General features: G+C 45.0%; 1 protein-coding gene across 1 annotated transcript; it reads left to right on the forward strand.

The window, feature by feature from the left end:
* Positions 1-20,216: 20,216 nt before the first annotated feature.
* On the forward strand, positions 20,217-55,097 carry TBC1D21 (TBC1 domain family member 21). The gene is made up of 11 exons (XM_055002302.1): positions 20,217-20,249; positions 21,294-21,401; positions 33,462-33,565; positions 36,729-36,823; positions 39,292-39,402; positions 40,533-40,633; positions 43,358-43,454; positions 45,180-45,277; positions 50,139-50,255; positions 52,100-52,189; positions 55,014-55,097. Exons 1-11 carry the CDS (start codon positions 20,217-20,219, stop codon positions 55,056-55,058), a joined length of 999 nt encoding a protein of 332 aa, XP_054858277.1. The 3' UTR covers positions 55,059-55,097.
* Positions 55,098-72,089: the final 16,992 nt, after the last annotated feature.

The following is a 72,089-nucleotide window of genomic DNA, read 5'->3' on the forward strand; positions in this document are numbered from 1 at the left end:
TGGGAAAGTTAGGGTTTTCAAGGTCTTTTGGAGAACTTTTCAGCAGGCTCCACACTCTACTTTTTCACATTAAAAAAAATGTTGATGTGTGAGTCCTATTGATGATTAATTCCAGCTTTGCTTAAATGTATTATTTATCAGATGATCTCAACAAGTTTCTGAGGCAATGAAGAAATTAAAATAACTGCAAAGAATAAGATACAATCCAATCTAATGACAGTAAATCACAGTATAAAAAATTTTTTAAAATGTGGCAAGGGTGAACAATCTTTGGTCCAGCAGCGTGGTAACGAAAATATCTATGTTCTAGCAGAAGCATCACTAATAAAGCACACAAAAAATAAAGCTATCATTAAAAGCAGTCTAATAAAGTAGCCAAAGAACAGGGTTAAAAAATTTTAAGCTCAGGTGGTAACCTCGGCGTTTAAAGCCTTTCACGGACTGGGACCTGCATACCTGCGGAACCGCCTCTTCCATTACGTCCCCTGCAGGGTGTCGCGCTCTGCAGACAAGCAACTCCTGGTGGTCCCCAGCCTGAGGGACATCCGTCTGGCCTCAACCAGAGCCAGGGCTTTTTCTGCCCTGGTCCCGGCCTGGTGGAACACGCTCTCCCGCTGGATATCCAGGCCCTACAGGACCTGTGACAGTTCCTCAGGGCCTGTAAAATGGAGATGTTCCGCCGGGCCTTCGGCTGAGTGCCAGCGGGTGTCCTCCTTCTTCCATCTAAGACCACCACTTCTCCTGGGGCTGCCCTCGGCCATCTGCTATGCCCGTATACGGACTCTCAATATTTGGCTAAATAGCCTGCTCCTGGACTATTTTAATGATTTTTAAAAAATTATTATTGATTTTATGTTTTTGTGATTTTAATGTATTTTTTTATGTTGTTAGCCACCCTGAGCCCATCTGTGGGGAGGGCGGGGTATAAATCGAATAAAATAAATAAAGAAATAATAAAAGCAAATATCGTAACCTGGGGCCAACACATGATGAAGCTCTCTTATATGAAGTAAGACACTTGGTCTGTCGCGGTTGGTATTGTCTGCTCTGACCGGAAGCAGCTTGGCAGGATCTCAAGCCAGTATCAGGACAGGAGATCTTCCCCATCAATTACTACCAGATCCTTTTAGCTGGAGAGGCCAGGAGTTGAACCTGGGACATTCTGAATGCTAGGCAGATGCTCTACCATTAGGCCACAACCTTCAAAGGCATCACGTTCAGCATCAGGCAGACGGAGGTCATTGCTCAACCGAAAACAAATCCATGGTACTATTTATAGTCAACGAACCATTTCTACCACATCAGTTTGCATCACTTCCTGACAAAGGAACATGACTTTTATAGCATCTCCAGCGAGGTCTGTGATTGAAATGAAAGCGAGAGAATGAGTGAGGAAGTCTCGGCGTGTGAAAGGGGATCGGCATCTTTGAAATCCTCATCTGCCGATGGGAGAAGTTCGACTGCATCACTTTGTTACTGGAAGGAACCTTGCCGCATCAGCCTGAGTGACAACCCACAGGGCCTTGATGCTGACAGCGCAAGAGAGATGCCGCCTGTTGCATCAGGCTCAATGTATGTGCCTCTGATCAGCATCGGATAGGAAGATCATCTTCAAGATGATGATAAAGGAGGTAGAATTGAGAACATGCCACTCAAAAGGAAAGCGAGACCAGCCTCTGTGCTCCAGCAAGCTTTTTGAAGAGAAAAAGAAAAGGCAAGCAAAACGCATGTCTCAATGCTTGCAGGAAGGAGAAAGGATAAAAGGGACGGCAAAAGGGGATGCAACTGACAGGGGCCTGGTTGAGAAGGGGGCTTTGATGGCCTTCAAACTACACATGCCCTATCTAGACATTTCCATTCCAGCTAAAGAACCCAAGGTCCTCTTTAGCAGCAACACAAGTGGTGAGGGGCTGTGAAGTCAGTAGTAAAGCATATGCTGTGATAGAGGAAGGTCCCTGGTTGGAATCTCAGCGTCTCCAGTTAATGGATTTCAAGAATGAAGGAGCGGGAAAAAACCTCCATTTGAGAACATGGAGAGTGGGGGAATTCGGGAGGTTAAAATAGCTCCATAGCAAGCTAAGATGAGCTGTCTAGGTGGAGCCATAAGGACCACTTGGCTTAGATGATAACCACCACAGGTGTAGGCTTGGAGCCACCTGGCTCAATTGCCTTCTGGCCACCATGACCCTAAGGACAACGGCCCAGCAGGAACATTCCCTACAAGATGAAGGAAGATTCTACCGTGAAGGACTAAGACTGGGATAGATAGATCGTCTGATTTAGTAGAAAGTTTCAGTTTCATGTGGTCTCACATGTGGTTCATATTGTCTGTATGTGGCTTGTGATTCATATGTGTGGTCCGTGGGTGGTTCATCTGGTCCGTGTTGGAAAGTGGCCACAGCTCAATGGTGGAGCTTTGTATGCAACAACGTAAAAAGAAGGGTGAGGAGGAAAACCCAAACTCAACCTGAAATATCCTGAAAGTGCTACAAGGGTCAAACTATATCAATTAAATTTAAATCAAAAAAATTATTTATTATGCTGTGTGTGGGGTGTGGGGTGTCCTTAAGACATAGCTGACTTATGATGACCCCTGGCGGAGTTTTCATGGCATGAGACTATCAGAGGTGGTTTGCCATTGCCTGCCTCTGCAGCCCTGGTCTTCCTTGGAGGTCTCCCATCCAATTACTAAAACCAAGGCCGACCCTGCTTAGCTTCTGAGATCTGATGAGATCAGGCTCACCTGGGCTATCCAGATCAGAGATTATGCAGTATACACCATAATAAAATTAAAATCAAGGGGCCTGAATGTCTGACTACATTAAGAGTCAGAGCAAGGTTTACATAAGCTGTAATATGTCCCAAACCAGTTAATGTAGCCTAACATTCAGGACCCTTGTTTTTAATTTTCTTGTTGTGTACACTGCATAATAAATAATTATTTTCATTCTGTTTTATTTGATATAACTTGACCCTTGTAAACTCTTCAGAGCTTTGCATGTACAAGCTCCTGGGTCTGTTCCCAGTTTCCAGTGAGGTTTCAGGTGAAAGATATGGAGTGTGAGCCTATTATGGGCTGGAAGGCAGCAAGGACCTGAGACCTCAGAGTTTCTCCATTCCTTGCAGCAATGAATAACCACCACTTGGCCTCCATGCAGATAATTTCGGCCTCCCTCCTCCACCTCCAATGGCTTCAGTTTCTCTGCATCGGGTGGATGTGAAAATTGCTTTGAGACAGTCAGATGAAACTTGCTGTCAAGATGGAAACGAATTAGTGTTATTTACTGTCTCATTAATCTTGGATGAAAAGCGAGGCAATCTGGTTACACTGAGATTCTCCTCCCCCTCCCCCCAACCAAAGTTTAGGAATCAAGGATTTGAAGAAGTAGGTCAAGAAGAAATCTGTTTCTGGAGTCCAATGTTCAGGTTCCCATTTTTAGAAGAATTAACAATCCTTCGAGTGATAGGTGCTATGAGTTGGGTGCAGGGCAGGAGAAACTAACCTGCAGTTCCCGGCGGCATTGTTAGTGATCAATATGATGGGACAGCTGCAGAAAAGCATCACCAGATAGTAGCTCCACAATCCATTTCTAAATTTGTTTTTTGCACATAACACTGGCTGATAGAGTGATTCAGTCCTTGCGTGAAATCAAAAGATCAAATAATAAAGGCCAGTCTCTTGAAGGTGTTCCTTGCACCGTATGTCTGGGTTGCTTTGATGTGTGTTATGTGCACACATCAGTGAATACAGCATACAGAAAACAGAGCGGAAGTTTCACTAATGTGCACTGGATGGTTCCATGGCTTGGTGGCAGTGATTGTTTTGCATGCAGAAAGTCCCAAATTCAATCCCCAGCTTCTTCAGTTAAAATGGTGTTACCCAAATGGGGTGTCTCCTTGTGAGCTGGGGAAATTAGCATTCAAGGAGACACAGCAAGAGGGGGTAACTGCAGGAGCTCCACCTATATATATATACCAGGATCCTTCCCTTAGAGAACTCTCAAGTAAACAGGCAGGTGTACAACAGAAAAGGATTCTTTATTAATAGGGAGGTAAAAGGCAAGCATACAGAGAACACACACAGCATACACATAGAGCTAACTAGAAAACATGGAGGAAAATGGGAAAGAGCAATTGGGATGGAGTGATATTTACCAGTCCTGGAGAGAGAAGAAGGTCCATGGAAATGGTAGCGAGAATGGCCAGTGTCTCAAGGAAGGAGAGAGAGAGAGCTCAGACATAGTCTGATGGTGCGTGGATGGGTCCAGAACATACACACACACACACAGAGCACATGGCCGGGCAGCCCAGGTATAGATCAAAACATTTCCTGGGGCAAAACTGATATCTTGCCCAAAAGAACAATACCTTAATGGCTGTCTCCAGAGGTGGACAAAACTTTGGGACACACTAGATATGATTATCTAGGAGGAACTATAGGTGAGAAAAGTGCTTGATGCCGTGCAATTGCTGGACGAGAAGGGATTATCAGGTCCCTGGGTAGCACAGATTGGGAAAGGGGGTGAGGAAAGATCAGAAAGGTGTGGACATGATTAACTCAAGAACTCTTGGTGGGCCTCTTCGTTTCACTTGCGTGCTTCTCCGGGGAATGGAGGGGCAGCTGATAAGTCTGACTCACCTTCTGGTAATTTTCCAACTCCAACTGGAATTGGCATCTGCTTGGCCTTGCCAAGCAGTGTTTTGTGCTTGAAGCACACAAGGAAAAGGGGTTTGTGATTTCCCATATTCATAATGTAATGAAGGGGTCTGTCTGCTAACAAAGGAGAGCTTTGTGCCTATCCGAGCAAACAATACTGACTTAATAGACCAAGGGCCTCACTCAGTACGAGGCAGCTTCATGCACTCATGAGATGCCACTTCAGCAATAATCCTTCATGCTTCTGTGTTCACCTGTGAAATGCTGGAGGGCCTGCAGTGGGCCGCCAGGCTTCTGTAGCAACAGGTCTGGCACACTGGCGCATGTTAATCCAGAACTACAGTCTGTGCAGTCGTGTCAGAAGGCTGGTTCCAGTTTGAAGCACACTGTTGAATCTTGGAAGAGATCAAGAGCTGGCAGATGCCTCTGTGGCTTAAATCAATAAAAAAAAAACGCTCGCTAGTCTAATTGTCTATCCAGGAAGGGAGTTGCCTGAACTGACAGTGCTAACGTGGACGATGTTATTCTTGGGTTAGCCTCAGGGGCTGAATTTGCAGCCTTATGAATGTCCAGCTCTGTGCAGAAGCCGGCTTCTCGGCACTGCGTTTTTGGAAAGTAGGTTGCTGATGCCAGGCGGAAAAGGTCTCGTTTCGAGCTCCCCTTCAGATCTTCAACTTGCTCAAGCCACTTCAGTGTTCTTTCAAGCTTTTTGATATGACTGATGTTGAAGCAGCATTTTGAGACATTGCACGTTGGGGCGGGGGGGAGCTTTGTCCGCAAGGAAAAGCATCTCTTTTTTTATGGTGGCTTCTTAATGCTAGGCCTGATGCAAAAACAACCGGAAAAGGTCAGCTGGGGGCAGCCACATTTCTACACATTTTCAGCTAGATTTGATGGGAACCGAAGAGGCTTTTAAAAAAAAAAAAAAAAACCAGGCAGAGGCTAGTTTCGATGTTGTCACTTTGCCACAGGCTGGTTCAGATGATGCATGGACTTATGTACAGTGAAGAGGAAGGAGGAGAGGGAAAGCACTTTTTATTTTCTTGAGCACCCACTCTGACTAAAGATAAAGTGTGCTGTTGAGTTGTAACCAGCTCATGGTAACCCCACAAATATGCACATGAATGTACATGAAGCTGCATTATACTGAATCAGACCCTCAGTCCGTCAAGGTCCGTGCTATCTACTTAATGCAGCACTGGCTCTCCAGAATCCCAGGCTGAGCTCTTTTGCCTGGTTCTTTTAACTGGAGACCTTGGGGATCGAACCTGGGATCCCTGCCACCCAGCCGTATCCTCTCCCCTTCATCCTCGCGGAGTTTACAAGGCAAGAGATGAGCAGAAGTGGTTTGCTGTTTCTTTCCCTTGCATTGCAACCCCTCTCTTCCTTGGTGGCCCTCCCATCCATGGACTGGCCCAGTTTAGCTTCTGATCTCTGATGCAAATGGGCTAGGCTGGGCTGTTAGGGCTGCCTTCCCCATCTGTAATGGTTGCAAATATCCATGTGGCGGAGTAATATTCGAATGTGGCCACAAGCTCAGGGCTTGAGTATGCTGAGTTTGGTCCAATTCAGACGTTGCCCCAAAAGATGGGCCACCCACTGGTGTTTGCCAAGCATGTCAGCTGCCCACTTTTTGCCCTCATGGATAATCTGTAAGGGGAAAGGCAAACTCCATATGCATTACATTCTCTCCAAAATCTAGAAATAAGAAATAGAAAGTTGCAGGGGTCATTTCGTAGAAAAAGAGCTGGAGGAACTCATCAGCATAACTCATTAGCATATGTCACACCTCTTGCCATCACCGGAAGTGTGTTATTAGCATAACCTATTTGCATATGCCACACCCCCTGACATCACCTATCCTGGCTGTTTTGGACCCAATCCTGGCCATTCAGGGCCGGAATTGGGCTCAAAATGGACCGAAATTGGTCATTTTTGGCCCTTTGGGGGCCAAAACAGCCCAGATCGGCTCAGTGCTGAGCAGGGGAGGGTTCCCCCACCCGGCACTGATCCAATGCAGGTTGTTTCGGCTCCAATCCAGGCCGAAACAGGCCCCAAATGGCCGAAAGTCAGGTGGGCGGGGCCACCTGACATGTGACCTTTTTGGAGAACTGCCAGAACTGCGTTCCTGCGCACTCCCCCTCGAAATGAGCCCTGGAAGGTTGGCAGATTCCTAATGCATCAGAAACAAGACCAGACAACTCAGAAGTCCAAATCCAGGGTGAAACTGATATGTATTTTGGAAGCATTCCTAGTAGATACATTCCCAAAGTCTTATCACAGAAGGGGCTGCGCCATTCATTTCATTGCCACGAAGATTCCACGTTCTCCATCCCATTGTGCTTGAAGAAGAATGTTGTTCTCCAGAGAGACCTATGTGCAATTGACTTTTGACTGGCCACCTCTCCATTCTTGGTTTGGAAGTCCCCCTCAGCTGAGTTTGGATGGGGGCCACCGTGAGATCCGACCTTTCTCCAGGTTCTTTGGGCATATTTCATTTTCTGTTCACATCATGATTATATAACCTTGTGCTTATATACTGCTCTTCTGGACAGATCAGTGCCGCACTCAGTTGTTTACAAAGTCAGTGTTGTTATTATCCCCACAAACAGACACTCTGTGAGGTAGGTGGAGCTGAGAGAGCTCTGAGAGAGCTATGACTGACCCAAGGTCACCCAGCTGGCTTCAAGCGGAGGAGTGGGGAATCAAACCTGGCTCTCCGGATTACAGTCCTGCTGCTCTTAACCACTACACCAAATCGGCTTTCAGTGTTTTAGTACTTTCTCATTCAGTTGTTCCTCAGCCATCACACAAGTTGGACTGCTTCTGTGAAAGAAGCTAAGGTGAATTCAGGTTTTCCTATCTGTGCAGTCAAAGTCAAATGGATGCAAATTTTTCAAACCGTTCAGGCTCTTTGTGGGAAGTATATAAAAGGTTTCTGTGATCAGAGGCAGAAATTTCTCGAGAGTTATGCTGTGATTACTTCAGAAGAAGTGCCTGGAAGATTCCACCCCCCGAGTCTTGAAGTCAATCCAACTCATAATACATAACACTGACTTGGGTCAAATCATAGTAGCACAGACAGAACTCTCTGTGGTGCAAAGGTTAAAAGATGACCTCCATAAGAAGTGTGGCTCCCATGTACCAATGTCGAGATGTAATTGGTGCATTCATGCCCTTCCTATGCTTGTTTAAATGAATGTGCCAGAGCGAAGTTTCAACTCTTTAAGGTTGTCAAGGTAATTTGTGACACTGCACAGTCAATGCCTGATTAAATGAAATCTTAGAAGTGAGAAAGGAGTGGGCTGTATAGGACAGCCAGTGTATGTAGTGATAGCCCCTAGCATAGATGGCTTTCAAAGGGTGTTAAGACAAATTCTTGGAGAATAATTCCTCCAATGGCAACTAGCCGGAGAATCTCTCAGGGGCATTGAATACCAATGCTAGCAGCAGGCAACATCAAAGGAAGGGTTTGTTTGTCAGCTGTCCAAGGTAACTAGTTGGACACAGGGTGCTGGACTGAGAGCCAAGCTACAAGTGATGAATGCCTGGCAAGTGAACAGACTCACATGTATTCCTCCCTGTTCACTTGCCCTCCACTTGCGCTCCACTTGATCAAGTGGAGAGCAAGTGAATGGCAAGTGAACAGTGAAGAATACATGTGAGTCTGTTCACTTGCCAGGCAAGTGTCATTCATCACTTGTAGCTTGGCTCTGAGTGGAGAAGTGGTTTGCTCTAGCAGGGTGTGTCATTTCAGCACCCTGGAGAGCGTTTTGCTCCTGAAGAAATCTGGTAGGACCAGAATATGATACATAAAGGAGTCAAATGCTTATAAACATATTTAATTTGCATACTTTTTTCTGTTTTCAGATCTAGATTGCCTTGAATTTTAGTCTGTAACATACACTGTCTTGAGTATAAAGGTAGGTGTTGTATCTTACCCTTTTGTAGCAACTGTTGTGCTGCAAAATAACACACTTTGTAAACCACTCCTGAGTGTGGCATTAAGTTGTGCTGAAGCATGGTATATAAATTGAATGTTGTTGTTGTCGTTGTTTATGGCCGGGTCTACATACCAGCTTTACAGCAGTTCTGGGAGTCAGCCACACATACCCTGCTTCCAAGAGAGCTAAACTTCAAGATAAAACTGCAAAGTGTTTCACCGTCTGAGAGCATACCAATAAGTTTTAACCTGGATCTTCCACATTGTTCTGCTTCATAAATAAATAGTTCCTAGTTATACATTCAAGTGTCAAGTCATGCAGTGTGCCCAACACCATAGAAAGAGCCACTCCACTTCCCACCATGGCCACAGATTCTCAGACTTGTTGGATCAGAGAGACCACCTCATCCGTGGCAGAGAACCCCAAGAGATAAAGCTTCACTAACCTCTTTTTTGACTCTCCCACAAAACTCCCTGGATGCAACGCTTGTACGTGAAAGCAAGCTCTTCAAAGATTTAATGTGCCAAATCCGCACAGGGGAAGGTGGGAAAGTTAAAATTCTGGAACAGCCTTGTTTTCAGTCTTTGGAGACAAAGCTCCATTAATCTTTCATATTCTCTCTCATCTTGTCACTGCCTGCTTCGGATGCTATCAGGAAATGCACTAAAAACAGCACACTAAGGGGCAAAGGAAGGGTGTAGGCTGGAGGGCAGGATTTAGGAGAACTCAGGCTCAAGATTGTTTATCAGCAAACACGCCATCCTTGTTAGCATAAAATAAAGCTAAGTGCCCTCTAGAGAGGCAGTGTTATCTCCCCATATCTCGATTTTGACATGTGAGTGTAAATGGCATATTCTCCGATGTTTTACAGATAAAAATTGGGAAGTATGTCAAACCAAGGATTGCTAATTAAGCTCTCCCCCTGCCTGCTGTTATCCTGTGCTGAAGCTTCTTTGTTGCTTGCTATACAGTTTTCGGTGACATTGCAATCTTGCAGATGTTCTTTTGGGAAAGGTATACTAAGAGGGAGAATGCCCCTAAATCGTTCTGCTGTATGATCAACTTTTAGCAGCTGTGAAGCCTGAAATAGCAAGGTTTGCACTGCATGGTGCCTTAAGCCACTTTTTAAACAGGCTTTTTGCCTCAGTTTTAGGGCCAAAGTGTGTGTGTGGCGGGGGGGGGGGGGTTGTGCCTTTCTCACACAACTTATCCAATCTGTTATGTTGTCCCCCCTACCCAAATCACTTTTCATGGGATGTTTCTCTTTGATGGAACATATCTGTTGGCTGACTACCCAGATTTATATGTTCCCTTATATGGCATTGCCTCTGCAAACCTGAACTCTCTTTGCAGACCTAGCAACACATTAACTGTGTGAAGGGGCTTCTTTTACTTCTGTAGGCTAATTTTAAGGCCCGACTCCCCCTTTCTATTCCCCTTCTTTTAATCTCCATTCTCACCTGCTTCAAAGAAAGAGAAGGCAGCAGCAGAGAGAAAATCAGGGCAGAGGAACAGTGCAGAAGTGCCCTTAACTTGCGTGCATGCACATTTGATGTTCCCTCTCATGCACATCAAAAATCTGCAAGCAGAGCCAGTTGTCCAGAACTAAATATATGTATTTTTTTCTGAAAATCTTGCACAAAAACATGACCAGTTCGAAAGAGTAAATGGAGGTTAAACCACACTATACAAAAAGTAACAACAAGTAAAGCCAGTGCATGCACAACAACCCCCTCTCCAAAAACCTAGTAGCCTATGCCATTCAAACAAAAAGTATAAAAACTGGGATCGACCATGTGGGAACAACCAATGGGTATTTGGGCAATCTGGGCAGGCAGAAAGAAGTGCAAAAAGAGGGAAGTAAACAGGGATCAATAGAAGTAAATGGGATTTATTCTCCCTAGTAACCCCTCAAAGGTCCTCTTTTGCGCTAAAGAAATGGATAGAATTCTGCAATCAAAAATCCTTTCAGTAATTTTGAATTAATGCAAAATTCAACCATCACTATATAATAGGATGCTCTTGCTCCACAGGCCCCCTGCCCTTCCATCTCTTTGCAGCCCCATCATTCATCTCTTAGTCCTTGTGCATCCCATCCAGCTACCCACTTCCCTACCATAATCTGCACTGGAATTTCAGAATTTTGCAGAGCGTAAGCCTTTCCCCATAGCTGTAATATTTGTGAACATTCTGTGACATCGTGGCCAGTCAAGCCCAGTGTGAGAACAGAACAGGCTTGCAGGGGATAAGCAAATGGTGTGTGGCACGCTAGAGATGAAAGATTCCTTGTGATTCTCCCCACGCCCAATCTCGCTAGAACATTCCCTGCATAACCTTGCCGGTAAGGCAAAGTTTATCTGCTTGCATTCATGAGCGAAGAAGCTTCACAGGTCTTGTAATCCATTCATGCTATTGCTGTACCTTTTTACTGTGGGCACTCAGACGCTTGCAAATCAGGCTCGGGTTTTAAGGACGCCGGGTCACCCTCTCGCACTTTGTAAGAACGTGTGGCTTCGTTCGAGCACACCTGAGAAGGGTGCTAACAACTTCCCTCTGTTGGCTCTACTTTCAAAACCGTTGTTGCTGCTGCAACTAGCTTTTCTGAGTGGGGTGTTCTTGGAGGGGGCCCTTAAAGTATAAATAAGACAGGGACAGACAACAGACAGTTGTGAAGAGCTCGATGACCCCTTGTCAGCTACTGCCTCAGTATAGTTCGGCTGAGAAATAAATACTTGAGGAAGGAAGGACTTCCTCTTGGTGGCCTAATGTGGTCCAGTGTTGTTATGAGAAGAAGAGTTTCTTTTTCCAAAATGGACTTATTTAGATATAGCCATTGATTCCTCTCATTCCCTTTTTTTCTCTGTTAAAAGAGGGATTTCTCTTCCTAGACGGATCAATGCATCCTTTTGTAATGTCAGCCCTAGTAGTTGTTTTATGTGACACGACACAGGGTGGTGCTCTGGCTGGAACGTTTGGGAAGACACTGCCTGCCTCTGCGCATCTACCAAGCGATTTTTCTGAAAATTGTGCAGAACCTCCCCTTCATCTTGATTTTCTCTTTGATAAAAATGGCATTGATTTGAAATGAACTCCAAGTTCCTAAAAAGAGAAAAAGAAATGGGTTGTTGGATTGCAGGGAGGAAACTAGTTAGAGAGGAATTAAGAGAATTTATCTTAATACACCTAACTAAGTTCATGGGAGGCAAAAAGGAGTGAGCTGTTGCAGGGTGGGGGGGATTCTGCAAAAGTATGGAAAGAGTCGATGACGAACCGTGGGTATTACAAAGAGGAAGACGAAATGAGGTTTCGGAAACCTTTCGTATCCCTCCCCAACCCAGGACCTCAAATCTACTAGGACAGTCACTCATTTACTCTTAATTGTTGTTTGCAGCTCAGAGCCAAGCTTCAAGTGACGTCTTACACAGGTTGGACACTTGTCAGCTTCCCTCAAGTTTTGATGGGAAATGTAGGCATCCTGGACTTGCAGCTGTAATGGAGAGCCAAGCTGTAAAACCAGGACGCCTACATTTCCCATCCAAACTTGAGGTAAGCTGACAAGTGTCCAACCTGTGTCAGGCGTCACTTGTAGCTTGGCTGTCAGCCACAAATATTCTGGCAATGGTACTGAGTCCATATTAGATTCATGCCATGGGCCCATTCTTTCTGTCTGTGCAAGCATAAGAACCCTTTGATGGGAGTAATCCACAAATATAAAATGGGACTCCCTTCCCAGAAGGGCTTCGGATCGCCCTATGACAGAGTCATGCTCAAAGGCTGCTGTGAGTGTTGGAAATGGCCATCAATTGAGAATGTGTTGCTGGAGAAAACACTGGGTGTGGAGTCTTTTGATCAGGATGAGAATTGCTGAATATTTTTTCTGCCCTTGAAAAGTTATTTATACAAAACGAGTTACGTGGGCTGGCTGCTCATTGGACGGGGGCGTCTTAATACCCCGTTTGCAGTGTCTGACCTGTAGAAAGAACACATGTGCCTGTGTATTATATGCCATCAAGTCATCTTCGACCTATGACGACCCTATGAATGAAAGACCTCCAAAATCTTTAACAGACTTGGGTGGGGTTTCCCCTCCTGGTTATTGTATGTTTTGGTGCCCATAAGGCAGAAATGATGCCCATAAGGCAGAAATGATGCCCATAAGGCATAAAGAAATAGAACTCCACCACTACTGCACAGATGCCAAGCTGTTCACCACTGTGCCTGAGGCCAAGAGAACCAAGGCACTGTTCATGAGCTATCACGGCTGTTGACTAAGATACATGCTTGCCACAAAATTTGTGCCACCTCGCTTTTGTGGCAAAGCTGTGTGCTGGTAACTGAGATTACCTGGCAGTCTCAGCAGCTGGCTACCACCCATGAAGTTTATGACTTTTCCCCCCTACCACCTCTGACGTCAACCTCTTGCAGGCTCGCAATAACTAGCCAATTCTCTCAAGCATTTAAACTAGAAAGGAAAAGGATGAGAGAACATTATATTTTGTTAACAGAGGAGCATTAAACTTTGATGGGTACATGTTTGTGCAGTGCCTTCCATGAAAGGCTGGGGGCCGAGGTTCCTCCAGCCATTTCCCATTAATACATCTTCCAGAGAGTTGCCGGTTATGTAAACTTTAAATAGATGGCTTGTCGTCTGAGAACTGAGCCTTTCATAGATCTCTTTGATGGAGCCGTTTTTTAAAAAGTGTGTGTGTGGGGGAAATAGGGGCAGAGAGGGAACACTCACAACCTTCCATCCATAAAAGATGAACGAGGCTGTCAGAGAATCTAAAAGAGTTATTATGAAGATGTTGGCTTCAGGAACAGTTTGCTTGCAACAAGAAGCCCCCCCCCTTTCCCCCACATGGCACAAGTCACATCCAATCTCATCCATGTTATTGGCAGCAGGAAAGAGACTTCCTTAGCATAAAAAATGGACATTTTTTTAATTTTTAAAGACGGAGGATTTCCTAGATATAAATCAATTATTTATGGCATCAGCAAGGGAGATATTAAGTATCAGGGAGAACTTCTTTCCTCACTGGATTCCACCTCCCTTGTGTTTTTTGGATCAATCAATTAAACCTATTGAGAGTGCCATTATTTCTGTATACAGCATCTTGACATGAATATACTATTGGCTGCATCAAGTTTGCTTTTGTGTGGTGTTATACCAATGAATCTGTCCGTGCGTCCATCAGTAAAACACTACAGAAAAAGAAACTTGAAGCAATCATATGCATGACCCACCCCCCAGTGCTTTTATCAATGTTGTAGGTGGTAGGCCAAGCATCATAATATAAAGTCAATCCATATATAATGTAAAGAATGATTTGAAACAAAATGTTGTTCCAGTACTGAATTTTAACAACTCCTCCTCCTTGCTTATGTTCTTTCAATAACGTGTTTTATCTTTTTCGGGGGGGGGGTGCAGTTTTAATCTCCCAATGCTGAAATCAAGTGCTTGAGAGTTGTTAGTCTCTTGATTATGGCAGGCGTTAAATATGAAGTCTCTAATACTGCCTGCTGTCAGCTGCTGTCAGCTCCACTGAATGTCAGCGATCAAATGTAAACATGATGCTGCCAAGCACTAAACACCATTGCATTTCAACTGCTGAGCAATGTTAAATGTGCGGTGTCCACTGCCAGCTATTGAAATCAAAGACTGTGTGGTATGATGCACTGATATGAAACAGTCTGGGGAATGCTTGTCTGATACTTCAGTATTTGGGGAATATTTGACATCGACATTCTCAAAGAAGACTGGTGAGGAGTAGTATGGAGAGCAGAGAGAAACAGGAACCTTATGGTGCCTTAAAGACTCACTAGCTTTTTAATTCTAGCATCATTTGCTAGAAACTAGAGCCCACTTTCTCACATCCATGAAAGGTGCCCTCAGATGGCAGGCATATATAAAATATGGGGTTATGAAGAAAGCTCATTTTGTTAACTAGTAAAGAGCACAGTAGCACCTTTAAGACTAACCAACTTTATTGTAGCATAAGCTTTCGAGAGCCACAGCTCGCTTCGTCAGATGCGTGGAGGGTATGAAGAAACTGGCCAGAGATATATAGGTGGTGAGGGGAGGAGGGAGAGGGTGCAGGGAGTGAGGGTCATATAAATGTAAATAAGTTACAAGAAGCCGTGAAAGAGGTGGAGTGCACGATTCAGGCTGGGTGTGTCCCTCCTCTCCATGGCAGAATCCGGACAAAATGCCCGAAGGCAGTTACTTTTGGTAATGAGATAACCATTTATAGTCTCTATACAATCCAAGTCTGACTGAGTCAAATTTACATATGTAAATTTTTAAGAGCAGTCTTACAGAAAACTTAAGAAGGTGCCTGCTGGGTCAGAGGAACGTTCCATCTGGACAACGGTCAACCAGGTGCCATGGACTTCCCATAGCAGGACCATAGAGGCCAAAGCCTCTCCTTGCTGATTGCTCCCCAGTAGCTGGGATTCAGATATACTACCTTTCAACATGGATGTTCCATAGCCATTGCAGCCGTTGAAGGACCTCTTCTCCATGAACCTGTCCAAATCTCTTTTAACATCATTTGTAGTTAGCAGGCATCTCTGTGCCCTGCGGCTGTGAGTTTACTGCCTTATCAACAAATACTCCCTCAATTCCTCCCCCTCCTGCTAAACTAGCAAGTAGTTTGCCCTTCTTCTTCTCTGCAGCCCAACAGGCATGGTGCCAGCAACGCAAATGAGGGTCTTCGTTGTCTCTCCTGCGTTGCTATTTTTTAATGTAAGTTGCTAGGAAAGTGCATTATTTTTCCATTAAAAATTCATTTTGAAGTGGATCAGTTTCACGGCAGGTAATTAACCGACTTTCCCTTCTCCATTAACTGTCCCCAGAGTTTGCAGGGGTCTTTGGCTTCTCCTCTTTTTTTTCCCCTCTCCATTTCATTCCCTTCCAATCCATTTACAATTTGCTTCTCCTCTTTTATCAAGGGAAAGCTCCCTTTTCCTCGGCAGCTGGAAATCAGCATAATCCGATCAAGAAAGCCAATGGATGCTTTCCACAGGTGATCTCTTTCTGTTTTTAAGCTCACCTTTCCTCCAGGGAGCTTAGGACAACCTGCATGGCTCTTCCCCTGCTTTGTTCTCATAACCCCCTTGTGGGGTAGTTCAGGTTGCAAGAGGGTGACTGGCTCAAAGTCACCCAATGAGCTTCATAACAGAGCAGAGATTTGAATTTGGATCTCCCGGGTCCTATTCTTAGCATGCTGTCTCAGTATTTGTCTGATGGTTCCCCCCCCCCCCGCCCACAATCTAGCAATAGAGATTTGATCCTCCACAGGCATTGCAGAGCAGTAACCGGTCAGTGTTAACCACCTTGGACTTTCTTCTTCTGTGGTTCAGCCACCCAAAATTGTCTCCCTTAGCCCCATCCTCTGCAATACAGGGCTGATAATATTAGCTTGCCCTACAGAGTGGTTGTGTGAGTATTCATTCATTCATTTACTTCCCACCTCTCTTGCCAATGGAGACTCCAAGTAGCTCAAATCCTCGCTCAGCCATGATATTCAACACTGGAGGACCTTGGGCCCCTTTTTTCTCTTTCCTGCCCCACAGGGAGAACTGGTCACTGTGGGAGACCGGCTTTCATTTGAAGTTGGGTTTCAATCTGGGTCACACAAGGCCAGAGACCCAGAGGAAATCCTTGACTTGGAGTGTCAGGGTTGTGCTTAGCAGAGCTGTGGGGAGGAGGAAAAGAGTGGAGGAGAGAAAATAGAGAGGAAGGGAAACCCAGGAAACTTGCCCTGAGCCTCTTGGAGTGGGGAGCAGAAGAAAACTCAGATAGACAGGAAAGATAAATCAGTATCAGTGAAGACTGGAAATTCTTCTTTATGGCTTGTAAAAATTCTCCTTAGCTCTAACCTGACTAACAGTAGCTAGAAAGCACTGTAAAGAAGAGTTAACCTTTAACATACTGGAGTACACCATCGTCCTACGATACTAATTTGTCCTATCAAGTTTGCCTTAAAGTCCTCATTCCTTAAGAATTGTCTATTCAGTCAGTCTTTGTCTTCAAAAGAGGCATATCCTCTTATTTCTCAGGGACAGTGGTTTGAGTTCCTAGTAATTCCATACTGAGCCCTGATATTTGGGAGGGGGGTGTAGGAAGTATGCTTTGTTGAGTTCAGCTTTTTCCTTGGGTTCTCTAGAACTCAAAACTTCTGAGCAGGAGGAGTGAACTCATAAACATGCCGTTAAACAAGTTAGAACCTTGATCAATCGGGTTAGTATTGACTACTGTCAGGTGGTGGCTCTCCGGGGCTGTTTCCACGCTACTCACCTTCTTCCACAAAACTCGTGTGAGAAGACGCTATCTTCCACGGTTTTTTCCGTGACGTTGCGCCCCGTTCCAGAATAAGGTGAGTGGTGTGGAAACAGCCCAGGATCTCAGGCCGAGGCCTTTCTCATTTTCTACTTGCTCCTTTTACCTGGGGGATGCTGGGAACCGAACCTTCTATGTGTAAAGCAGATATTCTACCACTGAGCCACAGCTCCTCCTCAGAGATGAAGTTGTCTTGCCTCTAGTGTAGCTACATGTCAATGCACACACACGAAAAGTAAAGGTCTCGCATGAACATGATAATCTTGAGGTGTTGAAATGTTTTGATATTTTAATATACTTAGGTGGAAAGATGGCAGGGCTATATGTTTTAAATAAATATGTGTTTTCTATGCTGGCAAGGCTCATTTTGAATTGTTGCTGGCAGGTTTTAGGATGGTTATGTTCTTCTCCTAACAGATCTTTAACCTAAAGAACCAACGCGTCCTTGACTTTCCAATCAATGCCGAATAGGCTGCTGCAGAGTAAATGGATTTCTTATATAGAAGATAGAGCAGAGCTTTCTGCCCGTCAGGGTGTTAGACATTTGACTTGAACCCCATCTGTGGAATGCTGGCAAGTTGGCTGACCTAGTGCCTTTGTGACCTCATCACTGCTATGACAACCAACAGCTGTACTGAAGAAAACAATCCGCCACAGCTCTGTTGGGTTTATTCAAGGAGAGGGGTGGAAGTTAAGAGACACTCAGAAGCATTCGGGAAGGATGAATCCATTCAGTTTGTACTGATACCTATTTAAAACTGATTCTTTTTGCAAAACAATGATCAGAGTTACAGACAGAGAAAGGCTTGGGAGCCCCATTTCATCACAAGAGGATGTTTCAGGACTGAGAGCCTCACTTTCTTCTTTACTGGTAAGTTCCCCCACGGCTCAGTGGTAAAGCATCTGCCTTGCATGGAGAAGTCCCCAGGGTTCCAGCCCCAGGTAGTCATTTATGGGAAATACTCCTACCTGACACCCTAGCCAACCACCGTCAATCTGAGTAGACAATACTGACCTTGGCCATTTCCACGCGTCCCGGCATAGCGCTAAACTTATGGAATGAGAGAGTCTTCCTAGTGTGATTTCTGGCATCATTGCACCCCGATTCCGTTCTCGTGGCGCAATGATGTCAGAAATCGCTCCAGGAAGACACTCTCATTGCGTAAGTATAGCGCTATGCCAGGACATGTGGAAACGGCCCTTGATTGGGTTGGTCATGTGTCAGGTGCTGAATGGAACCTAAGTCTCAACTCCAAGAACTGAAATGTGGGCCAGTAAAAATGGTCTGGATCTCTGGATGACTTAAGCAAAAGATTGAGAGCAAAAGATGTTGTGCTGGAACATACCTAAATGGGTCACTGCAGGTTTTTATGGACCTTTGGGCATAGGGCTTTCCATCATCTATCTACAGTAGCTAATTAATGCTCCTCTTCCTCCAAGGAACTTAGAGCAGTTTACATGGGTCTCCCTTCCCAATTTTGTCCTCAACACAACCCTGTGAGATGGGTTAGGTTTGAGGGATGTTTATTGGCCCAGGATCACCCAGCGAGCTTCCAAAACAGAGTCGGCATTCCAACTTGAGTCTCCCCCATGGACGATGCTAGCTCTCCATAGACTTCCCCCCTGCTCCTGTGGCCACATCCCCTCCACATTGTGGCTCTGTTACCCTCCCAGCATGCCTACTTTGCTTCCCCTAAATCATGGCAATGTTGGAGGGAACAAAATGTTGTCTTTTCGCACTCCTCTTAACACCGTTGGTACCAGCAATTCTAAAAGGAAGGATCAAGACCAGGGCTCATTTTGAGGGGGAACGCCTAGGAATGCAGTTCCAGCTAGGGTTGCCAGCTCCTGGTTGGGAAATTCCTGGAGATTTGGGGGGTGGAGCCTGGAAAGGGTGGGGTTTGGAGGGAGAGGGACTTCAGCTGGCTATAATGCCATAGAGTCCACCTTCCAAGACAGCCATTTTTTCCAGGGGAACTGATCTCTGTCACGTGGAGATCAGTTGTAATTCCGGGAGATCTCCAGCCACCACCTGGGGCCTGGCAACTCTAGTTCTGGCAGTTCCCCAAAGAAGTCACATGTCAGGTGGCCCCGCCCACCTGACTCTTGGCCATTTAGGACCCATTTCAGCCTGGATTGGGGCCAAAACGGCCTGGATCGGGCCTCTGACGGGTGGTGGATCACTCTCCCGCTCAGCAGTGGCCCGATCCTGACCATTTTGGGCCCCTTTTCATCCATTTTCAGCCCCTTTTTGCCATTTTGGGCCCTATTTCGACCCTGAATGGCCAGGACTGGGTCCAAAACAGCCAGGATAGGTGATGTCAGGGGGTGTGGCATATGCACATCAGTTGTGCTAATGACACATTTCCAGTGATGTCAAGGGGTGTGGCATATGCTAATGAGTTGTGCTAACGAGTTCCTCCAGTTCTTTTTCTACAAAATGACCCCTGATCAAGACTATGTGGAAGGGCTTCTGGTCAGATGCCAAGAAGAGCAGGAGCAGGGGGTTGGACTAGATGGTCTGTATGGCCCCTTCCAACTCTATGATTCTATGATTCTATGAAGAGACTGTAGGGTGTGAATCTTCTTTGCTGACTCGAAAGACTTTTCCCATTTGTTACTGGGCTATCAATCCAGAGTCTCCACTTGGGGAAGAATGAAAGGAACCTAAACTTGAAGAAAACTAGGCACATATGCTAGGGAAAAAAACAGAACTAAAGAACAAAATTTCACTGAGTCCCTTGCACATCGGCTTCATTTGAACAACTCCAGACTCTGCAGAGTTGGAAGCATCCCAAAGGAGCCCTTCTGTTTGTCATCTTTGAATCCACCTCTTAGAGCTCCGTGGGTATTGTTATTGTAGAAAGGGGAGAAGGTTACTGCAGGTAATCGCCCACAGTTAATGCAACGCTCTCTCAGCAGGCTTTGGCTGGCTTTCCATTTCCACACGGATGTTTTTTCGACCCGAGAAACCCTTCTGCCTTGAAATTGAATCCCATTATTTCTTTTTTTTCCCCCTCGATTCTGTGGGCTGCAGGCCTTCTGTGATTCTAATGAGATTTGCTTCAACGGCCCCTCTACCTGATCACATTGATTTTATTTCCCCTCGAGTTCTTCCCTTCAGGTTGTTTATAACTAATTATGCATTCCACCCTGCCGAGCCTTTGTAACTAAATCTGAGTGCAAATACCTCTGGTCAAGTTTACCAGTTGGGAAAATGTCCTCTTTGAGAAAGCAAAGCAGCCAAGAGTGAGAGGGAAATGTAAAGCCCACCATGGGCACCACCGAAGACCTTTCTCTGGCCAGGGTGAGTCAGAAACTGCTTGATCCACATAGGTGGCTCAGGCACCAATGGCACATTGCATGTGGATTGGTTTGAAGCCGCTTCCATGCCCGTACGCATGTATTGGCTGCATGGAACCCATATCTATCTTTATTGCAAGAATATCCACAGGAAGCTTGGAATCAATCGTGCCTCTATTTTGTTATAATGATGTGGCTAATTGACTGCAACCTGGATTCTAACTTCCACCATCCCCATAGAGTGGGCTGGGAAGAAGGAACAAGTATTTTAAAAGCTATCTAAACCTAACCAACACTGAAAGAATGAAATATTTTTCTCCTCTTCCTTTCCCCTTGCAATAAAACAGTAAGGGCAATGTCTCTGCTTTGCACTGGGCCCCAGCCAAGCTTAGCAAAGAAAGAATGCTCCAGGCCAATCCTACTGGAAGAACAGTTGTACAAAAGGTGCTGAAGCCGAAATGAGATTCTGGAAATGGAGATGAGAAGTGATTTTTAAAAAGCCATACACATTGCTTGCAAACATATATTCTGTTGAATTATGCCTTTCATTTTATTTATTTAGTGACATCTGTATAGCTCCTTTTCCTCCCATGGGGACCCAAAGCAGCTTACACATCATTCTCCCGTTCTCCATTTTTTCGTCACAACAGCTACCCTGGGAAGTAGGTTAGGCCGAGAAGTTTTTGTGACTGGCCCAAGGTCACCCAACGAGCTTCCATGGCAGAGTGAGGATTCGAACCTGGGTCTCCCACATCCTAATCTGATGTTCTAACCACTGCTCCACTATGAGAATATTCTCGCCTGAACGTTCATTCATCAACAAGATTTTAAGACTGGGTCTTTTTAAAGAATACTACTAAGTTATCTTTTGAAAGCAAAGTTAAAAGGTTTATTTGGGGGGAAGCTCTTTTTCTTTTGCCAGATTTCCAAACTACACCAAAAAGGGGGACAAAAATGATCCAGCTCTTAGAAAACAAAATGAGTTTCCAGCTTGTCTCTCTACAAGGCTGGACTCTGTTTAATTACAAATTTTAAAATCTGTTTACAGAAGCCGAAGAAGATGCCCATTGACAGGGCTGAGTGGGGAAGTTATTTTGATGAAAGTGGCCATATTCTAAAATCCCAAGAGTTTGTTTCATCCCAGATCTTGGAGAAGGTAAGTCACTGTAGGGGGTGAGGAACAGGGGTTCTACAGGTACGTTCATGTTTAATTCTGTGTGCCATGAATCGTGCATTTTTAAAATTCAGTGTGCTTCCTAATCTGTGATTGGTGTGTTTCTAATTCTTGCTGTTTCCACACAGACATTTTGTTCCCCTTTGGCTCCCGGACTACCAAAACATTTGGGGGAGCACTCACATGACATCATCCTCTATTTGTCCCATTGCCACATTTTCTCCTAGCTATTGTAATTTTTCCCAAATCTGCTTCGATACTCTCTTTACTAATGAGTGAACTCCCCCTAATTTGATTCAGCATTTAGCTTGGAAAACCAAGTTCTGTCCCCAAACAGCAAGAAAGAGTTTGGCTTTCTTTTTCCCACTCCATGTGGAAACCGTCATTGATGACATCTTGAATGCTGCTACAACATATTCGCAGGTGCGAAGAACTCTGGGAAATGTAGTTTCTCAGGGCATCCGAGACCATATTGTGGGTGCAGGCATCTTGAACGACATTTCCCAGGTTTACGGTCATGGTGGAGGCTGCCGTTTATTACTGTCCACTCTGTGAATGGGGAATTCTAGATTTTCCTCAATCTTGCAAGGTCACCTGCAAGATCAGAGCAACCTGGTCTTGTTTCTCCTTCCCAAAATGGCTGTCTCAGAGCACCTAACCGATGTGATAGAGATGTGACTTTTCTTCCCCATGCTTACTTAGCACATCTCTTGCACCGAGGTGATGTTGCCATGGCGATATGGAACCTTAGCAACTTTAGAAAGAGTCATCTCTCTAAGGCTGCTCTTTTTCATGGGTGTGGGAATGGCCAGCAAATAGCTTTCCAGCCAAGTCTACTGGCTTTGCAGTAGGATTTTTGGAAAACACACTGGGTTGGGATTCTTGGAACTGACATAGAAATAGCATCTGTTAACACAGTGTTTGAGTGGTGTGTGTGTGTGTGTGTGTGTGTGTGCATGTGGAGCTGTCACACACAATTAAAGGGGTTGTTGATGTTGTTACTCAGTCATCTTTACCCATGCATCAGTTAATCCAAAATATATTTTCAGGCTGGCAACAACTTAGTATAGTACAGTGACCTTTCTTTGGGAGCCTGTGGAATGTAAAATATAACCTTCAAGAAAAGCTGCATTAGGAAAGGCCACTTTTAGATAGTCTTTTCATCACCATCATCTCAAAAAAACTGAAGAAGCACCATCAGTTAATATGTCCCTCTCTGCGGATCAGTCAGTTAACTAGTTAAGTTGGTGGCTCTCAAATTTGAGACTGACTTCTAAACTTAACTTTTGGGACCCATCACTGTGGGCTGCTGGTTTTATCAGTCCAGGAGCCAAAGGACATAAGCCACATGTTTACTTTCTTCATGGCTTGTGGCTTGGAATGAAGTAAGTCACTGGAAATGCATGAAGGTCCATAGTAAAGGAGGGCTGGAGGAATGAATGAGGCAGCTTTAATAATAACAACATACTTTGTAAAACGCTCTGAGTGGGTGTTAAGTTGTCCTGAACGGCGGTATATAAATCGAATGTTGTTATTATTTACCCTCTTTTCTCCATTCCCACTTCTGGGAGGAAAGGGGCCCAACAATTTCTCTCCCAGCTTAAGAGTTTGAACCTCATGACCCACTTGCAAGAAATGTGTGACCTCTTTTTGGCTCACAACCCACAACCCTCAGCTTGGGTGCTAGGTATGGGAGTTAGGGAGGAGCCATCCTTTGGTGTCAGATCATCAAATTTGCATGCAGAAGGTCCCAGGTCCTCAGTCTCTCCATCCAGGAGGGTAACCTAGTAGCTGATGGGAAAGACCCTGGAGAGCTGCTGCAAATTTGAATACACAATACTGACCTTGAGGAAAATTAGACAAGATGCCCAGGCATGTGTCAGGTCCTGCAAGGTTCCCTGGGTAGTGTAGTCTTACAAAGAACAGCTGCTCAATGAGATTTTCCACTGGGGGAAGGGCGATGAGAGGGATTCTCTCTCTGTCTCTCTCTCTCTGTCTTTCAAAAAGTCTTGGCTCAGGTTTTCCTCCAGGCAGCTTGCGGGGAGGGGATGTAACAGGAGGCAAGAAATCCAGGGTGGCTTTTTTGCAAGAGAGAGAGAGAATCCGCGATGCAATTCTCCACTGGGGAGAGGAGTGGTGGTGGAAATTCTCTCTTTCTTGCAAAAAGCCATTCTGGATTTCCTGCCTCCTGTTACGTCCTCCACCCAGGTCCCAGAGGAAACCATGAGCCAAGGTTTTTTGAAAAAGAGAGAGAGAGAATCTCTCCCATAGCTTTTCCCCCAGTGGAGAATCGCATTAAGCGGCTGTTCTTTGTAAGACTACACTACCCAGGGAACCTTGCAGGACTCGACACGTGAAGAACACGTCTGGTGTCTCGTGTAGTTTGGCTCCTTGATAGACCAGCTGTCTGACTCAGTATAAGGTAGCATCACATGTGTTCATGGGTTTAAGGACCACTATTTTTTACAATATAATCCTATGCTGTGTTAGAAGGACTTTAGGATAGAACAGTTAATCATAGAAACACCATCCTATGCTGATTTACATGGAAGAAAATCTCCTTTAATTCAACAGGGGCATTGATAGCTTGTGCAAAGTCACCTGTTTGCCTACAGCCCCACTTTCCTAACCGGGGAGAGGACAGAACTGACTGTGCACTTCAACCTCAAGCAAATTTGTTTTAAAAAGCACTAGAGAATAATTAAGCTCGAGTAAGCAATCACAGCTCGTCGAACTGTTTTTCCAGGAACAGGAGCAACAAGTTTTGAGGTTGACAATGATGCTCTCCAAGTCCCAAAGACAGATGCCGTGGCTCGGATGATGGTTGCAAAAGATGCAGATGAGAATAGCTCGACAGCTTCCCAAAAAATTACACCAGAGATCAATAGGATCTGTTGGGGTCGCAGCACAAGCTAAATTTATCAAGGGCAAGACTAACATTTATAACAATCTGCGGAGCTTGGGGGAGGGGAGAACATTTTCACAGCTCTTGCTAAAAGTGGCAGGTTTCCCTGGGCTCCTCAGCCTTTGCAGCTGTTTTCAATGAAAGTTGAGGAAGCATTTCTCACCAGGCTGAAGAAAATAAATTGAGAACTGGCTCACCGCTGGGGGAAAAGAAGCCCAGTTCCTTGATGAGTAAAGTTAATATATTTCCCAATGAAGTCTAAAGAGACTGATGGATAGATAGATATTAATGAAGGCCACACAGGCCCGCACACCCACACAAAGACACATGCAGCTTGACCTGAAACGGCTTGCAATTTTGCAAGCAACCTTTGAGCACTCGAAAAATGTTCAGGCATTTGTGAACATTGGACACGTCGCTTGCAAATTGTGATTATGCACTTATGCAGTGGGACCTGAGCAGGCGAGCAAGCCTGCTTTCCCGGAGGCTGTCTGGCAAATTTGTGGCCGATAGGAGATCTAACTGGATCATAACAACAGTGTGTTTATATACCACTCTTCTAGACAGATTAGTGCGCACTCAGAACGGTGAAAAACTCAAGTGTTATTATTGTCCCCACAATACAGCTGGGGAGCTGCAGCTGAGAGGAGTGGCTTACCCAAGGCCACTTGCTGAACTCATGGTAGTAGTGGGATTAGAACCAGCAGTAGTGGGATTCGAACCAGCAGAGCTCAAAAACTTAGATTAGTTCAAGGCAGTTACACAGGATTCCTGATGGGAAGTTTCTTGCCAGTAAGTATCAGACCCAAAGCTGCTTAGGTTTACCAAAGCTGCTGTATCTTGCCTTCAAACAATGCTTGGGGACTCACTAGTTCCTGATATTTTTCCTGGTAAGTAGGTCTTTTGCAGAGTTGGGAGCCATTATCGACCCTGCCTCTCCCCTTTTGAATCTTGGCATCTTTGCACACAGCATGTCCAATGCGGGGGTGGGGGGGATTGCTGAGAATTTCCACAGAATATCATCCAGTTAGGAAGATGACCAGAGCCCAGGCTGCTAACCCAAATGAAGTTAAACCTGGGCTGTATTTCTACATGTGCTCATTTGTAATATGCTTCTGATTCCAAAAGAAAAGAAGCAAGATTTTGATCCTGCTGTGGAATGAGGAGGGCATCTTTGCCCCCATCCTCTTGAGAAAGGAGAAGTGGCCTGTTGTGGCTGGGAGTCAGGTGACAGACTGCCACATGCAACCTAGCCAATAGAAGCAGAGGAGGGGAGGTCTGTTTAAGGAGGACTTCCTGCCCTGAGTGTCGACTTACCATTCTGCAAGTTACCCACCCCAGCCCACACTTTGAAAGGACTGATGTTGAATTGTTTTTTTGGTCAAATGGCTTGTTGTCTCAATCATTTTGTTCAGACTTATAGACATTGATATTGCTTCTGTTTTCTCATGTGTCAAAAACTGTAGGTTTTGATTGGCTGGGTATTTCCAAACGGACCAACAGTTCTTCCCCCTGTCTTTTTCACCGATGGCATATGTCTTAGCAAATTCCCCTTCTCGTTTATATATAAGGCCATGCTTTAGTCCTCTTTTCCTATTCCCATCACATTCACTGGGCTTTCTGTATCTAAAACAAGGATGGACAGAAATTGCCTTGCCCCTCTTTATAGTATAATGGTCTCCATAACTGGTTATCAATACCCATCTTAACAAAATATTTTAACAACCCCCCCCCCAATGATGACCATTCTATCCTGCCAAATGCCTTTTTTTTTTAAGTTTTGCTAAAAATAAGAAAGACAGTTTCTTTCTCTTGGGATAAATCAAAGGTCAGGCTTTCAGAAATACAGAACAAAACTTGTGGTTCACAAAATGTTGACAGCCATTTTAGCTGGTGGGCTCAATGACATCCTGTGTGATTCGGAATAAGATTTGGCCTGTCAGCTAAAATGGTTGCCAACATTTTCAGTGAAATCTTAAGCAGAGTTACTCCGGTCTAAGCTCATTGAAATCAATGGGGTTAGACTGGAGTAACTCTGCTTAGCATTTATAAGTTTGTAAAGCATGTTTCAAAGGACTTCGATCCGTACTTTTCCACACTGGGTTTTGGAATTATTTTTTTTTGCCCAGGGTGTGTATGTGAGATCCCTCCTTCATTTCTTTTCATATTAACATATAGTTTTGTCAATGGCATTAAATAAAGACTCTCAAGTTTTATGCTCATGAGGTAGAAACCAAAATTGAAATGGAGATTTTTAGGTTCTAACAGCATGTATGATACATATGCCTTGTGCATATTTTCATTGTAGATCCCTTGCAGAAGGGAAAGAGAGCTACTTTTGGGTGGCAGCTGTCCCTGAAACTATGCACTGTAATCATGAGGGCCAGCCACTTGGTTCAATTTCAGTTTATCAACATACAAATCTGCTTCCTAATTCCTTGCTTTTCTCCCCATGTGCCCGCAACTGTGGAAGCACATGTTATTCAACATTCTTAAAAAATCCATATACCAATTTTAGTGCCTCAGATATTTGAGAGCTGCCCCTATTGTCCTTTGGAATAATTGCACATTATTCTTTATCAATCTTAACTGGCAGAATGAGTGTATCCACTGGTCTTTTGCTTTCAGGGGAAGGCTGTGGCTCAGTGGTACAGCATCTGCTTTGCATGGAAACAGTCCCAGATTCGGTCCTCAGCACAGTTAAAAAGGAGCAGGCAGTTGGTGAGCACTCCCACTCCCATCGGCCTCCTCCCAGGAGGGGGACACTCTTCCCTGGTCTGTACAACATCTAACAGCTCTACATCCACCCCACGGGTTTGGGTGTTGAGGAGCTGTACAGTTTAAATGCCACTGTGTTTTACTCGTTGAAATGGTTTTTATTTATCACGTTTATATTTTTGATGTGATCCACTCTGAGCCTGTTTTACAGGGAGAGCGGAATATAAGTGCAATAAAAGAAAAATAAAACAGATAATGTGAAAAAACTCTGCTTGAGACCCTGCCGTTATGAATAGACAGTACGAAGCTTCATGGACCAATGACCTGATTTTGTATAAGTCAGCTTCCTGGGTGTTCAGATGTCTGACACCTTCACGAATCACTTGCTAAGTTTATTTCTGTATTCTAACCATCTGCATTTTGGATAAAGGGCACTTTTACAATATTTTAACCGTCAAGTCCTAAACACAGTTACACCCTTCTGAGTCACTGGTTTTAGAAGGATGTAACTCTTCTTAGGGTTGCACTGAAAGACGCTGTTAATTTGCATTGGTCCTTGGCTGCACCCGGCTTCCTTTTCGTATTATTCGCCATCCTTTGCTTGTGTTGTGTTGCTAATGCTTATATTTCTGATGAAGCTGTCTGCCTTTCATCTTCTTCCTTTTTGTCCCCCTTAGAAATTTGCCTCTCATGCTGGCTCTGAAAGCTTCCCAAACAATGAACCGATTCACAGTTGAGCTATTTCCCTTTTTTGAGAAATTAAATTATCATAGATTATCACTTTCCCCTGCTGTTTGAATCCTTTTCAAGCAGTCTGATAGGCTTTATCTATATTTTTCCTGCTCTGGCTGCTATTGTTTTATCTTTCGCATTCTGTACCTTTTGCTTTAATGTTTCTCATCATTTTTATCCATAGCAGCAAAGGTTCCCCCACACCCTCGCTTTTGAAGCTTTTATTCTCCTGGTATCAACTTTCTTTTCAACCCCTTTGACTTGATCGTACAATACTTTGTTGTTTTACTTCCCTACTCATTTTTTTTAAAAAAATGTTAACAATTACAGTGTGAATTGTCTCTAATTCGTCTGACCCTTCTGGGATAGTTGGATTTTATTGTTTTGTATAACTAGTATTTATAGCCTTGGATATGAAACATTCACTCACATAAGGCATCATCCAGCTAAATAGCTGTATCCAGAGAGAGTTACCTATTTGGACTCCTACTGATTTCAGTGGGCCTCCATACAGTATAGGAAATCCTATCCTGTCTAATCCCATTGGTTTCAATGAGCTTAGACTGGAGTAACTCTGCCTAGGATTGCACAGAGTTATAAACTTCTATGTCTACTGAGTTCAATGAACTGAGAAGTGTGTAAGTTTTGCTTACGATTACAGTGCACACAATGCAGGGCACACAATTCTTTTTTAATTTATGTGTATATAAAGTTGCCTTCTACCATGTGAAATCATTGGTCCATTTAGTTCAATATTGTCTACTCAAATTGGCAGGAGCTCTCTAAGGATCCGAACAAAGTGATCTGATAACTAAAGACACTTAACTGGCAATACCAGTGATTGAATTTTAGGACCTCTGGCATGAAAAACGAGCACTCTTCCTAGGGTAGCCAGGCCCTCCCAGTGTGAAATTGGGGGATGGTGGTGTTGTAAGGAGCCTGATGGAAAGACTCATCTATCTAGTGTTTGGTACCATTTTTTACTAAATCAGCCCTACCCCACCCAACTTGTCACTTCTGTGTCATTCCCGGTGCGACACAGAAGTGTTCCGGAGCACTTGGGTGCAAGCTGAGGGGTTCTTAGGTCAGTTCCCATGTGTCCCCCCTCCCCTGCCAGCCAGATGAGAGGTGAGGGGGTGGAGGCTGGGAGTGGGGGACCCTCACCCCCACTGGGGGGCTGTTAAACTAGCTCTTCCACTAAGCCCCTGGGAATAACTGGATACTTCCCTAATTATTTTCCCATACTATACTCATCATATACTGTGATGCGTTATTGGAACATACCCCAGCCTTTCTAAGCTTCTTTTTAACAGTTTGCTTAGCTCATTTGACTCCAGTACATCTGCAGGCCTAAAGCCTCCTATGTGTTGGTGAACTTTTTCCAGCAACAGCATCTAATTATTTTTCTTGTTTAACTGCTTTGCTAAACTTTTGCCAATTTTTTTGTTCCTGAGAGTAGATGTGTATAAAAGGGGTTCATCTCATTCTGAAGAACAGAACTATTCTCTAGAACTTTATGCAAATGTTATCATTGTATGCATCAAGTGTCAGAACTTTATTTACATACTCTCATCTAACTGGCTGTTTGACAGAATTTTGCCTCTTCCTCATCTTGGGAACTAAAAAACCCTTTCCTCTCACCCAAGTGTCCAAAGTAGAGATGGGCACAAACCAGAAAAAACCCGAACCATGTGGTTCGTGGTTCATCAAATTTCACAAACCACAAACCATGAACTTTCACGAACCTGCCCCTGGTTCATGAACCAGCTCATTTGGTTCGTGAAAACGTCACTTCTGGGTCAGAAAATCATCACTTCCAGGCCAGCAGAAGTTCAGTTCCGGGTCAGCAGAAGGTCTGCAGGAAGTCCATCCCCTGTTGCCTAGGAAACTGATTGATTGGCACCAGGCTGTCTGCAGTCATGAACCAAAAAATGAACCAAACAAACCAGCCTAAAAGTTCATGACGGTTCGTCAGAAATGGGATCTGACGAACCGTGGTTCATGAACCATGAACCGGCCTGGTTCATGCTTAATTTTGGTTCATATTTCAGTTTGTGCCCATCTCTAGTCCAAAGTAGAGTTGCCAGCCTCCAAGTGGAAGCTGGAGACCTCTCAGAATTACAACTGACCTCCAGGTCACACAGAGCAGTTCCCCTAGAGAAAAGGGCTGCTTTGGAGCGTGAACTCTATGGCATTATACCCTTCTGAGGTCCCTCCCCTCCTCAAACCCTGCCCTTTCCAGGCTCCACCCCCAAAATCTCCAGGAATGTCCCAACCTGGAGCTGGAAACCCTAGTCTAGAGTTTGAAAATAGGATGGAATGGGAGGGCTCTATGTAGCTCTTAGAAGGAAATTCCAGGAATAAGAGGAAGAAAGTATACTGCTCAAGAAACCATGACATATTAGGGTGGCTGAGGATGGTAGAAATGGAATAGTGGGTGATAATGTTGGGAAATAAGCAAAGGTCTCCATCTAAGTGGCTATTTATTTTTATGCTGGTTTAAATTTCAGTTTTTGTGATTTTATTTTAAACTTTATTTCATTGCAATGACTATTCCGAAGCTAAGAAACTGACTGTTATTGCTGTAACTTTCATATAAGTGATCCCGATTTACGGCTGCCATTCTAATATGTGATTATTGTATGCTGATCTGTTATTGTTGTTGATTTTATTTAATTGTCCATAAGCCACCTTGACTGCCTTTGGTGGAAAAGAGAGTAGGATAATAACGTGTTTTTTTTTTTAATTAAGTTTAATTTCAAGAACTCATGCAGAAATTCTTTCTAAAAGGAAAAGGGTGTTTCCTTGGGCTAAAAAAAAGCCAACAATGGGTTGACTTGCTTTGTTCTTTGCCAGGTTCTCTGTTATCAGAAAACATGTGTTGAAATAGCTCAAACGAAAAGCTTTTTAACAGTATAATCCTAAACAGAGTTACACCCTGCTAATCCCATTGATTTCAATGGATTTAGAAGGTTGCACACTTAGGATGGCACAGTTGGTTGCCTGTAATTTCTCAGACCATAATCACACCACAATTTATGAGTTCATCAATAGTACAAAAAAAGAGAATGACAGAATGATCAAATGTCCAGCATTAAATCAAAATCTCCTTAATAACAAAAAGGTCCCCTCAGCAACGATTCTATCATAAAACAAGAGTATAATTCAAATCACAATGCCATTCCCACCAATACAGGGAGACAAGAAGAATCAAATGTCAATTCCTCCCCCCTCACCCGCCTTATTTTATCAGCATTTAAGTTCTCAGATCTTTATATTAATATCTCCAAGTGCTTCATTAGAAGCTTAACTCAGAAGGAGAACTTTGATCCTCCACAAAAATTAAACAATGCTCCCACTGCTTATAACCTTTACGGCTGTTTTAAAATCCTTCATCACAGGCACTGCCTTGATAAAAGAGAGAGACTTATTGTCAATGATCCTTGCTTCCCAAAGAACTCACATTAATAATCTTCCTTTTCACCATGCAGGGCCATATTATTCATAAGGCTGACTAGGCCGAAGCCTAGGTCAGGACCATATTATTCATAGGGTTGTCAGCCTCCAGGTAGTGGCTGGAGATCTCCTGGAATTACAACTGGTCTCCAGGCCACAGAGATCAGTTCACCTGGAGAAAATGGCTACTTTGGGGGGTAGACTGTATGGAATTATGCCCTGCCAAGGTCCTTTCCCTCCCCAAACCCCACTTTCTCCAGGTTTCTCCAGGTTTCACCCCCCCCCCCCCCAGATCTCCAGGAATTTCCCAACTTGGAGCTGGCAACCCTAATTATTCATAAGGCTGACTAGGCCGAAGCCTAGATGCCCTGCAGGAACTAGGGGCCCGTCCATTTTTTTCCTGAGGCACACTCTCACATAAATTAGAATTCATTGATTCTTTTTTATAACTTCTATTAATAAGATAATTAATTGCTTCCTTATTGAAATGAAACAAATTGCTCTTATATTAAAACAATTATCCATAAGTTATATATTTTTAATAAATAATAAAAAAATATTCACTTCAAAATATTACAGTATTGAACAATTATACCCCCAAAATGTGCTTTCCTGAAGAGTTCTACTCAGGCAATACAAACATTTTAAAAATATTTAAAAATAGAATTCTTCAGGAGACCCTCAAAATGGATATAGGGCTATGCATTGCAGTCTAGTACCTACCATGCCAGGGTCAGACTGTCAGCTGTAGCGGGGTGAAAGACTGGAGTGCCGGAGGGGGCCCGAAATACCTGAAAGCCTAGGGGCCCAGCCAAAAAATCTTTTTTTGCAGCAGTGAGAGATTTATTTACCTTTCTCTTGGTTCTTGCTGGAGATCCAATGATTTGACCATGTTACCAGCAGCTGGTCACCAGGCACAAAACTATGGTAGGAACTGTGCAATGTAAAGTTAGGCTATCCTATGGCAGTGCAGAAGTTGCTTCTTTGTGGCCTGGGATCTGTAGGGTACGTGAATTAGAAGACTAAGGGCTAAGCCACAAGTGACGCTTGACACTAGTTGGACACTTGTCAGCTTCCCTCAAGTTTTGATGGGAAATGTAGGCATCCTGGTCTCACAGCTTCGCTCTCTGTCTGCTGTCCAATGGACTTTTCAACTGTCACTTGTCCAACATTCCTCCAAGCTGCCTACATTTCCCATCAAAACTTGAGGGAAGCTGACAAGTGTCCAGCTAGTGTCAAGCGTCACTTGTGGCTTAGCTCTAAGAAGACAGAACTCCAAGAACCTGGGATGCCCTGAAGGTCTGGACAGACAGAGGTGCAGCTATAAATTCAGTGGCTCTTTTACCTAGGAGAAAGGAAGCGGGGAAATAGGAACATGGGACAATCCCCTTCTTTCAGGCTTCAGGGGTGTGGCTCTGAGAAAATGATGCAAGAAACATTCTCCACTGACCTTGAAGAAAACCTGGGATATAAATATGAGGAACTGAATGGGGAGGAAACATACAGTGCAAGTAGAGAACCAGTTATTATTTGTACTAGTAGCATTATACATAAGGGGCGGAGGGTTATGCATTGTATAAAAAGCAGCAGTGGGGATTTTTGTCTGGAGGCCAGTGATGGCTCTCAGTAGCCTAGGGGGCATCTTAGCAATTCTGGGGGCCCATGTACTCCAGTTAGCAAGATCGAAACACGTCTGTTAATAATTGGACGTCTTGGAGGTCTTTCATAAGTTGGAAACAACTTGATGGCATATACACACACACACAAACAAAAGTCGAGGATGGTGCCCCATAATCACTACCTCCTCCATCACCTCCGTCTCCCCCCAAGGCCAATCACTGCTGCTGCCAGAAGCCATCCACCTGATGCCATACAGTTGTCTTCTTCTTCTTCTCCCCCACTTCTGGAAGGGTGGGGCCATGGGCAGTTGGGCCTGGGGCAGCTTCCCTGTTGACCACTGGCTAAGACACCCCTTCTGCAGCCCTGTAGCTAGCAAGTGTGTGTCAATCAACATTCCCAGCAACCAAAATACAGAAAGTATTCTCAATGAGCTGAAGGAGCAACGCTGTCGGATTGCAAGGGAACGAAATGATGACTCTGGGCCCAAGTCTGGCACAGTTTTGTAAAAAAAGTCTGGCAACATAGCCTCCATTTCAAAGGTGATGAAAGAAGGGCAAAAGAATCAAAGTACTTCCTTTTGGGCCTCATGCACCTCTGTTGTTTCTTTTCAGGGTCTGGATCCCTTGGTGAGATCAGAAGCGTGGAAGTTTCTCACGGGCTACTACTCATGGCAAACATCACATGATGAGAGACTCACCATTGAAAGTATGAGAAGGTAAAAATGTGTCTGGGCAGCAGAAGTAGCTCCTCACATCCTACTATTCCAAAGGTGGGAGATTTTTTCATTTTCAGTCATTCCTTCTTCTGCACATCTTTTTGGGGATGAGGCCAAGGCTCATTGCTAGAGTATCTGCTGTGAATGCAGAAAAGCACAGGTTCAGTTCCCAGATCAGATAGCAGGAGATGTGAAAGACCTTTCCCCGAGACCCTAGAGAGCTACTTCCAACCAAAGAAGAGAAGATTGACCTAGGGTCCAAGTCAGTAGAAGACAGCTTCTTGAGTTCATGGAATATTAAAGGTACAGGCACCCTCTCTTCCATTGAGTATGGTCTCCGTACTATGGGTACATTTTATCAGAATGTCCTGGGTAGAACACTTGTGCCATAAATCATTGGGGCAGAGGAAGACAATTAACAGGCAGAGTCATTCACATCCTATTGCTACAATAACAAGGCAAGTTGTATTTTCTACATATGTCACTTATATAACAATAAAGGCTTTAATGGCCTCTGGCCTCTGTTGAACCCAAATAGTAGTCTGGCAACACTACCAAAAAAAGCAAGAACTTCTTGCCTGTTTGCAGCCAGTGTGGTGTAATGATGGCTAGAATGTTGCACTAAACTCCGAGCGAACCAGATTCAAATCTCTACCTGTCATGAAACTCAGAGTCTCTCTACCTGAGACATCTGACATGTGAAGAACACATGTCAGGAGAAGCAATGTTAGCCTGGAAGGGTAGTTTTAAAAGACAGAGCCAGCGGCAGGACAAAGGCTTTGCTATACACTGAAGCTGTGTGAAGGGGCTGTGAAATGCCAGAAGGGAAACTTCAGCCCATTAGAACCTCTCCAGGTCCAAGCCTGGCTCTGGAAGGCAGCTCCAGGCCATTTCCATTCCTCGCTGCCCTCTGGTTGCCATCCCACACAGTTTTCTGTGAAACTAACAAACACATGCAGAGGCGTCTCATGTAGAGAGACTCTCATAGCTAAACTACAAAAGCCGAATTACTGGAGGAGGAGCATGTGAAGGGAGTCGCAATGTTAGCCGGGATGCTGAGTTTTAAAAGAGATCGGAAGGCTTTGTTAATTTCCCTTCTCTACAGAACCAGGGAGATGCTGCTCAGGAGGTTTGTTTATTTCCTCTTCCCCTCTTAGTAGGGAAATTGAAACTGACAGAGCCTTTGGGAGGCAAAGAGGAAATTAACAAGCCCCCTGAGCAGCGATCTCCCTGGCTCTGTAGAGAGGGGAAATTGACAAAGCCTTCTGATCTCTTTTAAAACTCAGCTTCCCGGCTAACATTGCGACTCCCTTCATGTGGTCCTCCTCGCGCAATTTGTCTCTTGTAGCTTGGCTCTCAGAGGGTGATCTTGGGCCAGGCCACTGTGTCTCAGCCTAACCTACCTCACAGAATTGCCAATTATGGTTTGGGAAATTCCTGGAGATTTGGAGGCAGTGGCTGAGGACGGGAGAGTTTGTGTCCAAGAGGGATTTCAGCAAGGATTTGATGCCACAGAGTCCACCTTCTAAAGCTGCCATTTCACTCAGGGAAACTGATCTCTAGTTTGGAGATCAGTTGTAATTCTGGGAGAACTGCAGCGCCCACCTGGAGGATGGCAACCCTACCACAAGGTTGTTGTGAGGATCAAATGGGGGAGGGAGAATTGTGTACACAGTTCCAAGCTCTTTGAGGAAGGGTGAGATAGAAATCTCCTAGATACAAGAGATCTCTTGGCAGGCTCCAGGCATATAGATTTTTACCTCTCCTGCCTCTTGAGTGAGCAGCGAACATATTGAAGGACTCCAAAGCTCAGCGAGGAGAGAGCATGAGTTGTAAATGCAAAGTCCCAAGTTCCTGATTTTGGTAGCAGTGCTGAGAAATCATCCTGGAGCCTTAGAGAACGGTCTGTTTCAGGATGGGGCCGTTTCTGGAAAGTGATTTCATTTTGCAACTGTTTCTCAATATCACTGCCTAGGAGGGGGGCAGACAGGGCCACTCTGAGCAGAGTTAGACCCATTGACTTCAGCAGACTAAGAAGGTCATCACTCTTGGCAGTGAGAGTGACCCAACAGACAACTTTTCTGGTTGTTCCTGGTGTCCAAATGGATAATATTCTGTCTGCGGACCTGAAGATGGCAGTGGGGAGGCCTGCCGTGCCAAAAAAGCAATGGGCACATGCAGGGCTCATTTCGAGGGGGAACGCGCAGGAACGCAGCTCCAGCAGTTCCCCAAAGAGGTCACATGATAGGTGGCCCCACCCACCTGACTCTCGGCCATTTTGGGCCCATTTCAGCCTGGATTGGGGCCAAAATGGCCCGGACTGGGCCTCTGACGGGTGGTGGATCACTCTCCTGTTCAGCAGCAGCCCAATTCTGACCATTTTGGGCCCCTTTTCGGCCATTTTCTGCCCCTTTTTGCCATTTTGGGCCCAATTTCAGCCCTGAATGGCCAGGATTGGGTCCAAAACAGCCAGGATAGGTGATGTCGGGGGAGTGGCATATGCAAATCAGTTATGCTAATGACACATTTCCAGTGCTGGCAAGGGGTGTAGCATATGCTAATGAGTTATGCTAATGAGTCCCTCCAGCTCTTTTTCTAAGAAATGACCCCTGGGCACATGGCAGGCCTTTGTTTTTGAGGCGGGGATGTGGCTGAGATGCTTTGCCAAAGGACCCAGGGTCCATTCCTGGAGTCTCATTCTGTTTGCATGGCATGTGCTGAGGAAGATATTTCTTTGCTCTGGAGAACCACTATTAGTCAAGAGTAGACCATACAGAGCTCAGTGGGCCAGAGATCCGATTTGATATAAGGCAGCGTCTTCTCTGTGTCACTTGGGCCGGATGCCTTTCATGTCCTTCTTATGAACATTTTGTCCTGAACCACTGCCCAGTGATGAGCTTTGCAACCTGCTGAGCAACATCACTGGCCAAAGTGAGTCCATCACACTGCGGTTAGCAGTGCAGCTACTGCAAGCCTGTTGAAAAGTTGGCCAGCTGAGATTTCAGTAGCAAAGGTTGCTGTGGGAAAGGGACAGGACTGTCCTCTTCTAGAGGAAGGCAAAGTGGAAATGGAGATTGTGGTTTTAGAACTAACGTGGGCAAGGGGGGAAGGGAGGCACCGATGTTGTTCAATTCGATGCAACGCTTTCTTGTTCTCCCTGCAGGAAAAGTTATGAATCCTTGTGCAACATGTGCGACAAAATCCAACCGCTGCTGGAAACAGAACACCGGGATTTCATGGATGTCCGCAACTTCATCAGTAAGTAGTGAACTTGAAGAGGGCAGGAATCTTTGGCCAAGTCATACCTGGCGGTGAGTTTTGAGGTGCTCAGTTCCAAATGCTCGACTGAGATAAGGCACTTCAACCGACGCATATTTATTTATTTAAATGATTCCTTAATTTTTAACATGTGCTTCCAATGTCTGATATTCTCAATCCGTTTATTGGGTCGAAGTCCACACATGCCATCTTGGATGGTGGCTCAGTGCTTTGCATGCAGAAGGTTCCAGGTTCGATTCCCAGAATCTCTGTTTAAAAAGACCAGGTACCAGGTGATGGGGGAAACCTCTGCTTAAGACCCTGGAAGTCTGACACCCATTTAAGGAGACAGTCTTGAGTTTGATAGGCCAAAGGTCTGACTCATTAGAGGACAATTCATGAAAATTATAAGCTCTTATCCATACCGACTTCCAAAGCTAGGTCAAAGAGTCCCCGTAACTAAAAGTTCTGGAAAGAAAGATCACCCAGGGGAGAAGATGGAGAAAGGCAGGTAAAATATAGCTGTGAGAGAACATGACTAGAAAACACCTGAGGGTCTATTTCCTCACAGATGAAAAGAACCATGTTAAGTGATTATTCTGATTATATTCAGATTTCCATCCCAGCTTCTCCCAGTTGTATAACAAAAAGAATATTAAATGATACAGCAAAATTAATGTTACAAATCAGTGTCCGCTGCATAAATCAGCCCCAGCGAGCCGAGGAGAAGATTTACTGCTTAGATGGGACTCAGACTGGTCCTTCGGATGTAATACATTTTCCATCTAGTGGAGAATTCCTTAAACAGGTCACATACCCGGGGAAACGTTCCCTTTACATTGCCCTTCTTTCAACCAAGAACTGGTATAAAATGAAATCCGTTTTCCACTTTTATGGGGAACGATAGCAACTCCCTCAATGCTGTACTGTTCAAGGGCAGCCCAGGGGCGGGAGATCCCCTACCCTGCATCTCCTTGTAAAGTAGATTTTAAAACATTCCACTCAGTTTTAAATCACTCGGCTGATTTTTATTTTAGGGGTTTTTTTTTACAGTCAACCTCAATATTTGACAATAGGCTGTTTCATCTTCATAAGCAGCAATAAAGTGTCTGATGTTTTTATCCTGCCTTTCTATCAAGGGCAACAGACAACGTTCTTCATTTTATCCTCTCAGCAACCTTGCGAGGTAGATTAGTGCATATTTACATGTTATGGCATACACAGGTTGAGGCCAGGGTCCCCACCTTAGAATCATAGAATCATAGAGTTGGAAGGGATATCCAGGGTCATCTAGTCCAACCCCCTCCACAATGCAAGAAATTCACAACTACCTCCCCTTCTCCCACACACACCCAGTGACATGCCCAGAAGATGTTAAAACACCGTCAGGATCCCTAGCCCAACTGGACTGGGGAAAATTGCTACCTGACCCCAAGGTGGCAATTGGCATTACCCTGGGCATGTAAGAAGGGGCCCCGAGAACTAAGCACTGATGTAACCCTCCCTGCCCTCCCTCTCGTGATCAGCCCAGGTTCACAGAATCAGCATTGCTGTCAGATGGCCATCGAACCTCTGCTTAAAAACCTCCAACGAAGGAGAGCCTACCTCCTCCCAAGGAAGCCTGTTCCACTGACCGCTCTAACTGTTGGGAAGTTCTTCCTAATGTCCTTGTGTCCTGTGTAACAGGGTGGTGGATTCTCCTCAATGTATGCATGTATGGTATGCACGGGTTTCCAGTGGACCGAATGCTGCCCTTCCCTACATGTGTCATGTTGGAAAAATTGCACTTATGGAATGAATATTTCAGTTGTGATCCAAATCAGGCCTTGCACACATGGGAATTGAGGAGAACTGACAATTTTCATCTCACTGACACAGGGTGGGGACCTTTGGCCAACCCCGTGCATTCTACAATGTGTAAAACATGCAAAAGAGAGAGACAGAGAGACTGGTCTAAGATTGTCTTGTGGGGTTCCATGACTCAATGACATCTCCACCTCAATCTGTCAGGCCCTAGACTGATGGTCTAACCACTAAACCACACTGTCTCTCAGCTAAGATATAAAGAATGGACACATGGAAATGAGCGCTTTATTATTCTTTTCCCCTTCCCCAAAAGATGACTGTGCTATTGGTGGCTCCTCGGGGAAGATCTGTTTCTCATTCCGGTAGGAAGTGTTAGAGAAGAGCTGGTGCATTGTGGGAAAGAAATGGCGTGCCACAGAATTGTACTAAATCAGAAAGAGGACGGGGGAAGCAAATGGCCACAGAGCTGCAGTTAGGGAGGGAACATATTTCTGGAGCTGATGGCCTCTGCCGTAGCATGGATCATGATGGAATCCGGATTCTTGCTGGGGATCACGTACCAGTTATCATACAGAGACACTGGAGAATCTGTTTCTCTGTCCTTTGGTCTGCTCTGTGGCTAGTGCTCCACGTGGCTTTTTCTCCGTCCCTACCCCTTGCAGAGTCCGATGTGCAAAGGCTTTACATCAAAGATGCCCAGGGCAACACAATGGTGGACAAAGGCCAGCTGGAAAAAATTCTTCTGCTGAATTACATGTGCAACGTGGAGGCTGGTAAGAAAAGGGATTATGGGATATCCCTAGAATTTTCCTCATCCAAATTTCTCCATGGACTTCAGTGTTCCAAATAATGTTTTTCTTCATTCTAAAGTGGAACCAGAGCCTTAGAAATCCTCAGCTTTAAAAAAAAAATGTTTAAACTGGGCACGTGAAGTTCTTCCTTCTATGTATCAGTGTCTCTTTCGATGTATTGTCGAAGGCTTTCACGGCCAGAGAACGATGGTTGTTGTGGATTTTCCGGGCTGTATAGCCGTAGTCTTGGCATTGTAGTTCCTGACATTTCGCCAGCAGCTGTGACTGGCATCTTCAGAGGTGTAGATCTGAGAGATCTCTGTCTTTTGGTGCTACACCTCTGAAGATGCCAGACACAGCTGCTGGTGAAACGTCAGGAATTACAATGCCAAGACCACGGCTATACAGCCCGGAAAATCCACAACAACCATAGTATCTCTTTCCTTCATCTATATTATCAGTGTGCCTCCCTGCAAACTCCAAAAAAGCAACCTTAATGATATGTGAGGTAGGAGGAGGTAGTAGTCTATTGCAATTAGCCATTGTCCGTAGCAAATTTACAATGAACAAATAAACATGCAGTTGATAGCGACTCCATAAACTCCAAGAGCTACAAAATATCAATACAACTACAGCATGATATGTGAGATTGCGTCAAGATTCTTTGGAGGTGCGTTTTGCTGAGATGCTACGCCTATAAAATCCTTCTTTTGCCGTGCTTTAGCCATGCACGTTGATAAAGTAAACAACTGCACGTGAATGGAAGGAAGCGAATGCCGTGGCAAATTGCCTATGCACACCGTGTACTGAGCCAAGTTTGGAACTAAAAAAGAGAACAATGTGTGTGTGGGGGGGGGGGGTCCTATGGCATTCTTCTTAATGCTGAATCTCAAGAAGATATGTTGGGCTACAAAGGGAATATTTTCTAAGAGACGAAATTCATGTTGTCACCTTGAAATAACATGGAGACATCAAATGGGAGTGGCAAATATCATTGGAGGGGGAAAAGACAGAGGCTTTAGAGATCTGTGGTGGGGAATGATAAAGAAGAGAGGGAACCACGGGCCGGGCTTTTTGGGGTGCTCATTCCATTCGTTTTGTTCTCTTTACAGAGTATCAGCAGGGTTTCCACGAGATGCTTCTACTCTTCAGGCTGCTTGTGGAAAAGGAGCATGAAATCTATTGGCTGTTCCAGTTCTTTCTCCAGAAAACAGTAAGTTTCTTCCCCCTTCAGAGGAGGGGCTGCGGTTCAATGCTAGAGCCTTTGCTTTGCATGCAAAAGATTCCAGGTTCAATCCCCGCCATCTCCAGTTAAAAGGACCAGGCAGTGAGTCCTGTGAAAGACTTCTGCCTAAGACCCAAGAGAGTCACTGCAAGTCTGAATAAACAATACTGACCTTGATGGACCAATGGTTTGATTCGTAATAAGGCAGCTTCATGTTTCCATGCGTGTTCACTGGCCATTGCTAGTATGGTTAAGGGAGGCTGTTCTTGGGGCCAGTCCTGGGTCATCCAATAGCATCCATCTTCTCCTAGAGTTATTACCTCCATGCAGGGGTCATTTTGTAGAAAAAGAGCTGGAAGAACACATTAGCATAACTCATTAGCATAACTCATTAGCATATGCCATGCCCCTTTTCATCACCAGAGGTGTTTCATTAGCATAACTGATTTGCATATGCCACACCCCCTGACATCACCTATCCTTGTTGTTTTGGACCCAATCCTGGGGCTGAAATTGGGCCCAAAATGGCAAAAAGGGACTGAAAATGGCCAAAAAGAGGCCCCAAATGGTCAGGATCGGCTGCTGCTGAGCGGGAGAGTGATCCGCCACCCGTCAGAGGCCCGATCCGGGCTGTTTCACTCCCAATCCAGGCTGAAACAGGCCTGAAAAGGGTGAGTCAGGTGGGCGGGGCCACCTGTCATGTGACCTCTTTGGGGAACTGCCGGAACTGCATCCCTGCGCGTTCCTCCTAAAAATGAGCCCTGCCTCCATGGACTGCCCCTCCTATCACTAGAGGGCAAATCATCACACCATCTGCACAATGGGAAGGAGCCAGATACCGGGGTGGGGGGGAGATATACACCTGCCAGTCAGGATTACCCCTTAATGCTTGATGTACCCTTTGGAAAACTCTTTGTGCAAAATCCTTGGGGGACGTGAAGAAGGGAATGCTGGCCACGAGGACCCCATTATTCCAAGCCACCAAGGTGGATCCAGCTATCCTCCAAGGAGCCGTCCTCTAACTTCAGTGGCTCTGCCTCCTATGGAAGAGACACTTAAGTTGGAGAAAGGTGCCTTAGCTTGGAGGAGGGATTCCTGCTCAAGCTAAAAGCAAAAGTGGAGTATAAATATTTTACTTTGCTCAGAGGTAGGATCCACCCCACCGTTCCATGCCACAGGACTCTCTTGCAACTAGGGATGCCCTGAACTTTAGGAGAAAAGGTTTGCAGGCGAACAACAGTCACAAACCTGTGTGAGCTGGGCCAAGGATGTCCTCATTTCACCACTATATGACTCTAACAGTTGCTGAATGGCTGCACAGCTGTGGGGGTGAAATTTCATTCTCTTGCAAACCTTTGGCATTTGGGCAGCACATGAAGTCAGTTCTCCCCCCAAGTTCATGGGATAGTTGAATTGAGTGTTTGAGTATCCCCACTTGCAACCTCCCTTCTAGCAATTCCAGAATGCCCTTTCTCCCTAGTGGCAGAAAATAGCCTCAAGGTCTCCCAGCATGCACTACTTCCCGGCACTATAACAGGATGCACGTTGGCTACGTAAGGAACACACAAAGCGCTCTTAAACTGAGTTAGACTGTTGGTCTATCAAGTCTACTGTGGCAGGCAGTGGCTCTCCGGCGTCTCAGGCAGAGATTGCTCCCATTACCTGCTACACGATCCTTTTAGCTGGAGATGTCAGGATTTGAACCTGGGGCCTCCTGCATGCAAAGCAGGTACTCTACTACCGAGCCATGACTTCATCCCCTTGTGCTTTCATGCACCACTATCATTTGCACAGATCACTTATGACTTTGTCTGACATCAGCTGCTCCTTTGCAGCTGCTTTCTCCCCACCAAAATTACAGCTACCTTCTTGGGTAGCCCAGGAGAGCCTGAGCTTGTCAGAACTCAGAAGCTAACCAGGGTTAGTCTTGGTTAGTAATTGGATGGGAGACCTCCCACAAAGACCAAGGTTGCAGAGGCAGGCAACGGCAAACCACCTCTGTTAGTCTCTTGCCATGAAAACTCCACCAGGGGTTGCCATAAGTCAACTCTGACTTGAGGGCCAGATTTCATTTTTCATTCCCCTCCCATTATAGAACACTTTAGGGCTACACTAGAGAGAATCTTCTCTCATTCCTTCTAGTCTTACCTATGCCGCTAGACACCGTTCCTCCACGAAAGCATTGATTGCTCCAGAGTTCTCTGCAATATTATGGGGGCGTCTCTGGGGCAATTTTAGGAGAAGAGTCTGGAGAAAACAGCCAGATACGATTCTTTTGTGCTCAGGTCCTTCCACAATCACCAGGCATTTCCTGCACTGGAAAACAGTAGATTTGACCTTGCATTTCTAGTGGTGGGAGGAGGGGCGCCATCTGCCAGGCAATGGCCTTTGCGTCCCACCACTGATGCTGGCCTGGAACAGTCTCTTGGAACCGTAAGGTACACGAGCGTCTCTGCTACCTTCTGTACCGGGCACCAGAAGGTGGCCCATCTGTACTTAGCCAAATGCTCACCATGGGATATTTATACACCAGCCTTGGCAGAATCCATGAAACAGTTTTGGTTTGCTGATACCTGTGGCTGTCTTGGGGATGATTGATTCCAATGTTTTAAGAGGAGGATGTGGCCAAGCGAGGCCATCTGGCCTTTGCATGTTCCTACAAATGTTTTCCCGTTTCAGGATTCTTGGGTTTGGTATTTTTTTAAAAAACAGGAAAATAGCTGCATCATGAACATCGGAGTGGGGAAGAACCTGGCCATGCTAAGATCCTTGATTGCTTTTATGGACCCCGACTTTTCAAAGCATCTGGGTAAGCTGATCTCCCTGGCCTGCCCTCTTAAGAATTCAGTACTGTTCCGTTTCCCCTCCAGTTATTTCAAAGGGCTATATAAATATAGTCTTGTTACAGCCAACCTTTCCTACGTTGCTTCGTAGTGTCTTCATTCTTCAAGTATGATCTTCAAGTCACATCTGTAGCAGAAAGAAAGTCCGGGAGATAACAGTGGCTCGAGTTTTGGAGACTGTAGCTGACGAGCTGCTTCTCCCAATTTTATTTATTCACGTGACTTATAGTCCACCTTTCTCACTGAGACTCCAGGCAGACGACACAGTCTAAATCAATGCAATCGATGGACACAACATTTAATAAGCAATGTAATAGGATCAGGATCACAGCAATCAGATACAAAGTATAGAGTATTAGAGATGATAAACTATGTTGAAAACAGTATTACCTAGGTGTAAAAACAAAGCAGTGAGAGTAGAATAATACATACAGCAAACAGGTCATGCATATTATCCGCACTGGTATAATTCACAGTCCTGTTCCCTTTATCAAAGCACCTTCCTAAACAATTTCATTTTAATATAACCCTATTACTTTGGCCCAGTTCTTCTTGTTGCCACAACAGCGTTTCCCAGTTTCTGCTATCCTTCCCTCTCTTCCATTCTACCACAACCTGTGCAAATACATAAGGGTGAGGACTCCACAATGCTATGTTTGGGATATTCTTGCTGTAGGAAGAGGAGGATTCAGCGCTGTCCCTCTCCTCAGGTTTCAGAGGGGGACAAAACAAAGAAAGACGGAGAGGTCAGGGCACTCTATTTACTGTTTACTGCTCTGACTGTTCTTTGATATGTAGATTGCTATTCTCATGATTTCCTTCTTGTGATATCCTCCTTCTCGTGTTTCTCTTCCTGGCTTTGTTCCATCTCTCTCCTTCTCCTCCCTCCATCTTGGAAGCATAGATGCAGGCCTTGCCCTGGCATCCATGTCCGTCCTTAGACTAGATAGGTAGTTAGGATCTGTCTCTCCTCCTTTTCTATCAAAGTATGGGGTTCCTACAATAAAGAACTCTTATTTCCTTTCTAAATATAAGCAAGTGTATGCTTTGTTATTTTCTCTCCTGCACACACACCAGCCAGCAGAACCAGCTCACAACCACCTATAATCATGCTTCCTTTTGCTAAATGATAGACTGTGCTAATAGCCAAAACATGGAATACTTTAATTAATTTTCTGGGACCAACATATGATTTATTTATCACTTACACCATCCTTAGCCAGGATCAAAAGAAGAACTCTGCTAGCTGCATGCATCCCAGGGAGATTGGGGATTCTTGTTGGCCATATTAAGCTGCTTTAGGTTGAATCAGACCAATGGTCCTTCAAGTTCAGCATTGTCTACTCTGACAGGAAGCAGCTCTCCAGGGTCAGAGGCAGAGAAACGCTTTTCCCATCTCCTGATGCTACCTGATCCCTTTAGGTAGAGATGCCAAACAGTTGCTCTACCACTGAGCCACGGCCTCTCCCAAATGTTCTCAAATATGACCCCTACCTCCCACATGCCTCATGGCAAACTGCTTTTGAAATGGGAAGACCTTTCAAAAGCAGTTCGCTGTATGGAAGCAGGTCCTCTGGTGATGACAGGTCTCAGCAAGAGAAATCCAGCCGCCTTGCCAAAGTCATAGGAAACTCCCAGTGCAACCCTAAGCAGAGATGCACAAGTCTAAGCTTTCTTTGCTTTTTTTCTAGAAAGAAAGGGCCAAGTAGTTCAGTCCTTGTTCCCATGGTTCTGTCTCCTCTTCCAGCGAGTCTTCAGGACTTTTGATGATGTCTGGAGACTCTGGGAGGTGAGTAGTTCTCACAGTTTCCTTGAGGGGGTTCATCATGACACTCAAGGAGATAGAGGGCTAAGGACACCCTTCAATTCCTGACTGGGCATTTAAGGGAAATACTTTTTTCATCTATCTCCAGCATACCACTCATGGACACTGTGTCTGTGTAAAGTGCCATCAAGTCACAAATGATTTATGGTGACCCCAGCAAGGGGCTTTCAATACAGGTGAGAAGCAGAGCGCTCTTGCCATTGCCTTCCTTGGCAGAGTCTTCCTTGGTGTCACCCATCCAATACCAACCCAGCTTAGCTTCTGAGATCTGATAAAATCGGGTTGTACAATGCCCCCCTTCCCTCCCATGGGCGCCATGGCACCTACCATTGTGTCTCCTGGCATCCCTGCCCTCCCCACCATCAATACCAACAGACAGGTGTGGAGTATTAAACAAAAACAGTCACATAGCTTTGACTGGGAAGGAGGAAAGAGGGTGTGGGTGGAGACAGACAAGAAGAGCATTGTTACTTGCTGCCATGTGTCTTGATCTGGGAAGAGACATGTACCACTATGGCAGCCATTTTATAATTGTCTGTTTCCCATGGCAGCCATTTTGAAATCGCCCCACGGCCATGGCAGCCATTTTGTAATTGTCCCTTTCCCAGGGTGGCCAGTTTATAATTATCTCTTTCCAAGGGCAGCCATTTCATAATCGCTCCTCTGCCATGGCAGCCATTTTTAAATTGTCCTTTTCCCACGGTAGCCATTTTCTAATCACTCTCTGCCATGGCAGCCATTTTGTTATGGCTCCCACTACTCTTTCTCATAATCAAGGGCAGATTGGCCGTATAACTGATAGAGAAAGCTCGTGGTGGGCCACTTCCCTTGAGGGCCACTGGTGGCTAGGAGCAAGCTTAACTGAACTCCAGCAATTCTCCCAGATTCTGAATGGCCGCTTGTCTACAACCCTTCAACAGCTGTGGTAATTGGTGTCCATTCACCATGGGCCTTTTCCAACTCTGCTGCCAGCTTTCAGGAGGAAGCCAGGGTGAGCGAATACCCATTGTTCGCACCGCTGAGCTGAGTGACCCTTTTGGTGCTGGCTTGCACTGCTTCAGGGCCCGGGGCCACTCAGCATGGCTTGCCCCCATGCCACGGTTGCTTCCCAGCCCGCTCCTAACTCAGCATCCTGAAACTGCCTGCAGGCTAACCAAGGTGGGGGCCCAGAACAACAACAGAAACAAGACCGAATGAGACCACTAACAGCATTCTGAATTTTAAAAAAATGACAAGTCCTCATTCATCTAAATTCATTCACACGGTGGTTTGTAAAGAGTGCTTTAGGATGGGGTTGCCAGCCTCCAGAGTTTTTCGAATTACAACCCATCTCCAGAATTACGGTTGCCAGCTCCAAGTTGGGAAATTCCTGGAGATCTGGGGGGTGAAACCTGGAGAAAGTGGGGTTTGGGGACGGAAAGGGCCTTGGCATGGCATAATTCCATGGAGTCCACCCCCCAAAGTAGCCATTTTCTCTAGGTGAACTGATCTCTGTGGCCTGGAGACCAGTTGTAATTCCAGGAGATCTCCAGTCACTATCTGGAGGCTGGCAACCCTATCCGGAATACAGAGATCAGTTCCCCCAGAGGTAATGACAGCTTTGGAGGAAGGACTCGATGACATCACATCCTTGCTGAGCTCCTCCCCTCCCCAAACACCTCCCTCTCCATATTCCTCTCCCAAATCTCCAGTAATTTCCCATCCTTGAGTTCACAACCCTAGTCAGGACTCATGTAGGTCATGAATCTCTGGCAGGTGGGTGGTAAGGCCAGGAGGAAAGAGGAGGAACAGGGTAAACGTGGGAAAGGAGGAATAGGGTAAACATGGGAAAGGACAGAAGTCTCATTGGCAAATTTAGTTTTCAGTGGATTGATCTGCAATAGAACAGCAGGATTTGAGTCCAGTGTAGGGTTCTCAGCCTCCAGGTGGGGGCTGGAGATCTCCCAGAATTTCAACTAAACTCCAGGCGACAGAGATCAGTTCCCCTGGAAAAAATGGCTGCTTTAGAGGATGGGCCCTATGCTGTTATATCCTGCTGAGGTTCCTCCCCTTCCCCAACGCAGCCCTCTCTAGGCTCCGCCTCCCAAATCTCCAGGAATTTCCCAACTTGGAACTGGCCACCCTATTCCAGTGCACCTCAGAGACCAACAAGATGTTCAGGATGTAAGCTTTTGAGAGTCAGAGCTCCCTTCTTCAGGCACTGTCTGAAGGGAAAAGGGAGCCCTTACTCTTGAAAGCTCACACCTTGAAAATCTTGTTGGTCTCTAAGGTGCCACCGGACTCAAATCCTGCTGACAAATTTAAGCTTGTCTCTAATGAAATGCAGCCCATTGTTACCTAATGCTATATTTTCAGAGATACTAAATATGAAAAAACTTAAACATGTTCAGTTATCAAATGTACAATTCTTGCATTTTTAAATGGGGGAGAGGGATAGTAGCACATAGGCATTTTGCAAGCAGGTGTCCAAAAAGTACAGCACGTTTCAAAGTCCAGAAAAGGCCCAGAGAGGAAGAAGTGGGTACTGCTTCACAAGCATTGAGAAGAACCACGTCAACGTATCTTGCTGACCGTCACCTAACTGCAGCTGTGGGGAGGCAACTCCCTGGCATACTATTCAAAAGAAAATACTCTATAATGTGGTCCTGAAAACCGGTCTTTGAATTGCAGCGAGAATAATGTAGCCTTGTGCATGCAACAGATTCCAATTTGGAACAGAGAGTCCATTTCGGCCCTGCTGGCTTTTTGCTTTGCTGTGTTGAATCTCTCCAACCGAAAATGGGGTGGGGGGTGTCTGGCAGCCCTAGCAGCTAAGCGGCCCCTTCTGGACGTTGCTCTGCCTCACTGACACTACTTACGGAGCCCTGCCAAAGGCACAGCTGGCCTGTATTAGTGGTTACTCCATTCCTTCTGCAAAGGCTTGTTAAGTTGAATCCCAAATGGAGGCCTGGATTGCTGTTGCAGCAGGATTTCTGACCCACCAAACAGAAACCATTTGCTTAGCTTTCTTCTCCTCCGTCCTGGACCCTGGTGGCTTTTATTATTTCAATTAATATTTGCCCAAGGTCTCCCGGCAGTTGCTCTGCCTGCTGACTGGACTCTTGCACGCCGGCCGTTTTGCTTTAATTATAGGGAGGAGAGGGGAGAGGGCAAATCTCCATCTGGGCAGCAGGAGGGAAGCTCTTTGCTATCTTCAAGCACTGCAAAGACATTCACTTGTTCCGTACCAATACCTGTATTTTGTGGGACAACCTTCTAACCAGAGAAGAGAGAGAGAACAAGAGAGTGAAGGCTTCCAATGCACCTTCCAGAATTACCAGGGTTTTAATTTGAAATGGACCCCTCTGAAGGAAATAATTCAGTGTAAAGAGCGCAAACCAGGCTGTTCTCCATTCATCTTGAGGCATTTTTGCCATTCACACTCCCCGCTTGGGTCACAGCAAGGCATTTGAGAGCCACGCTACAAGTGATGAATTACACTTGGCTGTCAACAACAACAACAAAGTTTATTAGCCAGAGGCCATCACATTCTTGAAACACTTGCCTGGCAAGTGAACAGACTCGCGTGTATTCCTCCCTGTTCACTTGCCATTCACTTGGTCTCCACTTGATCAAGTAGAGCGCAAGTGAATGGCAAGCAAACAGGGAGGAATACACGCGAGTCTGTTCACTTGCCAGGCAAGTGTCATTCGTCACTTGTAGCTTGGCTCTCAGTGCATTTTTCTCCTGCCTTTCTCCAAGGAGGAGCTCAGGGCAACATACGTTACTCTCCATTTTGTCCTCACAACAATCTTGTGAGGAAGATTAGGCATAGCCAGATTGACCAACTTAAGGTCACCTGGTCATTACCATGACAAGCTGGAATTTGAACCCAGGCCTTCCCAGCCCTAACCCAACCCCCCCTCCCCATACCACACTAGCTTTCACAGTGTCACCCAGTAGGGCTAGAAAAGGGCAAGAGTCCATTAGCACCTATAAGACTAACTAAATTTGTGGTAGGGTATGCACTTTCGTGAGCCACAGCTCACTTCTTCAGATACAGCTCATATCTTCAGAAAGCTCATACCCTACCACAATTTTTTTTAGTTTTATAGGTGCTACTGGACTCTTGCTCTTTTCTACTGCTACAGACACGGCTACCCATCTTGATCTATGCCCAGTAGGTCTGTTTCCTTTCCACACCTCTTTCAAGGGGCTCAGGGCAACACACACAGCACTTCTCTTCATCCTTTTAAGTTGGTTGGGTTATCTATATATTTGAAAGATTTCTATGCCTCCCTTTCTCCCTACACATGTCAAGCATCAGTGTAAGATCAAATAATAATAATATATGATCCACCAGGCGGATTATACATTATGTAAATGAATAAATAAATACACTTAAAAACAGAATTAATCCGACCACCAACCAGACCCTAATATGTACCCGGAATCAATCAGTTGAGCCAACCGGTACTGAAGGTTGCCCCAACTATCCCCTTAAATGGTTTGGTTTTACCATCTTATTGGAAGATTAACAAGATACATATTGAAATGGCTAACCTTGTTCCGGAAAACAGCGAAATCTCGCTAGAAGATGTCTTCTCGCGTGATAACAGCGTCTTCTTGTGCGATTTTGTGTGAGATTTCGCTGTTTTCCGGAACAAGGTAACCCGTGTGGAAATGGCCTTGATCATGGCTCATCTCAAACTGCAGTAGTGATCAGCTGACATCCCAAAACTGACAAGCAAAATGATGGACAGCGAAGTTGGCCTGCACGTTAGCGGTGATGATGTACACCTTGAGTCCTCCTCGACTGACCGCACCTGTATTTCCCTCCCCCAAGGTGTTTCTAACTGGAATGCCTTGCAGAAACTTCCAGGTGATGGTAGCTTACACAATGCTCCAAATGGTGAGAGACCAGATCGTCCAAGAAGACATGAGTGGAGATGACATTTTAACGGTAAGCGGGGGACATACATGTCCAAGCACAAGCAGTCTTTGTGCAGCCCGAAAATAGAGGACATTGTGTGCCCAGCTTTAAGTCACAGCTAAGTATTACAAGGTATCTATGTCAAAAAGAGTCCAGTAGCACCTTTAAGACTAACCAATTTTATTGTAGCATAAGCTTTCGAGAATCACAGTTCTCTTCGTCAGATGCATGGTTCAGAAACTGGTCAAATATAGAAGAGGAGGGGGGAGGAGGGGAGGAGAGAGAAGAGGCAATTACGGGGGGAGAGGGAGGATGCAACCAAAACATTCCTTTGCTAGTAAATGTAAACATCTCCTTTTGGTGTGGGGATCAGTTGGCTAGTGTGAGGCTTCAAAGGAGTTTGCCGTGTTAGTTTGTAGCAGCAAAACAGCTAGACCATCCAATTCCAATGCAGTATAAGCCTTCGATAACCACAGCTCTCCCCGTCAGATGCATCTGACAAAGAGAACTGTGGTCCCCGAAAGCCCATGCCAGGTGCCACTGGGCTCCCCCAGACCCCGCCTCCGTAAAGGAAATCTGTTACCTGTGATAATGTGATAACCATTCATAGTCCCTATTCAGTCCCAGCTTGACAGAGTCAAATTTGCATATGAATTCCAATTCAGCAGCCTCCCGTATCTATGGTACGGTATCTATGGAAACAGTCTTAAAGGTATCACAGGATGCCTTGTTATGGAAATGCTGGGGAATGTGCAGAATTGTGAAGTGGTGGTGTTCGAAGGTCTCTTATGAAACAACCAGTTCGCTGTGTTCATCTTCCAAGACCTTGCTTCAGGTGCCTGGACCTTCTAAGATTAAGAAGGTGGCAACCGATGAGAGGGCTTTCTCAGCCATGGCATCAGTTTCTGAAACTCTCTCCCCATGGGAACTCATCTATCCCCTTCTGTTGTCACCTTTGCCAGCAAGTGATTATTTATTTCATCCGGCATTCCTTCGGTGATCTTTTTGCCCTATGTTTTAATACTTGTTTTTATGTTTTTGTATGTATATTTTAGTTTTTGTTGTAGCTGTTTAACAGTCTGTTTGGTTTTAAAGACATGTTTTTATTATGTGACATTTTAAATCAGCCGCCTTGGTGGCCCTAACAAGGGGGAAATGTGGGTATAAATTTTGGAAATTAAATAAATAAAAAGGTGGGAAATAATGGGATATTTGAAATTCTTGATCTTAGTAATACCCTTAGTAATACCAGATATCTCTGTCAATATGGGCTCAGCAGCCCTGCTGGAAGGTTCCAAGTGGTATCAGGAAGAAATATAGTTGATCTTGAGAACTAGGCTGATTCTGCACGGCTTACCTGAAGCCGGAACGTTGCAGGACATTGCGGAACATGCCGGCAAAAACACGAAAGATCGCGTTTTCTCACACGAGTTTTGCACCATGTCGCACAAAACTCACGCAAGGAAACACGATCTTTCGTGTTTTTACCGGCATGTTCCGCAACGTCCCGCAACATCCTGGCTTCAGGTAAGCCATGCAGAATCAGCCCTTGATAGAACTCTTCACTTTTGAATTTGCAGTTAGAGACCAATGCAAAATAACTGGGTGAGGAAAAATAGCTTCAGTGAGAAACGTCATTGGGGGAGTGTGGAAATTCTATTTTCAGTAGTTTGAAGGGACTGTCCTGTTGTTCAGTGACTTTTGACATATTTAATACCAGTGGATAACCTTTGCTCAGGTTTGATTTCATTCCTGCCCCTTCATTTGCATGCCGATTCCCCTGTGCAAAGTGCTTTCTTGAGGAATATCACCATGAAATATCCATGAACAAGGTCAAAAGTGATTGATGAGATTCCATTTCTTTTCTTCTCCAGCTATGCAATAATCTCATAGATCTGGAAGCCAATGAGTTGATAGCCAAAGCTTGTACCACCTATGAGCTTCTCATGAAACATGAAAAAAAGGTAAAAAAATGAGTCACGTCTCCTCTCCATGTACACTTCTGAGAGGCTCACTTCTGAATGTAGAGGGGATCTTGCACTCTTGGGATAAAACTCCAAGAAGTTGTTCTGACAGCTCTCAGAGAAGGTTCATTACCAGGGCTTTTTTCCTGGGAAAAGAGGTGGTGGAACTCAGTGAGTTGCCAGCACAGGGGGCAACTCTTGGTGGGAGGTGATGCCCCTGGTACCACATGTGCATGCGCAAAGTGCACACATGCTCCCAGGGCCAATGACGTCACTTTGGGTCAGCTGGAACAAGGGAGGAGTTTTTAAAAGTTTAAATCGCCCTTGGCAAAAATGGTCACATGGAGGGCTTTTTTTCTGGGAAAAGAGGTGGTGGAACTCAGTGGTGGAACTCAGGACCACACAATAATGTCACTTTGGGTCAACTGGAACAAGGGGGGAGTATTGTAAAGTTTAAATCGCCCTCAGCAAAAATGATCACATGATCAGTGGCCCCGCCCCCTGATCTCCAGACAGAGGGGAGTTTAGATTGCATGGAGGGCAATCTAAACTCCCCTCTGTCTAGAGATCAGGGGGCGGGGTCATGTGACCATTTTCAAGAGGAGCCGGAACTCCGTTCCACCACGTTCCAGCTGAAAAAAAGCCCTGGTCACATGGCTGGTGGCCACGCCCCCTGATCTCCAGACAGAGGGGAGTTTAGATTGCCCTCCATGCCACTCCAGCAATGCAGAGGGCAATCTAAACTCCCCTCTGTCTGGAGATCAGGGGGCGGGGCCACCAGCCATGTGACCATTTCCAAGAGGTTCCGGAACTCCATTCCACGGCATTCCAGCTGACAAAAATCCCTGGTCGTTACCAACCCAGCTTCCCTGCTGCCCAACTTTCCCCTTTTTTTCATCTTCCCACTGCCCCAGATTCTTCATCCTAAGTACTACCCTTTGCAGAAGTCAACATAAGGAAGGAACTTCTATTTTCAGAGAGATTTCCTTTCCCCCCAACCTCTCAGGCCAATGCCTGAGTTTAGGAGGGCTTTTCTACTTCTTTATCCCACACTTCTTCCAAAGGGTGATCATTTCCCCCCACCCCAACAATCTATCCTGAGAGAGAGACTGGCCCACAGTCAGTGGTAGAGTCCATATCCTAGCGATTCCCAGCATGCCATGCATGCCATGGCATCCACTAGTGTGTTTCCTGGCTGCCACTTGCCTCCTCCAGGGCACCTCACTGGAGCAAGAAGTGACTCAAGAGATGCCAGAAGACATCGCCTTTGGGTCTGCAGGAAGGTGCAGGAGGGTGCTTGGCTTTGTAACTGCTCCTCCGTGGCAGCTATTTTGTGACTGGTCCCACTTCTCATGGCAGGCAGCCATTTTTGTAGCAATGCCCACTTCCCTTTCTCAAAAGGCCACAGGCTCAGCCATGTAGGGGACTCTCAGAGCCAAGCTACAAGTGACGCCTGACTCAGGTTGGACACTTGTCATCTTCCCTCAAGTTTTGATGGGAAATGTAGGCATCTTGGACTTGCAGCTGTAATGGAGAGCCAAGCTGTAAAACCAGGACGCCTACATTTCCCATCAAAACTTGAGGTAAACTGACAAGTGTCCAACCTGTGTAAGGTGTCACTTGTAGCTTGGCTCTTAGATCCCACACTGGCCATGCTCAGTGATTCTCTGCTAAGTTAGCTTTGGAAGGGGGGAGAAAGGAGTTTTTTTGCCCCTCCTTCAGGAAATCAGATGTAATTCCACAAGACCTCCAGGCCCTACAGCTCTCCTCCCCACCCCACACACATATATGAATGACAAAATTTAGTAAATAGAATTAATGCTTCTGTTTCTTTAATATGCTCAGCATGGTAAGGTAAAGGCAAGCACTGAGTCATTACTGACCCATGGAGTGGCATTGCACCATGATGTTTTCTTAGCAGGCTTTTTATGGGGTGTTTTGCCATTGCCTTCCCCAGTCGTCTACACTTTACCCCCAGGAAACTGGGTGCTCATATATGACTTCTGATAAAAAAGAAATTGGAAATGGAGCTGGAAGGGAAGAGTAAGAGTCTCTGTACACAGGACATCTTACACAAGGACGCTCAAGTGTAGGGAGACGCAATGTTTGGCAGGAAGCATATTTCAAAAAGGCAGAGCTGAAGGCTCTTGTCAATTTCACCTCTCTACACAGAGCCAGCAGAGATCTCTCCTCAGAGGGATTGTCAATTTCATCTTCACCTCCCTGGAGGCTCTGTCAATTTCACCTCCCCATTGAGGAGGCAAAGAAAAAAGTTAATAAACACTCTCAGGAGCGATCTCTGCAGGCTCTGTGTAGAAAGATGAAATTGACCAAGCCTTCTGCGCTGTCTTTTTAAACTACGCTTCCCGGCTAACATTGTGTCTCCCTACATTTGAGCGTCCTCGTGTAAGAGGTCTCGTGTAGAGAGACTCTAAGAACAAGGCCTTCCATAATACTTGGGTGGGAAAGTAGCGTTGGCAGGGTGAGGTCTGGGTAGGAGGAAAAGAACGAGGGCAGGCCCCATCCCTCTGCAATCCATCTGCTTTGATAGCCAATTGTTCTGGGAAGCCCCAAAACATCAGGCTACAACACAGTCCATATCCAGTGCCTGGGGACCAGTGAAGAGAATGGGTTAAGGATGGGAGAGATCATGCAAGCAACGTAAGCTCATCTGGGGAGCAGGTGGGTCTCTTGCTAGTGGCGGTGGGGCCGGCTGCCTGGGGGCCACAAGAGGTTAGAGCTGACTCTGTTTGGAAGAGTGTGTTGGAAAGAGGAGAGGGGACTGTTTTCCTGGTAGAACCCACGGTGTTTCTCTTGTCCCCAGGTTCCACAGGAGCTGCAGGAGTTCTTCGGCCAGCCACAGCAATAAAGAGGCTGTGTTCTAAGTAGAAATATTGAAGCGATCCAGAGTTTGATATGGAATGAAAAAGAACAGGGACTGTAATCTCACTCTGGTCTCGCTCTTATGAGGCCCAGCACGGGAGAACGCAGAGACTGCAAACACTCTGCACCTGTGCAGAGTACATTTCCCTTTCCACTCTATAACCACACAAATCTGCCTACCTCCTATTTGAGGATGACTTATAAACCACTTCGAGCCTTGTTTGAGCGAGAGGCAGTATAAAAATCAAATAAATAAATAAATTTCTAGGCTGCAGGCCGTGATTTGCGAGAAAGTGTCGCTTAAGAATCTCCCATTTGGGTCTTAATTGCTCTCTTTCCCAAAATAGTATTGAATTCCACCCCACAGCCGTATGCTTTACAATATTGCTTGAGAGAGAACTGTATTAACAGAGGACTAACGGAATTAACGGAGGACTTGGTCTTAGGGGTTCTGAGACTATGGGCAGGAGGGGTCCTCCATACCCCCTTTATTTCTGCCCAACCCACTGTGAACAAGCGAAAAGCACCCAATCTTCACAATGCACGTCCATTCAAAAATGCGCCACCATTTGCATTGTGACATTACTGTACTTTCCACCACCATTTTCTTTCAGTTGCATTTGCCCAGCTGCCCCATAGGTAAGTCTGCCCCGTGATCATGAGCCAGCCAGTTTTCCCTTGATTGCTGCGGCTGCTGTGTCATACTGCAGATATATGGCTTCCTCTAAGACCTCTACATGTGCCTGTTTGTGATAAACACTCTACAGGCAAATTGCAGAAGGGGAGGCAATCACTAGCTCTTAAACCACAAGTCCACTTTGCCTTTAGCATGTAGTTAATTTCTGTGTTGTATCTTTTAGGCTGGTAAACAGCCACATGATTTGTGATGACACACCGCTGTGGCATGGTACCTACCGAGAGGGGTGTGTAAATACGACTGTCAGTACAACGATTCATTGTGACATCACCAGGCCCCACCCCATGACATCATAAAGTCTGCCCAATCAGTTTCAGGTCCGGGATGGTGATAGGGTTGCCAGCCTCCAGGTGGTAGCTGGAGATCTTCCAGAATTACAATTGATCGCCAGCTGACTGTTATCAGTTCCCCTAGAGAAGATGGCTTCTTTGGAGGGTGGACTCTATGGTATTATACCCTGCTGAGTCCCTCCCCTCCCTAAACTCCACTGTCTTTAGGCTCCACCTCCCAAATTTCCAAAAATTTCCCTAGCTGGAGCTGGCAACGCTAGATGGTGAAGATCTGGCCATGCTAGCAGCCTCCCCTCAGTGTATGCATGCTCTGTCAGAGTAATATTCCTAGTTAAGGCCCAATCAAAGCCTTCCTTCCCATTACTGACTGCTTTGTAAGAAATGGCTGTGTAGAGTCACCTAAAGTCCTCTCTCTCTCTCTCTCTCTCTCTCTCTCTCTCTCTCTCTCTCTCTCTCTCTCTCTCTCTCTCTCTCTCAGGCTGTAGAGTTCTCTGTCTCTTGGCCTCCCAAGATGGGACACAAGCACATCCTGGTATGTGTGCTTTTGCAGTGCTCAATCAGTGGAGACAAGGATGCAAATAGACAAAAAGCGTATCAAATTCCACCTGCTTGGGTTTCAGAACACCTTGCTAGGGTTGCCTACACTGATTTAGCAAATGTTCTGGAGACCTGGGGGAGGTGGAGTTTGGAAAGGGAGCTGTGCGGAGATGTGATGCCACAGACTCCACCCTCCGAAGCTGCCATTTCCAGTAGGACCTTTAAGACTAACCAACTTTATTGTCGCATAAGCTTTCAAGAACCACCGCTCTCTTTGTCAGATGCATCTGACGAAGAGAGCTGTGATTCTTGAAAGCTTATGCAACAATAAAGTTGGCTAGTCTTCAAGGTGCTACTGGACTCTTTTATTATTTTGCAACTACAGACTAACATGGCTAACTCCTTGGGATCTATTTCCAGTAAGGGAATTGATCCCTGCAAGATCTGGGAACACTAACTGGAGGGCGGCGTCACTCCTTCACCCTTCCTCTTTGTTGCCTTAACTTTTCATCTTTCATGATCCTGTGCACTACGCCTGATTGCCAAGACTGATACGTCACACGCTTGTTTTGAAGATGTTTTTCATTTTCCTTTTTCACCGCAACCTCAGGCAAGAGGGTCCTGGCCCAGACGTCCTACGAGACACTTGTTTGTTTAAGGGGAAAAGAGAGTGAATGTCTCTCTCTCCTGACCCCTAACCCCTCCCTTTCCTCTGCCTAGCTGCCTGTCCTCCAGTCCAGGCAGATTCCACGGGTGCTTGGCTAGTTAAACCCCAAATAAGCAAACACGGAGGGAAGAAAATTGCAAGTGTAACGGAGCGAGGCTGCCCAGCGAAGTGTGACATGTTGAAAGTGACCTTGACAGACTCAGCAGAACCTGGATTTGACACTTATCAAAGGAGACAGGCGGGTGGGAAGGGAGGGGGTGCCATTTAACGCACACACCCCACTCAAGACACACACACATACACAGAGGAGCGGAAGCAACCCGGCACCTGTTGAGTCTGCCTCTCGCTGGGGCTTGCTGCCTGAAGTGCTAGAAGAACTCTGCATTTTTTTTAGTTCTTCCTTGATAGCTAATGAAAGAGGCCAGCTCTGGCTCTGCCTGACAGCAAGAAGCCTGTACCTCTAAGCCCGGAAAAGTTGCTGCAGAACTGAAGAACAAGCTTGTGTGCGGCGCTTGTGGGGGTGCAGGAAAATGCGGTCATCACTGACTTATGTTGACCCCTGTTGGGATTTTCAAGGTAAAAGACTAACAGAGGTGGTTTGCCATTGCCTGCCTCTGCATAGCGACCCAGGCCTTTGTTGCAGGTCTCCCATCCAATTACTAACCAAGGTTAACCCTGCTTAGATTCTGGGATATGACAAGGTTCAGCTTGTCTGGGCTATCCAGGTCAGGGTGCCTGAAGCCCTAGAAGTGAGCAAAATGATATATTGTCAAAGGCTTTCACGGCCAGAGAACGATGGTGGTTGTGGGTTTTCCGGGCTGTATGGCCGTGGTCTTGGCATTGTAGTTCCTGACGTTTCGCCAGCAGCTGTGACTGGCATCTTCAGAGGTGTAGCACCAAAAGACAGAGATCTCTCAGTGTCACAGTGTGGAAAAGATGTTGGCAGGTCATTTATATCTACTCAGGAAGGTGGGTTTGGGCTGAGTCATCCTGTAAGAGTTTCCCAGGGTGTGGAATGCTAATGGAGGAAGGCTTCACTGTATCCTGAGGAGGTTCTTTTGCATATGGATTGGTGCTTGATATGCTAATCTTCTCTGCAGGGCTATTGTAGGATGTAGAGTGTTTTGTTAGCCTGGTGTTTTTCAGGACTGGAAACCATGTTCTATTCATTCTTAAGGTCTCTTCTTTCCTGTTGAAATTGTGCTTATGCTTATGAATTTCAATGGCTTCCCTGTGCAATCTGACAAAGTAGTTGGAAGTGTTGTCCAGTATTTTAGTGTCCTGGAATAGGATACTGTGTCCTGTTTGAGTTAGGCTATGTTCAGCCACTGCTGATTTTTCCGGATGGCCAAGTCTGCAGTGTCTTTCATGTTCTTTTATTCTTGTCTAGATGCTACGCTGTGTGGTGCCGATGTAAACTTGTCCACAGCCGCAGGGTATGCGGTATACTCCTGCAGAGGTGAGGGGCCCTCTACTGTCTTTTGCTGATCGTAGCATCTGTTGTATTTTTCTGGTGGGTCTGAATACTGTTTGTAAGTTGTGCTTTTTCATAAGCTTTCCCATCTGATCAGTGATTCCTTTGATAAATGGGAAAAACACTTTTCCTGTGGGAGACTGTTTTTCCTTAGTTGTTTGATTTATCGGTTTAATCGCTCTTCTGATTTCATTTCTGGAGTAGCCATTTGCTTGAAGTGCATTGTTTAGATGATTAGTTTCCTCACTGAGAAAGTGCGGTTCACATATCCGTCTTGCACGGTCTACTAATGTTTTTATTATGCCTCTCTTCTGTCGGGAATGGTGGTTGAAGTTTTTGTGTAAGTACCAATCCATGTGTGTTGGTTTCCTGTAGACCTTGTGACCTAACTGAAAGTTTGCTTTGCAGATGACCAAGGTATCTAGAAATGGAAGTTTACCCTCAATTTCTTTCTCCATGGTGAATTGTATGTTCAGGTGGATATTGTTGAGGTGGTTGCCATATATCAAAGGAATCACTGAGCACAATTAGTCCCCTGAAAAAGGAGCACAAAGGAGCACAATTAGTCCCCTGAAATTTTTATACCTTGCAAAAGAATCTGCAAAAAAACCCAAAGAACCCGAGCCATGAGCAAAACCAACAAACCAATCATTGAAACACAAAGTGCTCTCCTCCTTAATTTCCATCTGTATCCAAAGCAATTGTTTTAGGAGGAGTTATGTTATGTATTTTTTGAAGAACTCCCCAGAAACTTTCATTGCTCTCCACAATTTTGTGCTTTGTTATCTTCTCCAATGCTGCAGAACCCTCTGAAACGCTGTAAATCACAGCGGGGTTAAAGAAAAAAAGGGAGAGGCTCTGACGGGCCTCAGAAATTCATTCATTCTCTTTCAGGTTGGCAGATGGAGCAGAAAATCTGCCGATATCATATGCAGAGCCTCTAATAAGCTATGTCCAGTGGATATTAATGTGAAGCTACATCTCTCCAGCAAACTGGAATTTATTATTTCAGACATTTTGCTGATGCCGGACAATTCTGTTGCAAATGCAGCTCTCTGATAGGGGATCAGAGGAGTCAGCGGAAATACACCCTGACATGCTTCGTTTAGAAACTGAGTAAAGTGCAGTTGGTTGGTAGGGGAGGCAACAGGAGGTCCCAGATAGGGTGGGCTCCCGGTTCAGTGGAAGAGAAACTGCTTTGTGTGTAGAAGGTCCCAGTTCAGACTTAAAAGCATCAAATGATGTAAGAGACCTCAACTGAAGACCCTGGGGAGCTGTCAGAAATGGTGACAGAAAGGTCTGAACTCGATATGTGTTCAAGTAGAAAACTAGGGCCGTTTCCACACGTCTTACCTGCCTGCGGAACATCTCATGAAAGACCTGGAAGACAACGTCTTCTCATGCAAAATTTTTTCGATTTCATGCAAGAAGACGCTATCTTCCGGGTCTTTCATGTGATATTCTGCAGGCAGGTAAGACACGTAGAAATGGCCCTAGTTTTATAGGGTGGTAGCTATATGTCTATCCAGACATGTGATCAGGAGACATTAAGTACCAATGTGTGCATGCATTACAGCAAAGAAGGATGTCCCCCCCACCCTTTCTCAGGGATTTAATTTCTAGAGCCCTGAAGGGAGATAATACCCAAAGAACTGTTGTATGCAAAGAACTGTTGTATGCAATCACATTTGCCCAACACCTCGCCTAATAGCTTAATATGAACCCATACAAGACGGCGTTTTGATCGATCGATCATCCGCCTTTCTCACTGAGATTTAAGGCAGATTACATAGTGTGAGATTAGTACTGTCAATATTAAGGACATTTCAATAAACAATGCCATAGGGTAAATAAATGCAAGTTTACAAAGACATAACATTAGCAAAAATCCGAATACAGAGTCGAAGAAATGCTGAAAGAGAGCATAAGCCATTCTAAAACTGACAGTAGGCAACACAGAAATATCTAGTAGGGTAATACTTAAAGCAACAGGTAGTACATAGGGGCACATGCTAAAAGCAACAGATAGAACGTAAGGCAACATAGTGGTGAAGTCTATGGCCCCTAACATTAGAGAAGCATCTCTGTGAGATCACCTCCCTACAATACAACCCTCCTATCTGAATAAAAAGCCTTTTTGAATGAATCAGTTTTGCATCATTTGCAAATAGCCAGGAGAGTGCAAATTCCTTTGGCAGGCTATTCCATAGGACAGGGGCCACTGCAGACAATGCACTTGTACAGACAGCTGTTTCACCCATGTGCAGGGTGGCACCTGCAGGAGACCATGTTCAGTTGAGCAAAGCTGCCGTGGAGGAACACAGGGAGAGAGTTAGTCCTTTAGGTATGCTAGACCAAGGCCATGAAGAGCCTTGTATGTGACAGCCAATACCTTGAACTGAGCACGATAAGTGATAGATAGCCGATGGAGTGACTGCAGGATGGGAGTGATATTCATGCTCCGGCTTGCTCCTGATAACAGCTGAGCCGCAGCATTTTGCACCAACTGGAGTCTCTGAGTTAACTTAAATGTGAGACCTATATATAGTGCATTACAATAGTCAACTCTTGATGTTACCATAGCATGGATCCAGGGGGTCAGATCCACCATGTCGAGATAGGAAGCCATCTTCCAGGCTAGAGTGAGGTTGTAGAAGAAGTACAGGGCCTGTTCTTTGCAAAGAAGGATAGATCTTTTACCTTTGCTATATCAGGCAAGAGGAAGGAAAAGCTGCTTTGAGGTATTTAAAGGACATGAGGAGAACATGATGCCCTAAGAGGGAACGAGAGGGCCAACTTCAGCGCCTAAGATTCTACATGTTGGATGAGGGTAAAAGGCACAGAAATCCAGCAGAAGGGGGGGGAAGGTGGAAATTCTTCCCAAGGTTTCTAGAATAGGATAGGACAGAAATATAGTTACCATCTCCTAGGATGGTGGTCTTTCACCCATAGGACATGCCCCTCAGCTGGGTCACCTTTTGGTTTGCAAGCTGCTATTCAGCCATTATATTTTAGGGGGATCTGCTGCTAAACGGCAAGTGCAGAGAACAAGGTTGTCACACCTCTTGCCTTTTCTACACAAGGATACTGAGAGGAGCAGTGGAAGGGTGGGATGAAAAGACCTGTGTGGCCCATGATTTGTTCCTCACTATGGTACCGACGTCCAGCGCTCCTCTTGGGTTTCCAGTCCCTGCCTCTTTTGGTCTGCTATCTGCAATCTTAGCCTCGAGACAGGGAGGTCACAGCTCTTCCTGTCACATGACTCATAGGTCCAGTGCTTGCAGTTCAGTAGAACTCGGGTCTGAAACAGTTGAGGACCACTACTCTAGGATGCATTGCTGGTCCTTTCTAATTTTATTATCAAGAAGGCAGTGGGAGTTTGGATCAGGTCGCCAAGCTTGGGGTGGGGGGTAGGTGGTCTGGACTTTTCCTGAAATTACAAGTAATCTCCAGACCACACAGATCAGTTTTCCTGGAGAAAATGGCAGGTTCAAAAAGCAGACTCCTATGGCATCCCATCCCGTCTGAATCTCTTCCCGAAATCCAGTCGCAAACCTCCAGGCATTTCCCAACCGGGAGTTGGCAAGCTTTCTGTTATCCTTTGCAGGTATAGCTTTTTTATCTGAATTCTGATATCTGCGTTTTAAATGTTGGCTATGGCATTCTGCTAATTCTGTTCAAAAGAAGTTTTCCTTCCAGCTTGTCTTTTAACTTAGCGTCGCTGTAGTAATTGTTTTCTACGTGTCTGTCATAAATCTTCAGTAACTCAAACAGCCGCAGATAAACAATGAAGACGTTGGCTGACATCTGTTGTCTGAAATGTGTTCTTTAAACTGTTGCTTTTTGAGATTGTCTTGCCTGGGCGTGATTTTCCGAAAGGTGGGTTGCGGATTTTTTTTTTAATTAAAATAAATTAACAAAGTGATGCGGAAGCATTTGGGAAAGGCAGCAGTCTCTTAGCGCACAGCTCTTTGCTTGAAGGAACTGAACATGGAGTCAAGGACTTTGTTGTCGTCGTTGTTGTTGTGTGTTTTTCCAGTGCAGATTTTCATTAGATAGCTACCCCTGAATGAAAAGCATCTGAAACCTCCATGCCTGCTGCACCTTTTTGCCTTTATAATTAAAGCCCGTCTCTCCAGCTGTTCGTTATCAGTGGGGAAAAGATTTTAATGAGCGGAACTCTTTAAGAACTCGGCAGGGGGGTTCTCTTCCCACCCTCCCCACACACATATATTCTCTCTGTGGGAAGTGGGCGGGGAGGAAGGAAGGTATACAAAGCTGTAGCCACTAAAAATTGTAGTCCTGACAAGCAAATCGAGGTGCAGGTGGGTTGGCAAAGGAAGGAACTGGCAAGTCACCTGAGGTTCATTCCTTGGTGACTCTAGTTTATTTATTGATTCGTTCATTTATACCTGCCTTTCTTCCCAATGGGGACCCAAAGTGGCTTATGTTGTTCCCTTCTCCTCAATTTTATCCTTACAACAGCTCTGTGTGGTAGGTAAGGCGGAGAGAGTGTGACAGGCCCAAGGTCTCCCAGAGAGCTTCTGTGGCAGAGCAGGGATTCGAACCCAGATTCTAGCCCAACGCTCTACACTGTGCTGGCTGTAAGCAATTGTGATGGCCACTTTTTCAAGGCAAGCAGCCTCCAGCACAGCTCTTTAAAACAGTTGGACAGTCAGCATCCCCCAGAACACAAAGAGCAACCATATAGAATCAACACAAACATTCAGATGGATGATGGCACCACCTGCTGGTGGGAGGTGCTTATATAATCATTACACAATAAGCAATCTACAGTCTCAGGCACCGCGTTCAAGTAAATACCCCTGCTTGGGACATTGGAGCCCTGCTGCTCTGAGTTCAGTAGTCTGATTCAGTATAAGGCAGCTCATGTATTCAAAATGTGCTGCCATCTAGTACAGAGAAAAGCCTGGAGTTGCCAGCTTTTTTCTGGAAAAGCTCCTGTGACTTTAGAGTGGATTTGCCATGCAAAAATTCAGTAGGTATAGTATTTCCAGAGCATGTTGAATTTTTGATAAATGAAAATGGTATAGGAGGTTCCTAAGCAACAATAACCAACATGGCAAACATGAATTAACATATCTTCCCTTAAGTCCATCATACAGATAAAGAATTATCTGTAAAAGTCAGAGTTGTTGCAGTTATGTTTTTGGCTCTTTTGAGATTTCTTTGTGTAAGGAACTGCTCTGGTTGCCAACTAGCCCGAAAACAGTTACTGTCCTGTTCTTCTGCTTTTCACAGCAGTTTGAGCTGCAGAAACGGGTGACATTTTTCGTGTCATGATCATCCGTGAATTTCTATAGATCAAACCATGACTAAAGGCCTGGTTCAAAAGCTGGCAACCAGAAGACCTGCACTCGTAATACAAGATGTATGAATTGGAATGTGGAGTCAAAACCTGAGCTAATCCATATTTACTATTGTTATCATAACTAATCCAACTCTGAAAATGAATAGTATATGGTAATATTAGAAAATATTAGAAAATATTAGAAACAAACTGCTAAGCACCAGAATAATAGCCAGATGTGGATGAGTTTAAGAAGATCAGAGGGAGGAGAAGAAGTGAAGAGAGTGAGTGAGCCCTCAGATCTGTAAGTGACAGGGGCATTTACCAACCAAAAAAATTATGCGCATCTTGCCACCAAAGAGGATTGTGCTGATAGGTCTCTCTTTCTAAAGTGCTGTTTTCCCCAATTGTGGGCTTGAAGGAAGAGTACTGAATTACTTCTGTCGAAGCAGAGTGGCTGGCTGCTTGATATTCCCTGCCCCTCAAGATGAGTTGGGGGTACAGATACAAACATTTTGATTGCACAAGCTAGCATCAGGCAGGCAAAACAGTAGTAGATGCCATACCCTTGCTGTGATGTGAATTGACCTACCTACCACCACACCATTATTATGAAGCATGTGTTGGTAATCCAAACACAGATCTTACAGCATCTTGTATGATAAGACCCCGAGCGGCAGAACCATTCAGGATCCTCTGCGGCACTGAAGTGGCCGATGATCATCTTTTAAAACAAGCATCTGTCACCAAGGACAGGTTTGATTTCTGAATGGATGCCCTCGGCCGCCGTTTCAGAACAACAGTTTAGTAGCTCCACTGAACACAGAGAGAATCTTTTTGCCAGCCTCCAAAGTATCCTTCCTGCACTGTGATAATCGTGGTTAACAACCTTCTAAGAAAAAGGAAGGATTTATTGCATTTACAGTGTTCTTGTGTTAATTGCGCTTCTGTATCCAACCCAATATCTCTGGAGAAATATGGCCTTGATGTTTTAATTTGGGAAGGAGGGGGGGAAAGACCATTTCTGAGATGGAGAAATGAACTATGACATGATTTACTCTGCAGGTGAATGAGGGGCTACTCCAAACTGCATTTCTTAGTATTAATTACATTTCCTTCCCACTGAGAATTTAACCAAGAATATTCCTTTGGAGTGACATTGCATTACTTCTTTAAAAAAAAAATCCAAAGAATGTTAGAACAGATTTCACCCCTCCATTCAGTATGAAGGGGGTTTGGTCTTTCCACCCCTCCTTCTCTAATAAGTTGTAAGCAGAATTAAACCATGCACAAGAGCTTCATGAAGAAAACTGAGAGCCCAACCACACAATATGAATTACATGTGAATGACACGAAAACTTACTTACACGTGTTCCAACGTTGTTTTCAACTACACGCACCAGGACTGCAGGACCTCCATCGAACCCGTGTTCGCGGCGGCAAGGGTTTTCTCCGTGTACCTTCAAGATATCCCATCATGCATCTCCACTTTGCACAGATAGGAAGCAGAAGATATAGGAAATAAGGACGCTCTGCATTGCCGACTTGCTGATTGTGACTGCGTACACATGCCATCGTGGCTACACTGAAGCAGAAAATTTTGAATGCGTGCCTGGACCATGACACGTGCTCATCGATAGAATGCTGGATGTGGGCATTTGAGGTAAGACAGGACTCCTGACACTCGCTCAGTCTCGTGTAATTCGTATCGTGTGGTTCAGCTCTGAAATACATACAAGAATGAGGCTGCTGTGAGGGGGGGAAGTTATTCTCCTAGACTTGAAATCTGATTTCTGCAAACTTGTTTTGGGGGGAATGCATAAAACGAACAGATGGTATCATTTTTTTCCTGTCAAAATGGATTGCTGTCTTCCTCACCCCACCCTGCTGGTGTGCCACGTTCCTGAATAGTAAAGACTTTGAGGACATGACAAGACCTTCAGAAAAGACAGTGCAATTTTCTAGCAGAAAGATGGATTTTTTTAAAACATGAATTGAAGCGCACCTGGAATTACCAAAAGGGACCTCCCAGTTTAGAAGTTTCATACAGCAAGGAAGTACAACTTTTCTCTAGTGTGAGGCTTGCTTTAAAGGTCCGGCAATCAAATTCTGTCCAGGTCGAGGCTATAATTCACCTTCCTTGGTAGGCAGGGCTGCGAGACTTCAGTACAGCGGGGCAGCTGCATGAGACATGAGCGTGTGGATACCGTCTCACAAAGCATCTCTCCTAATGATTCTGGTATTTTTCAGACATGTCATCTGTGAAAAGGGAGATGTTGTTCAGCTGCTATAAGTGAAAATGCTGCCACCAAACCGGCACTCACATCGCTCTAGTGGTTTGCTGTGTAGAGCTGCAGAAGTAACTCAAGAGGATTTAGCGATTAGCTAATTCCATCTCTGATGTGATGTCTTGAAAAACACAGGGGAGAGATGGTGAAGGTCTTCCCATATTTCTACAGAGATTCGCTTGGGTACAGACTCTACATTGTGGATCCAGTCCCTCCAACACATCCTATCCCAGATAAAAGGTAAAGGAAGTCACCTGTGCAAGCACCTAGTCATTACTGACCCATAGGGGGGACGTCGCATCATGATGTTTTCTTGGCAGACTGGCCTCTCCCCATATGTATCCCAGAGGATGCTCCGTTCAACAAATAAACAACCGTTGGTGGTCCCTGGCCCAAGGGAGGTCTGCCTGGCCTCGACCAGAGCCAGGACCTCTTTGGTCCTGGCACCAACCTGGTGGAACTCTCTGTCTGAGGAAACCAGGGCCCGGATTTGTTATCTTTCCGCCGCGCCTGAAAGACGGAGATGTTCCGCCAGGCATATGGTGGAGGCATATGGTGAAGATCTGTCCACCACTCCACATATGAGCCAGGGCTTGAAAAGCAGTATTTTATCATCGCCCTCTGAAGAGAAGCTGTATTATATAAAGTTGTATTATATAAAGTTGTATTATATAAAGTTGTTTTAATGTTATTTGTATACTGTTTTATCTGTTTTTAACTGTATTTATGTAATTTGAAATGTTCTACTCCGCCCTGAGCCTGCCTGGTGGGGAGGGTGGACTAAAAATCTAATTAATACATAATAAATAAATAATAAATGCAGGGTGGTTTGCCATTGCCTTCCCCGGTCATCTACACTTTACCCCCAGGAAACTGGGAACTCATTTTACCAGCCTTGGAAAGATGGAAGCAACAAAACACAATTTCCCGTGCAATAACAATGTCTCCCTATTTTATTTACAGTAATTGCATAATTTAACAGAACTATACCACATGTAACCAGTTCTAGGAAAAATTATTTTGCAGGCGTCATATATGCTCCAAAGTCCATACATAAAGTGTCCAGTGCTTCAAGTGCTCTATTAATATTGCAACAGGTATTAAAGTGCAAATGCTTCCTAGCACCATGTACACATTAATTATTTCATACAAGCTCGCCTTATATTCCAACTGGAGTTGGGTATAGTCCAAAATTTGGTTCCAATAAACTGTGTAGTTCACAGATCACAAGTAGACCTTTGCGTGTATTCTTTAGGTGTACATTGATAATTCTGTGACATCATTATTCTAACGGAAGGTCCAGATCACCATTGTATCCGTTTCCAAACTCTTTCTCAAAGAACACAGTTGTCAAAGTTTCATGCAGCTACCACTCCATATTAGTCATCAGTTTTCCAATTTTCACCATTTGCAATCCCTTGGAAAGATGGAAGGCTGAGTCAACCTTGAGCCGGCTACCTGAACCCAGCTTCCTCCAGGATCGAACTCAGGTCATGATGAGCAGAGCTTGGGCTGCAGTACTGTAGCTTACCACTCTGCACCAGGGGGCTCAGTCCTATCCAAGATAGGACTCCTATTTTTTTTTTAATCTGTCATTGAAATATCCACAAATCTCCCTCTTGGAGATCCATGGGTGGTTCCACCACAGTTTCCAGCAGCACTGTACCTGAGAAAGGCTTTACATATGGGTTCAAGTCTTGACCTATGGCTGCTTCACTATGCATTGTGATTCCTTGACCCACATTGTGCCTGCCGGTGAGGTGTAGTGGTTAGGGTTCCTAGGTTACAGAACCCAGGTTCGACTCTCTGATCTGCCATAGAAGCTTGCTGGGCGACCTTGGGCCACTCATAGACTTTCAGCTTAAGCTACCCACAGGGTTGTTGTGAGGTTAAAATAGAGGAGAGGTTGATGTAAGCTGCTTTCAGTCCCCATTGGAAAGAAAACTGGGGTATAAATGAAGTAAATAAAATAAAATAAAAGGCTGCAGAGTATTTTTAGTACTGCTTTGGAAATCAGTTCTGTTTCTCCAGGGAATGCAATTTCTACTGTAATGCACAATGAAGACACCATCCATAATTTGGGCCGCCCTTGCTTTGCCTCTTCCAAGGTGAAACATCCTTTTCCTCCATCCCCATCATGCCAAATCCCATCCCTTCATAAGGTTGCCAACCTCCAGGTGAGGGCTGGAGCTCTCCCAGAATTAAAACTGATTTCCTGACTACAGAGATCAGTTCTGCTGGAGGAAAAGGCAACTTGGATGGGTAGACCAAGGGCACCACATCCCTGCTGAACACTCTCCCCTTCCCAAATGCCATCCTCCTCAGATTTTGCCCTCCAATCACCAGGACATTTTTAACCCCGATTTGGCAGCCCCTATCTCTTTGTAGATAGATCAAGATGGGTAGCTGTGTTAGTCTGCCTGTAGCAGTGGAAAAGAGCAAGAGTCCAGTAGCAACTATAAGACTAACAACATTTATGGTAGGGTATGAGCTTTCATGAGCCACAGCTCACTTCTTCAGCTACCTGGTATCTGAAGAAGTGAGCAGTGGCTCATGAAAGCTCATACCTACTACTAATTTTGTTAGTCTGATAGATGCTACTGGACTCTTGCACTTTTCCACTCTTTGTGTTCTTCCAGTGTCGCAAATCACCCACTGCTGGGGCGGCTTCATTACCAACTGTTCCAGTTCAGAGTTTTGCAAAATAGTTAATGAGACCCATTCTTTCAAGACTCCCTGCCCCAGCCTGAATGCCCTCTGAGTCAATCAAGACCACAGCAGGCCAGCGTCAGAGTACATTGCGGTGGACACAGTTGAAGTGTAGTCTGCCAGCTCGACACATCTGCATTGTTGTTCCTGGATGTTTGTAAAAGCTTTTCCCACTGCCACCAAGCAAGCGTCTCCAGGGCTGAGCAAAAGAGAAGCACACAGACACGTACACGCAAGCCTGCCTGAGGTCCCCGAGTTGTGCTGCACGAAACCAGCCTCCGGCTAGCCTGCATAGAAGGGTTCCCATTTGGCTGCCTTAGCCAGATGCTCAAGGCAGAGACGGCACAGCACTGGTTTCAGCTGGGACAAAGAGACTGCAGGCTGGTAGAAAATACAGGGGGGTATAAGGGCACAGGTCAGCATCCTTTATTAAAGAAGGCGTGCGTTCTTGCCGTGTTGTAGACACCACCTGAGCTCTCTTTTTCATAGATGTTTAGAACATGTTTACACTGTCTTCCCACCCAGTTTAGGGTCTCAAACGTGGAGAACAATGAAAACCATTTAAAAATACACGTTATAAAACCAATTTTTAAAAAAGCACATGAACAATTAAAATATATAAACAGGAAGCAGTGAGGGAACGCCCAACAAAACAGCAAAGTTTTCTTGTGCTGGCAAAAGGAAAGGGGACTGATGAATCTCCCTGGAGAGGGAATTCCATATGGGGTTGAGTTGAGTTTTATGACTCTGACCTGAATAGCTCAGGAAAGCTTGATCTCATCAGGTTTCAGAAGCTAAGCAGGGTTGGCCTTAGTTAGTAATTGGATGGGAGACCTCCAATGAGGACCAGGGTTGCAGAGGCAGGCAATGGCAAATCACCTCTGATAGTCTCTTGCTATGAAAATTCCACCAGGGGTTGCCCTAAGTTAACTATGACTTGAGGGCATGCTTTGTTATTTTCTTTCTTTCTTTCTTTTTTGGAGTTCCATGAGGGTTAGAGCCTATGCCTCTCTTCTACCTGAGTCTTCCTTCCACAGAGAAAGATTTCCTCCAATTAGGGTTGCCAGCCTCCAAGGTAGTGGCTGGAGATCTCCCGGAATTACAACTGGTCTCCAGACCACAGAGATCAGTTCACCTGGAGAAAATGGCTACTTTCGGGAGTGGACTCTATGGAATTATGCCATGCCAAGGTTCTTTCCCTCCCCAAACCGCTCTTTCTCCAGGTTTCACCCTCCAGATCTCCAGGAATTTCCCAACTTGGAAGCTGGCAACCCTACCTCCAATAGAGAATTTTTGTTTGTTTTCTCCTCTGATGGAGAAAAGTCTTTCTTTGTTGCAGACCGTCTGCCTGTTGCAGATTCGGTGGAAGGCAGTCATAGGATCCAACATAACTGAGGAATGCTGTAGGATCCAACTCATATGGCTATAGCACATCAGTGAATCAAACCCTAACATAGCTTCTCCTCTCCATCTCCTTCCTTATTTATACTCAAGAGTTTATACTCAACATTTTAAAATAATAATTTTCTAATTGTTCTTCCGTAATAATTATTCTTACAGTGCAATCCTAAGCAGAGTTACTCACGTCTAAGCCCTAGCTCCAGAGTTAAGCCCTAGTTCCTAAGCTCCAGCCTAAATCTGTCACTGTTAGTTTCTCTTAATTTCCAGCTACATAGTAAAAAAAAAAGTATTTCCATTTCCCCTGAAATTCTTAAGATTGGTCTGTTATGCAGATAGGAAGTTAATTTTGCCATTATTATGTACTGAGCTTGGTGCTCAGAATGATTTCAGCCCAGAGTGCTATCAGCTCAACACAACACGCTTTATTGCAAGCCAAAACAGACAGATGACAGGAGACACAGAAGCTCAATGTGAGCCAATATATACATACAAACCCCGCCTTGATAATAACCAGTAACCAATAGGAACATGTACTTTAGAATGCCATCATTTGCATGAATTATATACAATGTATTGGACTAGCAGGCCAATGATTGGTCTTTATTAGAGAGGACCGATTGGCTGCTGCCCACAGAATGTAACCAATGACATTTCAGTCATTAAGAACCTAGACATAACCTGAAGCTCAACACAGTGCATAACATTCAATACATTAAGAGGCCTTGCTCAGCCCTATTTTAACCCAATACATAACTGCCATAGACACATATTTATACAGTTTATTCATCCATTCAATCACATCTGGACAAGATTCTGCCTTCCATTTTGTTGCATACACTACTCTTGCCGCCATCCCCATATATTTTAAAAGTTCACCGTGTACTTTTGCTAGGTAAAATATTTAATAACATGATTTTAGGATTCAACACAAAGCGAAACCTTAGTATCTGTTGCATCTATTTGTGACTTTTTATCCAATATTTTCTCGCCTTCTTACATATCCACCACAAATGATAGAACATTGCATCCTGTACATTGACATTTCCAACACCTTCCACTGTAATCCTTATTGGTTCTTTCAATGTCCTTGGGTGTGATATAACATCTAAAAAACATTTTATTCCAACTCTCTCTTAACATCTGACAAAATGATCAAGTTTAATTTCTTTTGTCCATAAGTTTTCCCATTGGCTCATAGAAACACTTTCTCCAAAAGCTTGCATCCATTTTATCATACAATTTTTCTGATTCTGTGCCATATCCTCCTCGAGTCTCAGTGAGAAAGGCGGACTATAAATGACATAAATAAATAATAAAAAATACATATTATCTGTTGCTTTAAATATATACTCCTGTATACTACCTGTGCTTTATGTTGTTTAATGTAAGTCGTAGAATTGATTATGTTCTGTTTCAACAATTCCTCAACCCCGTACTGGATCCTTGCTAATACTATGTCTTTGTAAACGTATATTCATTTACCCCATGTTGTTGTTTATGGAAATGTTCTTGACATTGTATGGAAATGCCTGCCCTTGTCCTTGCCACTGATTGTACTAATCTCACACTATGTAATCCGCCTTGAGTCTCAGTGAGAAAGGCGGAATGTAAATGACATAAATAAATAAATATAGCAGTAGAAT

This window comes from Eublepharis macularius, chromosome 18, assembly GCF_028583425.1.
Source record: "Eublepharis macularius isolate TG4126 chromosome 18, MPM_Emac_v1.0, whole genome shotgun sequence".
Lineage (NCBI taxonomy): Eukaryota > Metazoa > Chordata > Lepidosauria > Squamata > Eublepharidae > Eublepharis > Eublepharis macularius.

What these genes read in the sequence shown, in the direction of transcription:
- TBC1D21 (XM_055002302.1), top strand. Translation starts at nt 20,217, where the DNA reads ATGGGCACCACCGAAGACCTTTCTCTGGCCAGG. An exon ending in AGTTCTTTCTCCAGAAAACA is followed by an intron (nt 40,634 to 43,357) that starts GTAAGTTTCTTC and finishes TTTAAAAAACAG; the next exon opens with GAAAATAGCTGCATCATGAA. An exon ending in CGACTTTTCAAAGCATCTGG is followed by an intron (nt 43,455 to 45,179) that starts GTAAGCTGATCT and finishes CTTTTTTTCTAG; the next exon opens with AAAGAAAGGGCCAAGTAGTT.